At 37.0% G+C, this 72,089-nt stretch overlaps 1 protein-coding gene and 1 long non-coding RNA gene across 6 annotated transcripts; one reads left to right on the top strand and one right to left on the bottom strand.

Annotated features, from left to right (window-relative positions):
- Window positions 1-9,859: 9,859 nt before the first annotated feature.
- Window positions 9,860-19,284, top strand: LOC135787914 (uncharacterized). Of its 4 annotated transcripts, none has more exons than XR_012336913.1 (10): window positions 9,860-9,998; window positions 10,255-10,337; window positions 10,445-10,523; window positions 11,429-11,494; window positions 12,186-12,240; window positions 12,379-12,467; window positions 13,305-14,249; window positions 15,254-15,354; window positions 16,701-16,786; window positions 17,420-19,284. It is a non-coding gene; the product is annotated as an uncharacterized lncRNA (long non-coding RNA). The 4 variants fall into 4 exon arrangements; XR_012336911.1 differs by having other exon boundaries at window positions 12,186-12,276; XR_012336910.1 differs by lacking the exon at window positions 12,186-12,240.
- Window positions 19,285-28,188: 8,904 nt separating this feature from the next.
- Window positions 28,189-62,042, bottom strand: LOC135767331 (uncharacterized). 2 transcript variants are annotated; one of them, XM_073815039.1, is made up of 3 exons: window positions 61,747-62,042; window positions 52,659-53,934; window positions 28,189-33,016 (listed from the first exon to the last, which is right to left on the bottom strand). In XM_073815039.1, the coding sequence occupies exons 1-3, from the start codon at window positions 61,940-61,942 to the stop codon at window positions 31,816-31,818; spliced, it is 2,673 nt and encodes an 890-aa protein (XP_073671140.1). In that variant the 5' UTR covers window positions 61,943-62,042; the 3' UTR covers window positions 28,189-31,815. The 2 variants fall into 2 exon arrangements, with proteins under 2 accessions (XP_073671140.1, XP_065133044.2); XM_065276972.2 differs by lacking the exons at window positions 52,659-53,934; window positions 61,747-62,042 and adding an exon at window positions 48,846-50,678 and having other exon boundaries at window positions 28,189-33,092.
- Window positions 62,043-72,089: the final 10,047 nt, after the last annotated feature.

Here is a 72,089-nt window from a genome sequence, read left to right as displayed (position 1 = left end):
ATTCTCGACAGGTCTTCTGTCTTGTTTTCTGCACTCGTCTCTGCAAGCAGTGCCTGTAAACCTTAGAGGTTCCTCTTTGTTGCCTTTGTTTCCTGTCCCGAACACCGCCTTTTAAACATCTGGATACCACTTCTTCCTCTCCATGGTTCCTCTTTGTTGCTTTAGGATCACCTAAATGGAAACATCCAACAAAAAATTATTAATCATACGATCACATTTTTATATTTAAATTTAGGTGCCTATGGCAAACATGAACAATCGTGTATATTGGATAGATAATCAAAAAGTGGACCCACAAAGCATACAGTACTTTATGTAAGCATATAAAACATCTGGTCTACTGTGTTGTTGCATTCCTGAGTGTCTGGCTGTGCATTATTAACAGTGTTAATTCTTCTTTGCATCCTCAGCTATACTTAAAATGAGTGCTATAGGAGGAATTAATGCAAATGTCTTGAAAATTATACATTTTATTGTTAGAGATATCTAAAGATAACAGTCACCCACTTGCTTACCACCAAAATGTGTTGAACAAGTGCTTGCATCAGTGTTCATGTAATCGAGTAAAGTATAACCTTATTCACACAGCACTTTGGTCACAGAAAATATCCGTAAAATTGGCAGACAGGCATTTGTGTGAACGCAAAGATGTTCTGGGATTGTTCCAGGAAAAAGGTCCTAGTAACATTACCGTAAGATACCTGGAAAGCCCTCTTTGTGAATGAGACGCAAAAACAATGGCGTAGTTTTGAAGTTATGGTTCAGCTCTTTAAAACAAGGGTTTTACAAAGGTCGGCAAACTGGACTGAAGCAGAGATCAGGGAGCTTGTCACCATCCACGCTGAAGCAGAGATCATTTAGCAGCATAACAGTTCTAGCGCATCAGGTGCTCACATGAGCTTATATTAAACAAAATACATGTGCGTCATAGCAACAAGATATACCATTCAGCTCTTTAAAACGGGGGTTTAAATGAACATTTACATTCACAATGAGAAATGTCTGCAAACTGGACTAGAACAGAGTTCAGGGAGTTTCAAAAATCCACTTTGAAATTGGGTTAATTCATGTGCATACTAGAACAGCGCATCACGCATTCCATTATAGTCTTATCATAAACAAAAATCCAGTCATCTGCAGAGAGAAATAACCAATAATAACAAACCTTCAGACACTGTGGATAAAACCTATCGAGTGCAGGACTTTAAACACATCATGTGTCTTTACGGCATAAACACAGAATCCGGAAAATCATTGGCAGTGTGAATGAACCAAAAATCAAATGGTCCTGGACCAAGTTTAAGTATAATATGAATGGGCCCTTCTTTAATGTATCGTGTCTAACAGATACCAAGTAGCAAAGTTTGTCTCACCTGTGGGCCACAACACTTAGTTCTGTCCTAGTATACGCCTTAGTCCTCGGTCTAGATCTCACCCAAACACTGTAAACGGAGCAGAACAGAAATGTTCATTTTTAAGTAGAAATGATAAGTGGACCCAGATTTGTTCCAGAATGTATTAAATGAAAATAACGTGGTCTGCTTTGTCTAAGATAAAGGATAAAATGCACTGTTAAATAAAAGACATTTTAAAAGGGTTGAGTTGTCTGAACCAAGTCATCTTGTTGCTTTGACGTCTTTGTTTTAGTTTATCTTTACCCTTCTGCTTGTTAACAGCACACATCATCAGTATTGTTCAATTATCACTTTATGCATTACTTTATTTTTTTATTAATGTTAACATACCTTCAGGATCGTCAGTGTACCTAAATAGATAAGACTGAGCAGTGTTGAATTACCACCAGGGATTTTGATCTGTAACTGAATTCAGTCAAAGCAACAAGATGACTGTCTGATGACTCAAATGAGTTAAAGGATTACTCCTCCCACCAAAATGAAAATTGACTGATTATTACTTTTTTAACAGAACACAATCAGAGTTATATTAAATCATTTCCTGGTTCTTTACATTTATATATTGTATTTATATTTTTGCTTTATAATGTCATTGACTGGGATCAATGTTTTTCAAAGCTCAAAAGTATATCCATCCTTCATTAAAGTAATCCATATGTAACCCAGTGGATTAATAAATGTCTTCCGAAGCGAAACAATACGTTTGTGAGAAAAACTATTCATATTTATAGCTTTTTGTGATAGAGACAAGACATTTACAAAGTTAAAAAGACAATTTAAATATGGCGGCACGTGTTATCGCATTGGATGTTATGCATCTCATGACTAGTCGTAAAATGAATTGTGATGAAACACAGTAGAGACACATGAGAAACAATGCGATTGAGTTGTTGTAGTCTGTTTACATTACATATACATCGTAACTCGCTTAAAGCTTAAAATATAAAGTTTTTCTCACAAGCCTATCATTTTGCATCAGAAGACCCACTGGGTTATATATGGATCACTTTAATGATGAATGGATGCACTTTTGGAACTTCAAAACATTGATGCCCAGTCAATGCCATTATTAAAGGAATAGTCTACTCATTTTCATTATTAAAATATGTTATTACCTTAACTAAGAACTGTTGAATCATCCCTCTATCATCTGTGTGTGTGTACGTAAGCGCTGGAGCGCGCTGCGATGCTACGATAGCATTTAGCTTAGCCCCATTCATTCAATGGTACCATTTAGAGATAAAGTTAGAAGTGACCAAACACATCAACGTTTTTCCTATTTAAGACGAGTAGTTATACGAGCAAGTTTGGTGGTACAAAATAAAACATAGCGCTTTTCTAAGCGGATTTAAAAGAGGAACTATATTTTATGGCGTAATAGCACTTTTGGGAGTACTTCGACTTGGCGCAGTAACACCCTCCCTCTCCCATTATGAGAGGGAGAAGGGGAGCGGACTTTTCAGGCGAGTCGAAGTACTCCCAAAAGTGCTATTACGCCATAAAATATAGTTCCTCTTTCAAATCCGCTTAGAAAAGTGCTACGTTTTATTTTGTACCACCAAACTTGCTCGTATAACTACTCGTCTTAAATAGGAAAAACGTTGATGTGTTTGGTCACTTCTAACTTTATCTCTAAATGGCAGCATTGAATGAATGGGGCTAAGCTAAATGCTATCGTAGCGTCGCAGCGCGCTCCAGCGCTTACGTACACACACACAGATGATAGAGGGATGATTCAACAGTTCTTAGTTAAGGTAATAACATATTTTAATATTGAAAATGAGTAGACTATTCCTTTAAGCATTGAAGAACCAGGACCAGTGGCGGACAATGACTTATTTTCCGAGGGCGCACAATGCAATGCGAAGCTCATCCCAACATGTATGTAGCCCGTCATGTGTGTGGTTCGTCATTTTAAAATATGTGTTAGGCGTATCGCATGTGAATCACGTGTCATTTCAAAATAAGTGCCTGCTGCACACACGTCATAATGGTTTATGATAAAAGATACCTGCATTATCTCATGCGTAATCAGAGTTTAATGTTAAGTGAATGTGTTGTGTGTATTTTGTGAACGTGAGCATCTCTTTTATCATAAAAGGTTTTGACGCGTGTGCAGCAGGCACTTCTTTTGACAAGACACGTGATGCACATGGTTTACATGATTTAACAAACACATATTTTTGAAGACACGAGCAACACACATGACACTCTGAACACTTATTTTGAATTCGGACCCCTCAGAAGAGCAGTCACGAGCCGCCACTGGCCAGGACAGTATTTAATATAACTCTGATTGTGTTTGGCTAAAGAAAGAAAGATAAACATCTTGGATGACATGGGGTTGAGTAAATAATCCTTCAAAGCTAAAAGTTTACGTAAAAATTATAATTGTATCATTTACTCACCTTCATGTTGTTATAAACTTGCCAAAAATTCTTTAATCTGATAAATGATGTCAATCATACAGTTGATGGTACCCATTGACTTCCATAATAGGAAAAAGACATTTTATTGAAGTAAATGAGCAGCTGTGTACTTAACATCATTTATCAAAATATCTTGTTTTGTGTATATCACAATAAATAAACTCATGCTGGTTAAGAACATAAACCGGGCCTGTGTGACCACTAAAGCACAATAAAAAACATGTAAAGCTATCTTACCTTGAAAGAAAATTTGACACGGACTACTGAAAATCTAATGAAGGAAAAAGACAAAAAATCATATATTATGCACAAACGTTAAAAACAACATTGCAGTGTAGTGTTTAGTATAATGCGTTTCAAATAAGTAAATTCAACTTATATTATTTGTATAGTATATATCAGTACAGGGACATGCACAAGTTTGGGCACCCCTGGTAAAAAAAATTCTGTTAATGTAAACATTTAAGCGAGGGGAAGATGAAATGATCTCCAAAAGTATCCAAAGTTAAACATGAAACGCACATGATTACCACTGTATGTAGTCCAGTGCTGGGATCGTCTGAAGTCCTTGCAAGGGTCGATGTCATCTTTCCATTTGTGTTAGGTCATCTGACAGAGGCAGGATCCAGACTGCAGCTCACATAATTGCTAGTAGAAATAGAAAAGCAAATTGAGAAAATTTGCATGACTGCTGTTCATAGCTTTAAGGTAGTGGATGGTTGTGATTATTAAGTTATTTATAACCTGAGGCAAAGGTTAGTGAATGCAATTATGTGTATGCTAGACTTAGAGCTGTTGCTTTTGGTGGATAGAATCGGCGGTGTCAATTTCAACGTCGATAATTAGTCAACATAAATATTGTGTCATCACGACAAAAATATAGCCTTTTCCCCTTTGACATGGCAGATTTAAATGCAGATTAACATTCACAATGAGAAAAATCTGCAAACTGGACTGAAGAAGAAATCAGGGGGCTCGTCACTATCAGCTATGAACATTCACCAGCATAACAAAACAGCGTGTAACACAGTGCTTCCCAATCCTGGTCCTCGAGCACCCCCTCCCAAAAACTTATTTAAAACACCTGATTCAACTTAGCCTCCTTCCAAAATGGTAAACATGTCTCCCTAACAAGCTGATGAGTTAAATAAGGAGACATCTAAAACTTTTTGAGAGGGCGTGCTCGAGGACCAGGATTGGGAAGCACTGGTGTAACGCACTCCTTTATGATCTTATCATAAACAAAAAAATACACGTGTGGTTTCTCGAGAGAGAAATCACGGATAAGCAAACTACAGATACTACGAAAAACCTACCAAGTGCATGTGTGTGAAAGCACAAACAAATCTAGATAACTATTGGCAGCGTGAATTAACCAAAATCAAATAATCCCGAACAACTCCCGGATGTGTACTCTGTATTTTTTCCATAATATGTGTGTGAAAAGGGCTACAGACATTAACCATTCATTGAAAGCAAGTTGTCCATTGAACCTTAAATGTCCTTGTCAGTATCGGGAAAGCGGTCCTGAAACAAATATCCTCGTCGTAAGAGATGTACGGCGTACTGTCTCGACTAAACATATGGAGTCCTTCTTTAGGATCTCTGACTGCCGCACTCTAATGTTGTTCACCTGGCGTGTAACACGACAACCCAAATTGTCTTCATTATCCCAGGCACCTGCACAGAAACATTGAGAACACAAGCACCAGGGAAGCAGTGAGTGTGCGTCTTACCTACACCTAATGTAGCGTGTATATGACGGGCGATGGAGGCCCCGGTGATCCCAACATAGGGGGGAGAAGCAGTTATAAGTCGGTATCTCAAAAGCCTGAGGCAATGTGGTGGGAGAAGTGCTGGCTCGTGTCTTCCACTGTCGGTTTGCTGGCATTGGAGAGAATCTCATCTGGATTGATCGCATCCTAGATGTACATGCCCTGCACAGAGAAACAGATGGCTTAGTACCTCTATGTCCTATCTCCGATAAAACTAATATGACAGTATGGTTAAGATCAAAAACACTTAGGGTTAAAGTCAAATAATAAAAATGTTTGTAACAGCTGGTTAAAAACAACTTACAGCAAATGATGTTGTGATCTGTTTTGCAAAGACATAAAACATAATAATTGAATATTACAGATTAACATAAATGATGTCCAGTTACACCCACTAAAATGTCCTGAGGTGTCTGTCAGTGAAACACTTACACAGCAGTGCCAATGACCTGTTAACACACAAGAAGAGAGGAAACATATGAGGGAAATATTAGCTAAGGAAAAGGCAAGAAATTTATTCAGTCATTTCCAGCCCTTGATGTGTTTAAAATCCACAGTATGGCAAATGACTATGATATGAAACACCTGTTCATTAAATCACTGTACATTTCATACATCTGATATACAATAACGTAAATCAGATTGCACTGTGCATAACAAAATGGTTGTCAAAAAATCTGAACTAACTTAAATAATGTCAATGTAAACATCTTTTGTTTGTTTTGTTTTTAAATTTGCTGCCATTATAAGCACTCAAACTATCATACAGATCATAATAATACACTTTATACAGTAACTAAAACTGCCAGAGCATCATAAATATATATAGAGACAAAAATCATATTATTCACACTCACTAAATGTGTTTAAAATGACAATTTACCTCAGACAAGATATTTGCAAAAGCTTTTCTAACAAACGGGACAGAACAATTAACCATATTATGTTGATCATTTAAACATCAAACAAACACTCACAATGAAATGAAACAACCAAAATTACTATGTTATTGAACTCAATTATATAATCATCGATAATCATCCTCATATTTTTCCTAAAATTTAAATGACCTCAGAATACTTCCAACTGCTGTTCAGAAAAGCAATGGCCATCTGCCTATATTAAGTTCATCGTTTACATAGCAACAAAAACACAATACTGAACAAGTGAAAGGTATTTAGATTGATAAAAATAATGGAAATTATAATCTCTATTAAATAAAACATTTTAGCAAAAATGCATCAAATCTGAATAGCGCTGCTAGTACTAAAAACGTTATGACTTTATTTGCTGTGCTGTAGTAGACGGAGTGCCTTATACTAACTTGTAAGACTTTAAATATAAGATTTTTGTCGAAAACTTACCTGAACCACGTACGTCTGCAAAGTCAGCTCCCGCATTTTTTGAGATGGTCCTCACTGCGGAACACAACATCCAGGGGGCGGGGTTGGATCTAGATCCAACTCCTCCCACTTTATATACTTTGTTCCGCCAAATGAACCAGTATATTTGCGTTGTTGCAGCCCGCAATTAGTTGCAACCTGTGGTCACCAACGTTTGCTCTTATCAATTTAAGTGTACGTTTGATTAATAATATAGTTGAGAAAGATTAATAATTTAGAAAGTATCACAGTTAGGTGTAAGGGGAGGTAAGGACACGTTCCCGACAGTTTGATATCACTGAAGGGATTTATTTGTACATTATCCCACTTATTACACAGCTATTCCTATACGAGTAAATATATAAACTTATTTATTTGATATCTTTTATTAGCAAATTTAAAAAAAAAAGTAAACCTGTTTCCTAATGGCTGTAAGCAAAGACGTTATAACAAGTTCAAAGTCCATACAAGATAAACATTCAATTTATTAATTTCTAAATAACATGCCATAGCCTATATATCTTAATAATTATGCATATTAATACTGTATCCATTAATAGGTCTTAAACTGCATGTGGTAAGATTACTCGTAGTAGGCTTACCCGAAATGTTTTACTCCAAAACATTATAGCAAAAAACTTACATTTCACCCTAAAGGCACTACTTTTATTGTAGTCATAAGTGAAGTTAGTTATTATGTCAAAATAATAACTTAATTTAGTTACGACTAAATGCGGAAATGGTAACGCAGCAACACGTGTATGACGTGTCTTGTGGTAAAACTGGCGACCAATGGGATCTCTGGATCGGGATCCAGCTCCGCCCCTGGATCTAAATCCAACCCCGCCCCCTGGATGTCGTGTTCTGCAGTGAGGCGCTACTGCATTTTTTCCTTGTTCATGGCAAGACGAGACTGGAGTGGCTTCTCTGGGTTAAGGAATATATCGCCATCTGTTGGTTTGGCATGCTCATGACAATGCTTCATACCGGGGTTTTGCGTGTTCGAGTTGACGTGGAATTGTCTGTTTTTTTACGAAGGAGGGGAACACAAAACAATGATATGTGTAAAACAAGCCAATAATCCCTTATTTGTACTCACTTTCCCAAATTGCCTTTTCTCTAACTTACTTGAGTATTAACGGCGGCTGGCAACCAGCGTATGTACATTACTACCCCCTCCTGCTTCGGATTAATGGAACTTAGCAGCTGTGTGTCATTAAAAGCAAAGAAAGCGCTGCTATTTTATTTATTTTTACTTTTATTGTTGAGAATTACCCCACTGATTGCTAGTTTTAAAGGCTGTTAACCACTTCAGTACTCTGATTAGGGAGGAGTCATCACCCAGATAGCACACGTACGTCTCAGATACGTATCTGCGAGGTAATCACTCAGATTTCCATTCCGTCTGGAAAACGTATTATAAAGGTCGTTTGCCCATATGAATTACGTATCTGAGACGTACGAGCCCAGCCGTTTTGAAGACGCTTTTAAGATCTTTTCAAGACGCTTGATATTTAGAATGATGGTTAGCAGATGTTTCTAAGATATTTCCAAGATGTTTCTTAGATCTTTAAAAGATCTTTATAAGAGCTTTAATCGAGCTCTTTCTAAGATGTTTCTGAGAGCTTTAAAAGACGATTAAAAGATCATTAAAAATAAATTGCTCTAAACTACATCTTCTACACAGTTATACACACATATTATTACAATATATCATTGACAACAATTAAAACAGTTTTTTCAATAAAACAGGCAGTTGATTGCGTAAAATTTATTAAAATTAGACAAAGGAAAACATTCATAAGATGCATATTTACACGAGTGTATGCAAAAAAAGCAATGTTTTTCTATAACATACAAAGAAACACAATATCTTTAAATTAATCAAATGCTTCCTCGGGCAAAGAACATCTTTTCCCGATTTTCCGCGTCTCCTTCAGTGGTAGACGGACAGATTCTTCATCTGCAGCAGCTGCATTCTAAAAGAAACCATTACAAAAATAAGGAAAAATTAATTTTACAAACTATGTCATATGTTTTCTTTGTTTCCTCAATATAACTCTGATTAGAATGTCAAACAAAGATAAAATCATCCGTATTAATCGTCAATATCGTGTATATTATTAATATGAGTGTCTTTGCGTTAAATTCGTGCTACACCACACCATGCACTTATATCGACGTCGCAATGCAAAAGAAGAAGGGCAAGAAAGAAACCTGTCCTGGTCTGGCGATTTAAGGGAACATTTGTTTAAGGTATGTAGTAATAATACATTTTAATAATGCTGGGTGTGGGATCAGTTAACTAGAAATTTCGTTGATAATAAGCAATGTATGTACAGTAACTAGCTAGTTCACGTTAGATATTTTATTCACGTGTCTGTGGTTATTTTAGGTTTTTGATAGTTAATTTCACTGATAGTTTGAGCCCGTGTAAATTTCTTAAAAACCTGTAATTATTATTTTATTTAACATAATTATGTTTGCTGTCAAGACTGATATTTATTTATATATATTTATTGACGTTGATATGTAAACTTAACCTACTCAGTTGTACTTGACTAATGCAATAATGACAGGTCCACCTGTTTAAGTATATTGTAAAACATTTGAACATAACAACATTTGGACATAACATACACACATTGTTTCCGCCTGCATCAATTTAGTTGTATAGCTGCATTGCTGGTTAACACCTCTGGGCAGATTCTCCATGTTCTTCTTTTATGTGTAGCTGCTCACCTTAAACAGATACAGTACATTGAAGTAATGTTTAAAACAAATTAAGCCCTATAATATTGTTTATGTTTACAATAATTGGTAAAAAGTTTGACGGATAAAATGGTTCTTACCATTCTCTATATAAGCCCCTCTGTTAACTTTTGTTCAAGCCTGTCTAGATCTTTTATCAGTCTAGAAAGATGTTGGAGAAAAGACATCATCCTCTTCTATAATCTCCATCTGTAATTGGATTAACAACTGGACCAGTGAATGCAGGTGACTCCAAGATTGTCTCGTTTACAGCTGCAATATCAAAAAAATAATTGAATTGAGGCTTTTTATATACATTTAGTATTTTTTATTAAAATTCATAATGAGCATATGTATACATTGATTTAAAACAGTACTCAAGACTGTAGATTTACTGTGAGGTTTTGAATGTTGGACAGATTATCAGACCTGCATCTGCCTCAGACATGTTGATGTTTAGCTAATGACGATTTTAAATACATTTATTATTATTTTTTTTTAGGCAACTTACTCTCCATTCGACCTTGCAGGTCACACCATGGTCTCAAGAGTGAAAATGAGTGCTCTATGGATTGAACAGAAAAGGTAGTATTAAACAGTGTTATGTTGTATTTAAGTGCCATGAACAATGCGTTTATGTTTTCTTCCTAATTATGTCAACAAATGCTCTCTTACCTTGCATGGTACTTTAGGTGAATCAAAACTCCAACCATCTGTATGAGGGTCTGGATGGATAAAGGATGCCCACTGGAGCTGGAAATGATGGATCAGGTCATTTTCATTTGTCACATTTACAAAGAAGCACACTCTAAGGATTGCGTTACCCTGTCTGTGGCAAATACACTAGACAAAAGTATTGGGAGGCCTCATTCTAATAAACATGTTTATTTATTCCAGTATGTCCAATCAAAACAAATATAAATGCTATACCATATAATACCACCACAAAGAATTTTGATTTTGATTTTTGTTGCAACAGTTTTGTAAGTGCCTTTTTCTGTTCCGAAATAACTACAGCTTCTTGTACAAGTTATTGATAGGTTTAGGTGATGAGTTGTTGGCTAAAAACCTTTGAGTCATATCAAAGGTGTTAGCTGAGTAAAGGTCTGGGGTTTATTCAGACCAGTCAAAGTTCTTCCACACCAGACTGAATCACTCATTTTCTGTTTGAACCTTACTTTGTTTGTAGGGTCATTCTTAAGTTGGTATTGAAAAGGGCCCTGCCAAAACTCTTGCTATAAATTTAGCATCAAACGGTTTTTCTAGAATATCATATGCTGTAGCATTAAGATTTGTGCTCATGGAAATAAGTAAAGTATTTAAACCTGTTTATTAGAAGGAGGTGTCGCAATAGTTTTGTCTATATAGTTTATGTTTAACAAGCCAAAATAACTAGGGCTGCTTCTTTTTAAGAACTTTTGGGTATTTTTAAATCAGCCAGAGGAATAACAGTCCTTAAATGTGTAATGTACTGCCATAATTTTGTAATGATCAAACGTGAGGTCAGATTCTTGTTAACCTACTGTTTTCTTTCTTGATGGTTAGCCGAGTGTCCCAGGACAGAAAATCTGTTTCGTATGAATCAGAGTCAGACATTAACATCTAATATGTAATATCTAGTGATATGTTTTCTTAGATAATGCTGTGAACAAATGCTCTTTTACCTTGAATATTAGGTGGATCCACACTTGAACCATCTGTATGATGATCTGCACCCACTGGATCTGTAAATGGTGGTGCAGGTAAGTTTCACAAGTAAACAAACTCAAATCCTATTCAGACCATTCATGATTCCAGCAATAACCAATTTTTTTCGTAACAATAAGACTGCATTTACAATGCAAATCTTAATGCACAGATCATATTTTTTTGACTATATTCATTTTTTGTTCTGCTCTTTTTATATTTACATAAGACACTATTCATATCTGATATCGGTGTTACAGTAATTTGCAAAACTACAGTTAATATGAGTGTCATGATTTGCACTTGAGTTTTGTATCGACTTAAGCCAGGGTCACTGCCAATTTAGGCATGTTTTAATTATGACACTTAAACAATTGTATATGTACTTCGATAAAGGTTTTTGCAATCATGGAAACATAAGTGAATCGCAGACAGCATTCTTCTTTTACGAATGTAAAATGGCTGGAGTAGTGATGTCACTAGCTAAATTAATTTTCATTTGACCTCCCCCACAGAAAGACACAGCACATCATTATATCGTTGGCTCCGCCCACTGGTGTTCAGTCTAAAGTAGTAGTTGTTGACAATCATAAAGTTGTAATAACAGTAAGATTGTGATGTCAGACAAACATTGTGCTGTTGCTGGCTGTGGGAAATTAGTGTCTTTGTAAGGGTCGCAAATAATTTGAAAATATTTATGTTTCAAAATATTGCCCCCCTACCATGAACTAAACTGGACTGTTGCAGAGACCAAGTGTAGTAGGGTACGGAGCGCTCACACTAGTCACACCAAACTTTGGAGGTAAAACATACTTTGGTATGATACAGTATGCATAGTGTGAGTACCCCATAATTTTACTGTAAACCATGCCGCTCCTTGGAGCTTATTTCTATGTATATTTTAAATACTTTCTTCATTCTCTTGTGATTATTTTTGCAGGTTTCTGAATTGATGTCAGATGCAAAGCAGAAGCTTATTTTCTTCCAGTTTGGCTTCATTGTGGAAAAATGCTTGAAACTAAAATGCAGGTGACATTCTTTTGTTTATTGAAGCTATGACAAATAATTTGTCTGTTTAGTTAATGTTTTATTCAGTGTAACTGTTCCTAAACATTGTTCCTCGAGGTCCTCTGCTATTCACATTTTGTATGTCTTCCTTATTTAACACACCTTATTCAAATCATCAGCTCATTAGTAGAGATCTTCATGAACTGAACTGAGGCTGTGTCCAAATGTTCACACTTGTCTTTGCACTAGACTACTTACATTACGTTTTTTTTGTATTTGGCCTAAGTATTCTAGTGGGCGTGAAGATCCCAAGCGTGCATGTAGAATTATTCATCCGATGGGACACACTTAGCATGTGTAAAAATTTTAATCCAGGTAGTGCCAGCAATTTGCACCAAAACGTGTTTGTGTTTTATTTACTACTTTTAATTTATATTTAACATTTTTAAGTTTTTCTGTAAATAAAATGAACACTCTGAAATGAACATTTGCTTATATCAAACTTTTAGATGCAGAATTATTTGCTCCTGTAAAAAAGCTCTTTGTTTTGAGTATGTAGCTTTATTAAAGTGTATTATTTATTCAGTAGTCCCTTAATAAACGACACAATGTTGCAGATGTTTCACAAAATGCATAACAATAATGCAGTGAACACCATAGAAATGTTAACATACAATTAAAAGTCTCATGCTTTACATCCAGAACATGATGCACGATAGGATGCACAAAGTGATATTTGGACGCAGCCTCAGTCTGTCAGATAAAAGAGACATACAGAATGCACAGAGCAGTGGGACTCCATGAACAGAGTTGAGAACCACTGCTGTAACTCATTATATGCTTACCTGACTCATGCAGAATTCTGGCCTGGTGTTTGGTCCCCCCTTTCTCTGGCTTGTGTCTCCATCATCATTACACTCTTGTCAGTGTAATAGTATCGTCGTCTGCGTACCAGGACTTTGTTACTCAGCTGTCCCTTCTCCTTCAAGCTACATTTTTGTCAAGCTGCAACAAGTTGGAATACATAATTATTAACGTTTAATGATTTTGATGTATGAAATATGTAACAAAAGCAAAAAATGTATAGACATTCTATTAAGAAATTACCTTTTTGTTGTTTGTTTACTGACCTTTCAACCATATTGCATTTATAATTGATCATCATACCTTTGGTCTACTGTTAACAGGCTACTTTAGAAAACAAAGTCAAACAAAAAAGAGAGAAAAAATTATAAATGCTGAATGTGTCTCATCTTAAATACATTGTTGTTGTTTTTGTTTCATTGAATTTGGATGTTTTGATGATTTAAGGAAAATTTACGTTGCATATATATTGATGTTTTAAATCAGAGTTTGTTAATGACACTTAATCATTAACAAACATTTAAAAAGCTTTATTACAATACTAATTGATAATATTAATGTAATAATCTTGTTTTGTAACACCCTAAATCACTGAGCGCACAAACGCTACCCCTGTTACAAGCATGAGTGGTTGACTTCATGCAGACATGCGCAGACATTGAAGTACCGCGAGAGTGATTCAAAAGCCCACGAAACAGTGTAATCACGCGGTACTGTGATGTCATACTGGTTAACGCTAAGCCACGTGAAGCCGGACACAAGGGCTACACTAATCTTTGGGCTGGAGTAGCCTGTGGTTTTTAAGGCTTCGTGTCTCTTCGCGTTAAACGATCGCAGAACGATTTATTTCTCTTTTTCACCTCGATCTTTGGCCTCGTGTGATTTACCAAAACCAACATGTGAAGTTACAACGCTGACGAAGGAGTTTCATCAGTAGAGGTAAGTAACCAACATTATGTTATGCATGTAGTGGATCTAAAGATTGATTGTCGTATATGATCATTCTTTTTTTGGTTTGTTTGTTTGTAACGTTTATCAATGCAAGCCAAAATCGAGCTGCAAATCCTGAAGGCAAGGCACGTTGAACACGTAACCATTTTCTCAGCGGTGGTGGGGTAAACATTTGCTAAGTTAGCCTAGACCAGCCCCTGTTTAACTTAAAGTTACTTGAGTTATAAAATGTATCAATCTTCCCGCCCGACTTGCTTGGAGTAAGTTAACGTTATGTAAACGACCGGTATTCATTAAAAGCCTTAAAGTTTTATAGCGAAGTGGTTTGATAATTATGTTAATATATTTTATCAGTTGTATTAGCTATAAAGTTGTTATATCTGTGAATTAATTCGTATTTTTGTCAGTTTCTAACAACACATACATGACAAAAGGCTAGCGTAACGTTAATAACGTACGTTAAGTTACTTACCAACACGAACAAACTGAGTCTGACAGACAAATTAACTTAAAGCCAACAATAAATAAAAAAAACATATTATAAATTAACATAAACGTTATGTTTACGAATTATATTATTTACATGTTAATAATGATGTTAAATGCGAAGAAAATGTTGAAGTGTGCCTGAGGAAAAACGGTCATATGATGAAAATGGCGCTCACGTGACGTACGAATGGCCTCGCGACCACTGTCTATGCTCGCGACCAGCTCGCGCTTGCGCGACAGAAGGGTTAACTTTCTGCTCCAACCTGCAACCATTTGAATGCAGGGATAATAACAAATAACCAAAGTTTAATAATATTGCTGGATTTTTTATAATGCTTAATAAATTATGCGTGTAAATTTACACATATTTATTACGTCACTGACATTGTTTTTTTATTGCGTTTATTTCTTTTATATTGATTGAAAATGAAAACCTTATTTAATTTACCTAAAATTTGTTTGTGTTTAACACTGATTTATGTTGTTTTTCTGTTTAATATTAGTGTGTCCTGGTAAATGTGTGCTCGGAAACATGCAGATTACAGTATTTACAGAGCCGACCTTGAGGCACCCACTGATGGATAATCTGTTTACCTAAAAACAGGTAATGTATAAACATTGCAAATATAATGAATTCACAAGTATATAATTTCACAAATATTAAATATTATTAACAATTATTATTAATAATGTACATATTAAATCATATTATACATGTTCAGTTGTTCTGTTAAGTTATTTGAAGGATATGCATGGTAGATCAATTAGATTATCTTTCTCACTAGCTATAAGCAGCATGCTATATAAATGTTCCACTTAAAGGTGTAGCGGAGGATTTTCTTGAATTTTAGAAAAGAAACGCCATCTCCGCTTTTTTAAAAAAATGCAATTGCGCAACACTCCAGATTGACAACTAGGAGGACCAATAGTCTTGATGATCCACCCGGAAAATCTAAATTCTCCGCAATACCTTTAATGTTTAATGCTCTTTTACCTTGATTGTTAGGGTGGTGTTCATACAAAGCAACTTATTGCTCATCTGCTTGAGAGAAAGTTACTGCTGGGGCTCTCCTGCTAAGGTTGTCTTAATTCTAAAAAGAAATTAAGTCATTTAGGCTTAGGTCATAGCAAGTTTTGAATGAATGACTTCACAATCTGTTTTAATAATGTTTATTTACAATGTATTTTATTCCACTTACCTGAATCGTGCAGAGGCTTGATGTTTAGTCCACCGGTTGTCTTCTCCAACCTCTGAGTGAAGCCACCACGAGGGGTCGTGTTAACCATTTTTTTTTTTATTTTAGTGCACAGTGAGTGTGTCTACATAGTCTAAACGCTTAATAAACTGATAACGTGTAAGGTCATTTAAATGCATAAAATGGTTTTCTTTTATAGGGTAAAGCCCATAAATGGCAAAAACTGATTGGCACAGGTAGTTTTTTTGCTCTTAAACCAGATTTTAACGTCTTTTTTGCCGTTTCGTATGTGCGTATGTCTCCACCTGTGATAGATAAACTTAACAAATAAAAGTAAATTAAAACGCTTGAAACATGTTAATGTAATAAGCTGATTTTTATAATATCATAATAAGATAATTGTCCTCTTATTATGTGCATGTAAACATACTCAATGTCTTTGTTTATCCTTTGTCTCAAGTCACACTGAGTGTGAGAAGTAATTTGTCCAGTGCTGTCGTGAAATCTAATGATAACTGCAATTCCTTCAGTCTAACATGATGGTTGAATTACACACAGATAAACTCACACTTTATAGACCACAAGATTTGAGTTCAGGCAGATTAAGATAGTTGATTGAGTTTAGTTGTTATAGTTTGGCTGTTGGCTCATATTATTGATTTTGACAATTTTCTTACAGCCCTTGTCTGTCAAAATAATGCAACCTCTGGTTGTAAAGCACATTTTAAACTGATCTTCTTCATTCTGTCACTAGCCCACCACAATCCATGTTTACCAGCTGTGGAAGTGCAGGCCAAAAATCTTCCTTCACCTGTGGGCCTCTACCCACATGTAGATAAGGTAATGAATTATTTGATTACTGTCGCTGTTTCTGTCACTGGGGCAAAATAACTGCCCTAGAGAACATGAAGAATAGACAAAACTGTGGTATTGCGCTAGCCCTAAAAATGTGAGAATCTTGATGTTTCTAACACATTGTACAACCGCTTAGTAGGCATGGGCCAGTATAAGATTCTGGCGGTATGATTACCTTTAGCAAAAATACCACGGTTTCACAGTGTTGCGGTATTCCCATTGCTACACAATTTTTTTTTATTTTTAAATGGCAGGTAAAAATAAAGCCTTTAAATTATATTATATATAATATTTTCGAAATGTATATTACATGTAAACATCAAATCAATCACATGACTTAATGAATTTTGTATAAATACAGTTCATACCTTGGAGACGGTTTCACAGACCATTTTAGTGGTTTTGTAACCTTGACTGTTTAAAACCACGGTGTACCTTAAAACTGGTAACCAGCCCATGCCTACCGCGTAGTATCTATTATTAAGGTGGTTGACAGGTCTGTTTGCATGTTATTGCATTGGTAATAATTTATTGTTTATAGTCCAATATTGATTGTGAGAATTATTTAAATTTCCTTAAAAATGTTCTAACATCTTTTCCTTTCTTTTCTTAATGCAGCACTTCAGGAGAAACCTGCCTGTGATCTGCTAAGATGCACAGATTCAACTCTGGCCCATTGTCATCCCAACACCTCATCTGCCATCAGTTTTGTTTAGTGTCGGTCTATTGCAAAAGTTCTTATAAACTTTAAATGAGACTTTGTGTTAAGCAGGGGTTTCCAAACTTTTCATTCCACAACATATTAAGCCCAGGATACACAGCAGGATTTTTGCAATGCAATAAGACCTTATCACACTGTGTGACAAGGATTGTTTAAACTTCAGCAGTAGACTGTCGATGAAGACACCTATTGAATCTGAAGCTGCGACATCTGTCATCAGCATGCGCTAGTGGTAAACAAATACAGGTTTGCAGATCGTAGAAGCAAACACATTGTTGATGTGCGATGATCATGCTGAACTTCTTACACTGTCATAAAACTATCGTAGGTGTCTTTGGTCCAAGGACTGGGAAAACAGACGTCTTTAAACCTCTCACACTGTATGAGATAGGACCACCAATTAAGAGCCACGATCACAGAAATCTCCACGATTGTTTCACGATTGGTAATCTTTCATCTGGGACAGCCAAAAATCGTGCCGTGTATTATGGGCTTTGGACAGGTGTAATCTTATAGTATATCAAAACCATTGCTAATAATTAATTGGACAAACCATCACTACAATGCAACACTCACTATCTTACGGTGCGACCCACAAGTGGGTCTTCACCCACAGTTTAAAAACCCTGAGTATGAGAAAGAGTATGTTGTATTGTAATTTAAGTCACATCTAAGTGTTATGGAGCAGTTTGTCATTATATTCATAGTATTACATGGTTCTTTCAGCAGTTACTACGTTACAGTGCTCTTAAAGTGTCCTGATCAGCTTTGGGTCTTGTGAAGTAATGTAATGAGAACTTGATCAATAGCTTTGCAGTATTTTGTTACACTGTGGCTGTAATCATATTAACACATAGGTTAAACATTTTATTCAAATTTGGTAAACAAACTAGTCAATATAATTCATGCTGTGATGGATTAAACGTGGTCAAATGATTGTGTATTCAATTTTTTATGAGGTTTCTTCATCTATATAAACATTCTCAATATCACCTTTGGTTTGCTCAGAGTTTGTTCAGATGATTTTTAAAACTAAATGTTGTGAAAATGCAAGGTGTGTTACACAATTTCAATGGATGGCGTGGGGTCAAAAACTATCAAAAGTTTCAACCTTAGATATATAACTGTTGACAAACACACTTAATATGAGTCACACCCAGTAATTATACTAAGCAGGAATTGCAGAAAGCATTAAAGCAGGGTCACCTTAAGATAATCAGCTTGTTGGCAATTGTTTTATTTATTTAAATGTATAACGTTTTTCATTTCAGACTGATAAAACAGTCAGAGGGGCAGTGGCTGTTGGCAATGATGTTCTTGTGTGTTTTGTATTTGTTAATATTTTGTAGTCAGAAAGAGTATGAGATCACCTTTTCTTGTGCGTGGTGCTTTATCTACGGTAAGTGCCTTTTTAACGTTTTGGATTAAACGAAAAATGTCTATATTGCTTTTTTATTATACGTGATATGGGCTTTTATTAATTATATTTAATTATATTTTTTGCTTCAAAATTAATGCCAACCCTTAAAAACATGTTGACTATATTTTTAAAACAATTAAACAAGACATTTATTTAAAAAATGAAATGAGTTGGAGGTCTTTGCTGATTCGTCTGCGTTTGATCGGATTCAAGACCAAACGGAGATGCATTGCAGGCAGGTAGGAATTAGAATTTTTTTAAGATCTTAAATACGTCTTGTAGAGATATGGAAGACGTATTATTCAAAGACGATCGTCAGCAGATGTAAAGATCTTTACAAGACGTATCTGAGACGTACGTGTGCTATCTGGGCAGATTTCGCTTTTATTTATGCAAGTTTCAACCTTGTACACATGCCAGTATTCAACTGAGGTAGTTTCTGTAATAAACAAATAAGACATAAAAAATAACCTGTCTACATACGGATTCAACCGTATTACAAATGAAACATCATGAACTCTCATATATACACTAAGCAAGGATATAAACTACGGAAAGAAATATAATAGCATAAATCACGTTATGCAGCATTATTATAGCAACAGATAACAAACTGTAGAATACAGGATTATGCCCATAATAAGAAGAACTAAACATATATTGCAGGTATTAGTGTTATAAGCACCCGTGCTAACGCAAGTGTTAGCGCGATTACACTGATAATTATACAGATCACGAAACAGCTGCAAAACTGGCGTAATGCCAGAAATAGTTACGGTGCACACAAACATTAATCATTAAACATAGTATAATGATATGAACTTACTGTGTCATAAACTTTAACTTGCACTGAAGGATGCTGCACACGAGTGAAAAGCTTGCGAACTCTACGAAAACTCCAGCTAGTATACTTTCGTAACAGAGAATACCACACTTACGCTAGAAACGTATATGCTTTAAACTATGCACTGCGCATTTCACGTAACCCAACACTTTAACGAGATAAGTTACGTACAATAATAGATAAACCATAAAGAATTCGCAACATGTATATTATATTAAAACATTTACATTTACTTAACGGATTCCATTTTTCTTCACTTATTATCATTTACTTAGTTCTTGTACACACCCATGATGTCGCCTTTGCTCTGGTGGGTTGCATTGCAAAGGGAGGAGTAACTGGACACGCACCAACAGAGAGAAGCGCGGCATCGGCCTCCGGTATAGTTATCCGACCCAAAGCCGACGTAACAGACAAGCTTGATGAGCGGGAAATACCGTTGACTTGACTGAAGATTTGGCCGATGCCTGGCCGATACTTATTAGATGTTTCAGATAAGGAGGCCGACGTACGCTCTTGAGCCGACGTCGGGCAGACGTACGTGTGCTGTCTGGGCAACTGCTCTCATCCAATCCCCGCTCCACTTGAAACTCCACCTGGCGCTCGCGTTCGCATTTTGAATGTGAAATGAACTGCTTTGCCAAGCTGAAAGTTTGTAGGAGAACTGTGTGAAAAAGAGTTTGGCAAAAGTGATACCATTGACCGTTTGAGGAAGCTTTAGGGAGATTTGGGACTGAAAACTGACGCTGACACGGCTGACTTTTTGTTGAGCAGGTAAGCATTTATTTATACTTTTATGGTGTGAGGTGTTACATAAATATCTTTTTATCAGTCTGAGAACATGCTCATGCTGCCGGTCGGCATTGAAATGTTAGCCGTTTAGCATCGCCTATCACGGGTCAAAGTAATTATATTTCTTGAAGTGCTTGAATTTCAATAGGCCTAGCGGGTTTCTGTTCGAGCCGATCGGAATTTGAACAAGATGCGCTGTGTGCTGCTATAACAATTACTCAAAACCTTAGCAATACTAACTAATAATTATTGTGCAATTAATGTGCGCTAGGCAGCACTTTTGACCAGGGTAAACAAGGCTCAGGAGGGGAAACGTATTCCAAACGTTGTTGTAAAAGTAAATGATGTCAATCAGTCATAATTGTAAGTGTTCATTCCTTCAAGGCTTTTTGTGTTTACTGCTTTCAGCTAAATCTCTGTAAATCTCTGTTCCGATGTTTTCTATCGGTGATCACAGCTTGACTGAGTGATGTTGTTCAGGTCGTTTCCCGGTGGGAGGGATCAGGTAGCACAGAGGGGAGGTGTGTGTGTTTTTGTGTGGAGGGGCGGGATGAGTTTTTTAAAACTTCCCAACCGTCTCAGGCTTTCTCGACCGATTTTCAACATCGTAGACTACAGCTTTAAGATCAGTAACGATAATTAATAAAATGCAACTATTTGAATGATTTTCATTGCCCACCTATATTTTTATATTTACGATGAGAAATTATAGTACATTACATTCTTACAGTAGCTCACGTGAATCCTACAAGTTACCGAGATTTCAGATGCTAGGAGGTCAGTTAATTTCTCATTCAGATATTGATAATGACCTATTAAACAACATATTATTTAACACTAGAGGTTGTGTGTATAACATTACTGTCTATTTTTAATGCATCTCTCTCTCACACACTTTTCTGTTTAAGTATGGGTGACATTTATATTAATGATGCAAGTTTATTTTAAATGCTAACATAAAAATGTTTGTGGTTATATTATTTTCACAGATACATTGATGCGTGTCATTGATGAAGTGGACAACTGTGAGGATGATACAATTCAACATATTCCTAATCTATGATGCAGAAACACAATGGGAGGATCCATCCATCTCTGACCACAACTACACTTTAAAATCACAACTCAACCCGAAGCAACCTACATCTGATATGGGAAAACAATGGTGCGGTTTCCCGGACAGGGCTCCGTGTCACAGGCTAAAATGCTTATTTGAGCTACAATAATTTAAAAACACCTTGTACTGACATACCTCAACATATATGAGTGCCAATGTTTTGTCAGAATATGCGCACCAGTCTTGTTTTTTGTAGGGTTTGTTTGTAAAAACTAAAATGTCCTAAAATAATTAAGGCCTAGTCCTGTAAATCCTGTCCAAGAAACTGCTCCAATGTGTTGAGCTGGCACAAATATATATAACTCTGCTGAGAAACAACCACCTTTGTCAGCTTTACAAAGTTACAGTTTAATCAGATGTCATGCAGTTATATTAAACTATGTGATCAGATGTCAGCAGCCAATGATGCAACTATCGTGGTACATTACAAATGAATTGGTGAGTTATTGGACTGGGTGGGGTGCACATTTGCTTTAAAAAAGACGAAATCACTGTGTAACAGTACACGACACACTGTGTAAATATTGGTAGGCATAAGTACTTTAATAATTTTCAAGACTGCTCCATTAACTCCTGACAGGACGAGGTAGTTAAATATGTCCTTCATATCGTCTACCCACATAACGAGTGATGGGACATTATAAGACTATCCGAGCGTCGTATGAAGTTTTCTCCATGCTCCTAATTGAAAACATTTACAGCAGTAGCGTTATTTGTCATTTAGAAAAAGTTATAGTGAACTACAAACAATCTTCTAACCACCAAACTAGCTACTGGATGCGCTGTGCAATGTAAGCGGAAGTCGGTTGACAGAATGCGGAATAGCAAAGAATTAAAAATGGGCGGGATAAGGTGAAAACTACAGTGGATCCCAGCATGCATTGTGACATTATGTTTGTCACCATGGTTGTGATTCATGGACTGATTCATGTTATCTGGATGATAGCATTAACTCCCTGCATGTATAAAAAAAATTTGGACAGTCAGATCAAAGAACCCTGCTAAAATCAACAAATAACTGTTTATAATAACTGATGAAACTGGTTAAGATTTGTTTAACTTGTTTTTTGTAATCCGTATCAAGTGATATTCCTTGTTTATAATAATAAATGTGTTTTGTCAAACACTGACTCTAAGCTTGTGTTTTCATTTGTTTTCTTTGTAACAAACTAAACAACTAAAGGGAACACTGATCATCATAATGGTGACCAAACATCAGAATCTAAACCCCTAATATTTCTCAAAAAGTAGAGAAACAAATAACAGAAATAAAGTGAGGTTTGTAATAAGTAAGATGTTTTCATTTGATTTTATCTAAGCCAGTAGTTGGAAGTCAGTTGCAGTTTTTGTGTTTCTTTTAAGTGATTATGCTCATTAAAGTGTCTTCAATAATCAAATAATCATCACTCAAATTATAACTTAATTATCTAACTAACTGATGTTAACTCTAACACTGTGTTAGTGTTACTTTTAACACCCTGCTGGTGGTACTCATATAAACACCAAGCCAATTAATTCAACACCGGGGATTTCGCTGTGCATCTGACCACATAGGTACAAAGTCATCATATACAATAAATCCATAGGGTAACATTTAAAAAAAATACATTTAAAATATTTGCATTTGTTTAGAGCAAAACATTTAATTACTTGCCAGGCTACAGTTGAAGCAGCTCTTTACGCCTTCTAACGTCTCATAATCGGTCCTCAATAAGGTCCAAGAGACTTAATAATAATTTTTTACATTTTAATCCTTTATTTGTTCACATTTTAAAACTTTGTGTGCTGCTGCGCATCCATGTGTGTGATAAGCAAACGGGCGTTGTTGTCCTGTTTATAGCTGGGTATTACTAACATGCTCATTTAAAAAACCTACAACATTGTGCCATTGACTTTAGACCAGTGGCCTGTACAATGAAAATGGTTAAACAAACACAGGGTTACAGGATTAGTTTCAACACTCAAAAAAATGATTCATTGGATTAAATCAATAAAATTGTGGTCAGGATTTCCATCCAATATGAATCTGTACCCCTAACTCATAAAAAACTGCTTTACACAATAAAAATATATTGAGTTGGTCCAACTCAATTTAAAGTAAATGGCAATTCTCAATTAGTTGCCTCAACTCAATTTAGTGTAGTCTGAAGAACTCAATTCTGTTATAAAAAACATTTTTATATCATACTAATTAGCATAAGCACATGTTAGCATGCTCATAATAATAACATATGATACTTTGGATGAGCACGTGAGAAGAGACTAATCTCCAAACAGGCATTAACACAGTCAGTGCTCATTGAGAGAATGTGTCGCATCCACAACCTAACCACAAGCGCCACTCTTCTGCACGATGGTAACCAAACAATTAAAAAAAAATATAACACAAACGCTTCTAAATCAATAAGATAAACGGACATTAAACACTATTAAGTCTTTCTCTTTACCTAAAAATGCATAAAATAACACTTAATTAAAAAAATACTCTACAAAACAGTTGCATGCAAAGCATGCTGGGAAATTCTTTTTCCAAAACCCCAACTCAAACTAATCGTGTTAACGCAATTAAAAAGAAATCAAAAAATTATAGTACATATTTATTTTGTGTTATACTAATTAAATATATATACTTATTGGTCTTAATGAGGTATTTTACATTTATTGAACACAATTTTAATGTGTCATTTCTAAGAAGGGCTTGAATCAATTTCATCTTCATCCTAGGACTTAAATGTAACTTTCTAAATGTTATTTTTTTTAAGACCCCGCGGGAATTTACCCAAGTCTTAAAAGTCATACATCCGTTCCCGAGATGCACTGTCCACAGAAACACAAAACGAAAAGCTCCGATCGCACTTAAATCCATTTTTAATCATAATTTTTAAGAGGATGCACATATAGGCTATCATAGTGCACGCAAAACCTGGCAAAGGCTATATTTCAGGTATGGTGATCTGTATACAGAGAGTTTGGCGAGAAACAAGCCCGTGGCTTACCTAAGCATTGCCAGGTTCTGAAACATAAGAGCTGGGGCGTAACTATCGGTAAGCAGGGTAAGCGTTGCTTACGGGCCCGGACCAATCAGGGGCCCGCCCGATCTGGAAGAATTAGATTCACATATTCGTTGCTATTCGCTGTTCCCAGGCTTTCTCACGGGTTTTCAACGGGGGCGTCCGGGGCTAAGCCCCGGAACATAGGCTGAAGGTCTCGCTCTGCTCTTAGGGGTTGTGTACACCAAAACTTTTACGCCCGCGGCCGGCGCATGTTTTCAATTGTTTCCAATGGAAGCTCGGCTTTTTCAAATAAGCCAGCAGCTAGCGGGTTTTTTCCGCGCTGAAAACCGGAGCTCGGCAGCTTTTCCGCGCTCTGCGCTGAGAGTCTAGAGTTGAAAGAGATTCAACTTTGGGAGAAAAACTCCGCTCGTCAATGTCAGTTCTCACACGGCCGCCCAATCACAGTGGAGGAGGGGCGGGACATTACCACAGCAACCAACCGGCTCGCAGCTGAAGTATCACAGCTACCAAAGCGCTCAGCTGAAGAAAGCTGGCACTCAGCTGAAAAACAGCTGGCATCCGGCGTTCTCAAGGCGTTTTCAGCCGCGTTTAAAAGTTTTGGTGTGTCCAGCCCCTTAGGGGTTGTGTACACCATAACTTTTACGCCCGCGGCCGGCGCATGTTTTCAATTGTTTCCAATGGAAGCTCGGCGTTTTTCAAATAAGCCAGCAGCTAGCGGGTTTTTTCCGCGCTGAAAACCGGCACCCGGCGGTTTTTCCGCGCTCGGGGGTTAGAATCGGGAGTTGAAAAATTTTCAACTTTGAATGAAAAGCTCCGCTCGTCAATGTCAGTTCTCACGCGGCCGTCCAATCACAGTGGAGGAGGGGCGGGACAAGTAGCACAGCAACCAACCGCCTCACAGCTGACGTATCAGAGCTACCAAAGCGCTTAGCTGAAGAAAGCTGGCACTCGGCTCAAAAACAGCTGGCATTCAGCATTGTCCAGGTGTTTTCAGCCGCGTTTAAAAGTTTTGGTGTACACAACCCCTTAGTGTACCAGCTGCGCTTGTGCGCGTGCACTCGCTGCGCTGGTGCGTGTGCACTGAAGTGAAGGGAATAATGCGTTTCCATTCATTATAGGGCATACTCACCAACGCAAGTTTAACGATTTGCGCGAACAGATTACATACAAAGTCAATGCAAAAGACGCAACCAGGTGCGTTCTCACAGGGCGATGCAAATGACGCGAATTGGGCAGCGCAATTGCCGCGAAAACACGCGCTTTCCCCTTTAAACGAGTCTTCGCGCAAGTTATGCAACTCAAGCGAAAAAACTCAACTCCAAGAACGCGCTCTCATAAAGGATCATTTGACATTGTAGAGGAGAGAGAGAGCGAGCGAGAGAGAGAGAGGTAAGAATGGTGCCCACGTCGAGAAAACTTAATAGAAGACTAGAAACGTGAAAAGAATTAAAGTATTTGTCACTCATTTAATTACAGTATGTTAACTGGATAACACTGGATATAACTCATTGTATAGGCATAGTTTAATAAAATAATGTATTTTGATTACACAAATCAAACCTAACTATATGATTGTTTTAGCTGCTGACCAGCATAGGGAATCTCTATGGCTAATTTATAAGACATGTAAGAGTCTTTTTGGGTATCTTATGCCTAGAATTATTCAAGGAGGTTAATTCTTTTAACTTCCTTTCAAGTTTGATCAATTGTGCATAATGACATGTGGAACAAATTGATATAGGGTGTCAAACTCATAGATTTGCATAATTTAAAATTCAGATGCTCTTTTTAAAATATTTGGGGTCAACCTCTGGCACAGCTTTAAAGCTGAAACTTATCTAATCCTATCAGAGGTCCAGAATGTCATTGAAACACACCAGTGGCTTTGCTGTCATCAGTATTAAACATGTTACCCATCGAAGTACCCCTCCCCGCAGAGCCCCCCCACATAACAAATACCAATTTAACCCCTGAATGTAAGTGAGCATCTTTTTTTATGTATTTAGACCTAGGTGTATGTGTGTGTGTAGTCATAGCAGTGAGTAACAAAATGTTAGTGTGTGCTGTCACCAGCAGTGTTGTTTGGTGCGCTGTCACCGATGTTAATTTTTTGTTGTGGTGCGCGTAGGCCATTTCTGATTTTGTCAGTCATCTCATGTCTCTATGATCCTGTCCTGTCCCATTCATTGTAGCCTGCTTGTGGACATTGCGTCATCACATGCTGTAGTAAAGGGCCCACCTTGATAATCCTGCTTAGGGGCCCGGTGTTGGCTCGTTACGCTACTGCATAAGAGGACCCAGAAGCGAACAAAATCAACACTGCTTTATTGAAAATCAACTTAAACAGTCGGGCTGTCGAGTCCCAAGGCACCAACAGCGCGTCAACAGTGTTATACATTTAGGAGGCTTTTTTACCTCACTGCTTTAAAGGCGTTTAACGGTGTTACTCCCTTTTCACTCAGATCTGCTCTCTACTGCGCCCTGCACCAATCTCCAGATAACAGCAGCAATTGGAGGATGAAAAGCAAGAAATTACCGTAATAAACCATAATTTGCCAAAAATTTCAATTTATCTTCTTTTAGGAACCATTCGTTTTTGATAGCCCAAATGGTTGAGGAGTTACGGTTAAATGAATAGCGCTTTCAGAGTCCTTCAGCGGATAACGTAAGCAACATACCAAACACATTAAAAACAGCTTTTAATGGTAAATTTCGTTTTCTTAATGCAGATTTAATAAGTAGAAAGGCTATTAACCCTCAATTGGTCCTTGGGGTCTATATGACCCCAAACGACATTTCATTGGTTAAAAAAAAAGGTTCCCTTCATCACAGAGATGTAAAACTTTGTGACTTTTCCTAAATAATCTATCTTTACATACACAAAAAAACTGGTTGTTTTAAAGGTATGTAAAAATTTTTTTTATCAATCTGTCCCTTGGGGTCAATATGACCCCAATTGAAAGTGAATGGGAAATGCAAAAAAATTTACTTTTTTTCCATTTGTCAAAAAATAAATATCAATAAATCCAGCTTAAATCTGAAAATTTTGACACAGAAATGAAGGCCTGGTACTTGTGCACAAGTGCAATGCAAAAAACACATGCTCACACAAACACACACACACACACACACACACAAACACACACAGGTATGACTGCCACAGAGAGCATTTGCGTGGAATATGGCAAATAAAATCAGTCACAAATGCAGAAAATAACACATAAAGGGGTGTGACCCTATGCACGCACATGTACACTCACAAACACGCACGCACGCGCACACACACACACACACACACGCTCTTTCTCTCTCCTTCTCATGCACACTCTCACGCACACTCTCTCTCTCACACACACACGCGCACACACACACACACACACACACACACACACACACACACACACAAACACACACACGCACACACACACACGCACACACACACGCACTTACACTCAGTCAAATTTCTGTGGCATTTTGTAAAAACAGACATTTCAAAATGCATCAAAACTATAAAAAATGACTATTTGAAATAATATTTATTTTTAATATCCTTTCTAATGTTTATATAAACATATATTTACAAAATGTATCACAAAAGTAATGATTTGAGCAGTTGTCCATATCTAGGAAAATGAATGGGTCTCTATGGGAATCTGACGGTCGAAATGATTTAATTCCTACACTGTAGTGTTGTTTTTGGCAGCCTGTTTTCATTTTAGTTTTAGTCTAGTCTTTGTGTCAAGCTGTCATTTTAGTTTTTATTAGTTTTAGTCACGTCATACTCTTTTTAGTCTAGTCAAGTTTTAGTCGACTAAAATTCTTGCCATTTTAGTCTTATTTTAGTCAGACTTATCCATTACTATTTTAGTCTAGTTTTAGTCAACGAAAACTGATGACATTTTAGTCCAGTTTTAGTCAGTGAAATTGTATTTAGTCTCTTTTTAGTAATGCATTCTATTTAACCCATATAGTATAATGACCTAATAGTATTATAGACAAAACAATATTTTCTTTTAGCCAAACCCATTTCAAACAAAAGTTATATTATTGTTACCTTATAGACCCAAGAATACATCCATTCCAGACATGGAAGATGCTCTGATTTGAATAGATATTTATTTTACTATCCTCTGAGTGAGTGACTTGACTGTTCGTAAGAGTCTACATAAAAGTCTACATAATCAAAACAAAAGTAGTCTAAGCAAACACACACACACACACACACACACACACACAAGGTCAAATGGGTCACACACAACTATAGTATGTGTGAGAATAGAAATATGCTATTGTTAACATTTATAATTGTATTTTGACAGCAGCACAAACTACAATCATACATATGTAATTATATATTATTATAGTTTATATTTCTGCATCTCTACGTTACCACCAGTGTACCTAATGGACTTTGGCTTAATCTAATGTGACAAAGCTGATCTTAAATGTCAGTATAAATCCAAGCAATTTTGGAGAATTACTAAATGTTTTTCTTGTAAGTAAATTAAAAGTCAGCTTTAAGAAAACATCAGATGTCTATTAAGAAAAGCAAAGTTGGTATGTATGGTTATGTTCTCAACAGTACAGGTGTTTGATTGATTTAATACTCAAGTATTCAGCGAAGTATGTTTTGTTTATTTAAATAATAAATAAGTGTAGTTATTAAGCATATACAAAACAACGAATGTCTTTAGCATAGATATATTTACAATGTTTCAAAACGCAAGCAGCACAATGTCATTTAAACAACTGTTACATGATATAAATTTGTACATTGTTATACTGGTGGTGTCAGCAATCAAAGCTATAGATTTCAACAGGCTTGTTGAACTGACCTGAAAGTGATGCACGGGATTTATTTTGGACTTTTCTTTTACATTTGGAGCCAGAATGCTGCATCTTCCCGGTCGGAATCATCGCGTGGCTACAGCTTTTCTCATGCAGTGGAAGCGTTTTGTGCAGCATTTAGTGGAAATGTGTTTATCTTCAACAACGACTGCCATGAAGAGTCGTGTCTGTAAAAGGGATAGGATCTTAGGTGCACGAGCAAGGCTTGTGGACCAACTCCGCTTCACCTCTCTGTAACCGCCCCCGTTTCTCCGCTTTCCGCATGTCTCGCGGTTGCCGCGTACACTGTTTGAAATGCCCATTAACGTGCAAATGGAGGCGTATGATATCAAAGCATCGCGAAAGCAGACTGCTCCGCATGCTTTCTACTCACTCTCGCGGTACTTTCATGTTTTGATTGATCTACGCAGCGCCAACAACACACGCGATCACCTGCAGTCAGGTGGTGGGGGCGCGGAGATGCTGAGATGGGTAAAAGACGAAATAACGTTATAACATTTCGTCTCGTCTCGTTTTGGCCAACGAAAATGAAGAGACATTTTAGCTTAGTTTTTATTTTGTAAACCACTTTTAGTCTCGTTTTTATTCGTCAACAATATTGCATTATACATTTTATTATAGTCATCGTCACATGACCAGCATTTTCGTTACGTCTCGTCTCGTTTTCGTCACGTGAAAAAGGTTCGTTGACGACTATATTTCGTCATACTTTTCGTTGACGAAAGCAACACTACTACACTGTAATTCTTTTATGTTTTTTTCTAAAAACCAATGCCTGAATTTCACACCTCACACCTATATCAATATCTAAAAACAATTTGAATCAAATTTAGATCATAATTTATGTGAATTTTTCAGGCAAGCCAATGGTGTAGTTGAGGATTTTAGTGGTAAACCGGTACAAAAGTACTTCAAATCTCTCAAAACACAGCTTTATTGTATAGATGAGAAGTAAACAAAAAAATTATATATTATTTGTATTATTGAAAATGTATATTTTTCTTACAATTATGCTTTCAATTTTGGGGTCATATAGACCCCAAGGGCCAGAAGTGTAAACAGAAAACGAGGAGGCAACATACCGCTACCGGCTGAAGAGTGGAAAATACCTTGATATGAATTTTTGCTCATACAGCCCACCCCTACAATAGCCTGGGACTAGAACTTGTGTAGCATGCTCAGATAGAAAAGGTCTACTATTTTACTAATGTTGTAGAGGATGATCTACAAGAGCTGGTGGGGCTGGCAACATGCTCCGTGAAGCTAAGATGACCATCAATGACCAGGCTGTCCTAAAAGGCATAATGGTCAAGGAACCAAGTTGAATAAAAAGGATTGTGATAAATCTTAGGGCCAGACGATATGACAAGCAGTTTTGTCTTTGCAAAGTTCAGCTGGAGATGATAATCCTTCATCCAGAGTTGCATAGCAGAGGTAGGAAAAGCCACTTTTCCGAATTATATAACCCAGGAATGTCATGTCAATGTAATAGAAAAGAGCAGTGGTCCAAGCACAGAGCCTTGAGGTACCCCGGTATTTAGACATTGGGGTTCAGAGACGTCACCTCTCCAGGATACTCTAAATTGCATCCCTGAGAGGTAAGACCTGAACTGTAGTAGCGCCGTGTCAGAGACAACCTTAGCCTTGAGGGTTGACTGGAGGATGTGGGGATTGACAATGTCAACAGTGATGGATAGATCCAGTAGGATCAGTACAGATTATTTGCCCTTGTCTGCCTTAGAGCTTCCATGACTGAGAGCAGCACAGTTTCATTGTAGTGACCGCTCTTGAAACCAGACTGGTTGCTGTCTAGGAGGTTATTTTCTGTGAAGGAGGAGAGCTGGTCTAAAACCACATGCTCAAGAGTCTTGGCAATGAAGGCAAGGAGAGATACCGGTCTGTAGTTTTCTAACATTGCAGGATTAATTGTGGGTTTCTTCAGCATCCGGGCCTCTTTAAAAGCTGTGGGGAATGTACCAGTGGAAAGAGATGAGTTGGTTGTGTGTGTGAGAGCAGGGATAACCAATGGAGTAATGGCCTGAAGGAGATGGGTGGTTATAGGATCTAGCGGGCAGGTAGTCAGGTGGTTGGAAACAAAGATTGAAAATTACACCTTTCAAGTGGTCAAACTTTGGTAAACTTTTAGTATGTTATTAGGGACATCTAATACTACAAAAACAGCTGAGAAACCTTTTGTTAGAGTTTGTTTAGGGTTTGTTTTATGGTGGAGGTAAACTCTTCCTACAAACATTATAGTGTTAAGGTTTCTCTCCAGTATGAACTTTCTCTTGATGACCTCTGAATAGAGATGAATTAGAGAAGCTCTTGTCACATTGAGTGCAGAAGTAAGGTTTTACTCCAGTGTGAACTCTCTCATGGGATTTTAAGGAACCTAACTGAGTAAACGTCACGTCACACTGCGAGCATTTGAAAGGTTTTTCACCTGTATGAACTCTCTGGTGCCTTAGTAAGGTAGACTTTTGACCAAAACTCTTCCCACAGACACTACACTGATAAGGTTTCTCTCCCGTATGAACTCTCTGATGGGCTTTTAAGTAACCTAAATCAGAAAAAGTATTTTCACACTGAGTGCATTTGAAAGGTCTTTCACCTGTATGAATTCTCTTGTGACTTTGTAAGCTAGCCTGTCCACTAAAACTCTTCCCACAGAGACTACAGTGATAAGGTTTCTCTCCAGTATGAACTCTCTGATGGGTTTGCAAGTAACATGAATGAGTAAACGTCTTGTCACACTGAGAGCATTTGAAAGGTTTATCACCTCTATGAAGTCTCTTGTGATTTCGTAAGGAACTCTGTTCACTAAAACTCTTCCCGCAGACACTACAGTGGTAAGGTTTCTCTCCTGTGTGAACTCTCTGATGTGCTTTTAAGTGACTGGATTGAGCAAACATCTTGTCACACTGAGAGCATTTGAAAGGTTTTTCACCCGTGTGAATTCTCTTGTGACTTTGCAAGTTTTCAAGTTGACTAAAACTCTTCCTACAAACACTACAGTGATAAGGTTTCTCTCCAGTATGAACTCTCTGATGGACTATAAATTGAGATGAACTAGAGAAGCGCTTTCCACAGTGAGCACAAACGTAAGGTTTCTCTCCAGTATGATGCCTTTGGTGGACTTTTAAGTGACCTAAATGAGCAAACGTCTTGTCACACTGAGAGCATTTGTAAGGTTTTTCTCCAGTGTGAATTCTCTGATGTCTTTTAAGACTTCCTTTGATTCTGAAGTAATTTCCACATTCAGTGCAGTAGAAAGGCTTTTCCCCACTGTGTGTCCTCATGTGAACCTTTAGATTAAATTTATTGCAACAAATCTTCCCACACTGCTCACAGGGAAACTGCTGCTTCTTTTTCTCTCTGTGCTCTTCTGAATGAAGATTATTCTCATGTCTCTTTAAATTTCTCTTTAAGCTGAATGTCTTTCCACAGGTGATGCAGGAAAGAGTTTGTGCTGTCAGTCGCTCTTTTGACGTTGAGGACGTTATTTCTATATCCAAACATGAATCACTCTTCACATCTGAAAGAAACATGAAACAATTAAATTGTCTTTTCACTCTTATTTACACAAAGGATCAAGAATCAAGATTCTGTATCTTTTTCTAGATTCACACATATAGACAGAAGACAGGTGTTAGTCCTGTTATTAAAGCTGGGTCATTGCACATCAAATAAACCAAAGTTTGTAAACAACAATGAATTTTTGTTCATATTTTATTACAATAAAGACAACATAACTAGTGTAAAAAATCCCTAACCACACCCCCCTTGTGTCGTATGTCATGTATGCATCGGAGACATGCTTAGGCCTCAATGTCAAGAAAAGGATCCTCGGAAGCCAGAATTTCGAGGATGCTACTTCATCGACATCCGTCGAAGGACGGTTCAAATGTCGAGGATCCTCAGAATGAGAAATATCCCATATACAGGAAAGGATGCATATGTGTAGCCTTCACGCTCTTCGCAATCTGAAATCACCCACAATCATATAATCTTAATCATGTTAACTGTAATTGTTAAATTATTATTCCTGCTATACTATTTAGGAATCTATGCAGCAAAAAAACAAAAAAAACAAATAGAAGACAAAACTTTAAATGCTGGCCATAGGATGTGTAAAGCCTGGTGGTGGTGTTTTATTTTTAATAAAATAAATCTATTAACATATTAGGCTTGTGCCGGTGTTCTGTAATACGGTAAACCACGGTAGTAAAACTGCACGGTAGTGTTATTGCGGGGTCTTTTTTAAATTACCGCGAAAAGACGTGCATTATTTTTTCCTTTGACCAGTTCAAATTACACTGCACGGATGCTGCGTAGGTGTCACTCATACACAGGTGCACACTAGGCTTGGGCGGTAATACGGTAATATGGTATACCGTGGGATCTAAAATAGCAAAGGTATCAGTTTCTATACCGCCATACCGGCATTTAAAAAAACAATGAACTTATATAGCAGACAAGGATTAAATATGAAATTAGGGATGGCGAAAACTAAACATTTTCTTCACCGACCACCGAGCCATTAACTGATTAGTTTAAAACAAGTTACGCTGTTTGAAATAACAGCCATTTCGAGCCGCGCCTGCAATTTCGCAACTCTGTCGCATCTCTCTGCTGCTCTGCCTCCGGCTCATGCGAAACATGATTCCCGCAAACGCGTTGCCAAGGAGCTTGTATGCAATCAGAGGACAAATGACTCCTTAGTTTCAAAATGGTTTTGGTAAGGTGATCGCGTGGGAAATACTGTTCCACTACGGTATAGGCGTGAAGCGCGAGTGATTTCAATGTTAAGTCAATGTGAAGACGCGTTGACGCACGTCAGGAGGTCCCGCGACGCGAAAGGCGCGAATTGAACGTTGTGCGCAGTACGTGTGGTAAGCGCGAATGGTGCTTTTTGTGCATCTTGCGGTTCATGCAAATTTGTGGCTGACGCCCGAAAGATTTGAACTTTGGCGGAATTTCGCGCCGCGTTAACCAATCAGGAGCCTGCTTGCTGCTGTGGTGGCAGCCCCGCCCAGAGTCACTCATTCAACCAACGCTTGATATTGTCCATAAGCAGTCACCCGGAGCTATACGACACAAGTTCTTATTTCTATAGAGGAGACAGGAATAAAAAGGACCTCGCTTGGAAGAGTGTCAGTGAGGACATTGGGCAACCTGGTAATTGTAATACACACTTCACTTTTGAGTCACGTGACGTTTATCGACCCGCACCGTTTATTTTCCACCTACAGTAAGGTTACCAAATACAAACTGGTAACTCTGTCGATAAATGCACAATCAACATCAGTCATTTCGCAAACAGACAACCGCATAGCACTTGCCCCTCCCACAAGAAGCAGAGTTTGCCTCTGACGCGCGTCAAATGCTTGCTTTTTCCGCGCGTCTACTCCGCTCTACACGCGCGAATACATCCAAATTGTTCAAGCGGCAAACTACGTGCGGTAGACGCGATTTTGACGGCCGAAACGCGGTTGGTGTAAACTCAGCATAACTCACTCTGTGCCTTCTAGTAACGACTAGAACAACTCTTTTGTATAATTATTATTACTTTTTAATTTTTCAACAAGACAAGTGTCAATGAGAAATAGCAGAGCGTGCTACACTGGTCTTCTTTGTAACAAACACTGGTGCTCTTTGGACGTTAAGAGGCAATAATATACTAAATATACAAAAATCCAAGGCACTCGAGTGAGAAAAATATTAAAAAGCCTTTAATACACTGCTGGGCTACATACAAAATTAAAAGGTAGATCTACGCGTTTCGGCTTACGCCTTCATCAGGATACACATGCATTGATACACAGCGCTCTACTTAAATAGTAATCACGAGCAGCTGGATAATAGATGGGAGTGACCATCATTCATTCAAATGCAGACAATCCAATCAATATATATCCGCATTACAAATCACACTCAAATGTAAATTAAGTAAATAAACAAAAAACTAAGTAAATAAAAGAAAATACCAAAAGAGGAAAAAGTCAATTTCATCATTTACAACACAACAGAGATGTAAAAAAAATAATTTACAAAAAAGGCAAAAAGTCAATTTCTTCATTAACACCAGGAAACTCCATACTCTTAAGTGTATAGATCCAAAACGTTTCTCTTTGTAGAAGCCGCTTTAATCTATTTCCCCCTCTTATTGTACAGGGGATGGATTCAATGCCAATAACTTTTAAAGAAGACTCACAGGTATCACTCAATATAGTGTCTCGCCATGGGGTACAGCACGTTTTTTGTCCGGATCGCATACTTATGCTCTGCAACTCTTAACCGTAATTTCCTTTTTGTTTGACCAATATAAAAATGCCCACATTCACATTCTAATCTATATATTACATGAGAAGTATTACAATTGATGAAAGAACTAATAGAATACACTTAACCAGAATTCACATCTGTAAACGTATTAGTTTTCACCATATTGTCACAATGTCTGCACTTTCCACATTTAAAATTACCGGTTAACGAGGTAAGCCATGTTTTTTTTCTCAGGCGCCGGAAGGTAACTACGTACAACCTTATTCCGTATCGACGGTGGATGTCTGTAACTTACCATAGGCTTTTCTGAAAAAATTGTACGGAGCGTGCTGTCGCTTTCTAAAATGTTCCAATTAGAATTGATGATGTGTTTAATTCGAATGGCCTCAGCGCTATATGTTGTTGAAAAATAGACACGATTAGAGTTATTAGAACGTGATACTTTACTTTTTCTCAATAATTGTTGCCTATCCATAGATTTCACTCTTTCTGTTGCCTTTGTTAAAGTCTGTGGTTCATAACCTCTCTGTCGAAATCTATTTGTCATGTCTTGCAGTTGAAATTCAAAATCACTTTGTACATCACAAATACGTTTCAGTCTTTGATACTGGCCGTATGGAATATTTTCTTTCAACCAAGACGGATGAAAACTATCCGCCCTAAGTATGGTGTTTCGATCTGTTGATTTTCTGAAAATCGAAGTATGTAGATCACCATTGACGTCTTTAGTAATTTTAAGATCGAGAAAATTGATCTCAGACAAAGAATATTCCAGGCTCAATTTTAAATTAGGATTTATCCCATTAATGTACTTGTGAAACAAATGCAATTCAGACTCAGAACCTGACCAAATCAATAAAACATCATCAATGTACCTGCCCCACAAAACCACTTTATCAAGAAAAGGATTATTAGCTGAGAGAATATATTTCTCTTCCCACAAACCCAAAAATAAGTTTGCATAATTGGGTGCAAAACAGGCGCCCATCGCTGTACCTTTAACCTGCTTGTAAAATATATTCAAAAATAGAAATACATTATTCTCAAGTATCCATTTCATCAATTGTAAAATAAAAGAAGTGGGTGGCATATTCTCTGGTGATCGATCACTTAAAAAATGTTGCGTCGCCTCCAAACCCTCAGAATGATCAATATTAGTATACAGTGATTCAACATCCATTGTTACCAATAATGATTCACCTACATTCTTTAAATCACAGATCATATTTAGCACATGAGTACTGTCTTGGATGAAAGAAGGCAGTTTACATACATATGGTTTTATAAAAAAGTCTACATACTGTGAAGCTGGTTCAGTCAGTGATGCATTCCCACTTATTATGGGCCTACCTGGTGGAGTCTTTAAATTCTTATGAATCTTGGGTAGCATATAGAATGATGGAATCCGAGGGTCTTGACAGAATAAAAAATCAAATTCCTTTTTCGATATCCAATTCTTATCCTTGGCTGTAGATAAAAGATCTTTAAGTTGACCGATCATATGATCCAAGGGATTTACTGTAAGAGCTGAATAGTACTCAGGATTGGTAAGTTGTCGGAGTCCTTCTTGAATATATGAAGTGGCTATCGGATAATACAGAAATCATTGTGAAACCTGCCGACAAAGGTGGTGCTGTGGTTGTGTGGGGGACAGAACAATATATTCAAGAAGGACTCCGACAACTTACCAATCCTGAGTACTATTCAGCTCTTACAGTAAATCCCTTGGATCATATGATCGGTCAACTTAAAGATCTTTTATCTACAGCCAAGGATAAGAATTGGATATCGAAAAAGGAATTTGATTTTTTATTCTGTCAAGACCCTCGGATTCCATCATTCTATATGCTACCCAAGATTCATAAGAATTTAAAGACTCCACCAGGTAGGCCCATAATAAGTGGGAATGCATCACTGACTGAACCAGCTTCACAGTATGTAGACTTTTTTATAAAACCATATGTATGTAAACTGCCTTCTTTCATCCAAGACAGTACTCATGTGCTAAATATGATCTGTGATTTAAAGAATGTAGGTGAATCATTATTGGTAACAATGGATGTTGAATCACTGTATACTAATATTGATCATTCTGAGAGTTTGGAGGCGACGCAACATTTTTTAAGTGATCGATCACCAGAGAATATGCCACCCACTTCTTTTATTTTACAATTGATGAAATGGATACTTGAGAATAATGTATTTCTATTTTTGAATATATTTTACAAGCAGGTTAAAGGTACAGCGATGGGCGCCTGTTTTGCACCCAATTATGCAAACTTATTTTTGGGTTTGTGGGAAGAGAAATATATTCTCTCAGCTAATAATCCTTTTCTTGATAAAGTGGTTTTGTGGGGCAGGTACATTGATGATGTTTTATTGATTTGGTCAGGTTCTGAGTCTGAATTGCATTTGTTTCACAAGTACTAGGGATGCATCGATACCGATACTGGTATCGGGTATCGGCCTCGATACCACATTTTCTAAAGTACTCGTACTCGTTAAAAGTCCCCCGATACCTGGAATCGATACAACGGTCTGAGAAATGTCTATGTTTGAGCGGCATGTAAGGGGTTAATGCCTCTTGTGTTGTCCAAAGAGGCAGAGTTTACAACAAACTGGAAAACTAGTCCCTTGTTTTTTTGTTAAGTTACATGACTAAAGCTGTTAGCTGTAAATTTAAATCATGTTTTTTATTAAGTACTCGGTATCGGTATCGGCAAGTACTGAAATGCAAGTACTCGTACTCTTACTCGTATTCCAAAAAAGTGGTATCGGTGCATCCCTAACAAGTACATTAATGGGATAAATCCTAATTTAAAATTGAGCCTGGAATATTCTTTGTCTGAGATCAATTTTCTCGATCTTAAAATTACTAAAGACGTCAATGGTGATCTACATACTTCGATTTTCAGAAAATCAACAGATCGAAACACCAAACTTAGGGCGGATAGTTTTCATCCGTCTTGGTTGAAAGAAAATATTCCATACGGCCAGTATCAAAGACTGAAACGTATTTGTGATGTACAAAGTGATTTTGAATTTCAACTGCAAGACATGACAAATAGATTTCGACAGAGAGGTTATGAACCACAGACTTTAACAAAGGCAACAGAAAGAGTGAAATCTATGGATAGGCAACAATTATTGAGAAAAAGTAAAGTATCACGTTCTAATAACTCTAATCGTGTCTATTTTTCAACAACATATAGCGCTGAGGCCATTCGAATTAAACACATCATCAATTCTAATTGGAACATTTTAGAAAGCGACAGCACGCTCCGTACAATTTTTTCAGAAAAGCCTATGGTAAGTTACAGACATCCACCGTCGATACGGAATAAGGTTGTACGTAGTTACCTTCCGGCGCCTGAGAAAAAAAACATGGCTTACCTCGTTAACCGGTAATTTTAAATGTGGAAAGTGCAGACATTGTGACAATATGGTGAAAACTAATACGTTTACAGATGTGAATTCTGGTAAAGTGTATTCTATTAGTTCTTTCATCAATTGTAATACTTCTCATGTAATATATAGATTAGAATGTGAATGTGGGCATTTTTATATTGGTCAAACAAAAAGGAAATTACGGTTAAGAGTTGCAGAGCATAAGTATGCGATCCGGACAAAAAACGTGCTGTACCCCATGGCGAGACACTATATTGAGTGATACCTGTGAGTCTTCTTTAAAAGTTATTGGCATTGAATCCATCCCCTGTACAATAAGAGGGGGAAATAGATTAAAGCGGCTTCTACAAAGAGAAACGTTTTGGATCTATACACTTAAGAGTATGGAGTTTCCTGGTGTTAATGAAGAAAGTGACTTTTTGCCTTTTTTGTAAATTATTTTTTTTACATCTCTGTTGTGTTGTAAATGATGAAATTGACTTTTTCCTCTTTTGGTATTTTCTTTTATTTACTTAGTTTTTTGTTTATTTACTTAATTTACATTTGAGTGTGATTTGTAATGCGGATATATATTGATTGGATTGTCTGCATTTGAATGAATGATGGTCACTCCCATCTATTATCCAGCTGCTCGTGATTACGATTTAAGTAGAGCGCTGTGTATCAATGCATGTGTATCCTGATGAAGGCGTAAGCCGAAACGCGTAGATCTACCTTTTAATTTTGTATGTAGCCCAGCAGTGTATTAAAGGCTTTTTAATATTTTTCTCACTCAAGTGCCTTGGATTTTTGTATATTTAAGACAAGTGTCAACTTCTGTTAAGTGCAACATGGACGATGCAATGCTTTGCTGATGCGAGCCGCGAGAAAGCCCTTGTCTGTTTTAGAAAGAATGCAGCAAAGATATTTAATGCTAATGTATGAGTTTCATTCATTTATGATGAGGTCCGTGCATTCTAGTTAACAATGCAATGCAAGCGAACGCTCCGTGCCGGCGCCTCCATGTCACGGTTATTATATTGTCTCCTATTTCCTTTTAATTTATTAAATACGTGCAATTGGTTGATGAAACATTTATTAAAATTAAGACACTATTTATACAAAACGAAATTCACTTTAAAGAAAGGCTTTCTACAAAGCAAAACCTAATTAAGTGGTAAAAATGTCTAATGATTTACAAAAACAAAACTTAATCTGCACTTTACTGTTAAAAGACGTGAATGTTAATAATATGGAATACAACCAGGAAAGACTTTCGTTTTAATTATTTTATTGCTGGATTTTACAAAAAATATTTATATTTTATATGCTGGAATATGCAGAAATATAAGTTAACAGAAAGAGGACTTTATTTCATTAAAATATGGTGGAATGTGCAGAAAATAGGTTTAAATGTTCAGCAATTTTCTTCAAGTCTGAGACCGTTGCTTTGATTAAATTTTAGCTTGATGCAATGTGAGTGCACGAAACCAAACGCCGTGACCTTGCGCCAAATGTTTTTATTGGTTTATAAGTACAAACAGGCGAGTTATGAAAAAATGAGTGTGAGGGATTTGTTCACTTTGTACACAAAAATATCCTGGAAATTGGAATGAGATGGCTAACTGTAGTCGCGTTTAGACCACTGTCTATAACAGCCTAATTTAGAGATCACTTTTTTAACCGACAACTGGTTAACTCTTTCACCGCCAGCGTTTAAAAAAAAAGTTGCCAGCCTGCGCCAGCGTTTTTCATGATTTTCACCAAAGTTTAATGCCTTCCAGAAAATGTTCTTCTTTAAATATATAAACATACAATATACCAAATGAAAGAACAGACCATCTGCTTTCAAACAAAAAAACCGTTTCATCCTACACCACATTTTGAGCAAAAAGCAGAGATAATTCCATTTTTGTGACGGACTTTTCATAGAGATCCCATTCAGAGCGATGTTTAAAACAGACACGGACATGCAGCCGCTTGTCATAGGGCAATACTATGGAGCTAGAAGAGTCTCAATAAAGATAAATGCACACACTACATTCACATATGCACACACAGGATTCATAAATACACACACAGGATACACAAATGCGCACAAAATTCACAAATGCACACACAAAATTTAATAAGCACAGAAGATTCACAAATGTACACAAAATTCAGAAATGCACACAAAATTCATAAATACACAACCAATTCAGAAATGCAAACAACATTTACAAATGCACTCAAGATTCACAAATGCACAGGACAAGATTCAGAAATGTTTTTCTGATGCACACACAAATATATCTTGATTTACAAACTGTTTTGGTCTGTGAACTTTACTGCATTTTAAACTGGGAATGATCTGCAACCAAGGAGATAACTAGCTAAACACTTTAAGTTCTACATACCGCTCCCCTTGGTTGCCAGAAGCCATGTTGAGGTCTCAACCAACCAACTGACAGACAGAACTCCACCGCGCTAACGTTAGCTCGCGCCCGCACCACGTGCATATCACGCTGTGTAAACTTCTTCTTCTTATAAGTAAACAATCCCCCACGTGGGGTGCGTTGTTGTGATTAACTAAAACAAGGGAGATATCTGATTGGTTGCAGATCATTCCCTGTTTAAAAAAAGGCATTTGTGTGTCGAGCTAAGTCAGGGGAGTCTCAAAATTCACACACAAATGCAGTAAAGTTCACAGACCAAAAACAGTTTGTAATTTGTGTGTGCATCAGAAATACATTTCTGAATCTTGTCATGTGCATTTGTGAATCTTGAGTGCATTTGTAAATGTTGTTTGCATTTCTGAATTGGTTGTGTATTTATGAATTTTGTGTGCATTTGTGAATTTTGTGTGCATTTGTGAATTTTGTGTGCATTTGTGAATCTTCTGTGCTTCTTAAATTTTGTGTGTGCATTTGTGAATTTTGTGTGCATTTGTGTATCCTGCATGTGTATTTATGAATCCTGTGTGTGCATATGTGAATGTAGTGTGTGCATTTATCTTTATTGAGACTCTTCTAGCTCCATAGAATACTTCCGGGTTTAAAAAGTTGCGGTAATAATAGCGGTATTGCGAAAAGACGGAAAATCTCGTCATTGGCGGGGAAGCGTTTTCTCTTAATTGACGAGATATCTCGTCAATGGCGGTGAAAGAGTTAATTCTGTTTGACCTTTGTATTTAACTTTTTTATAAACTGCTAGTTGTTGCTAATAAAAGTTGTTAATATTGTTGTGCATGTTATTTTGTTATTGTTTCAGTAGGGCTGTGCAAAAAATCGACTGCGATTATCATGCGCGTGTCATCAGTAAAGCCGGTTTGGTGATTAGTATTAAATCGCCATCAGCTGCTTTCAGATGGAGTGGCATTTATTAAACAGACCCGTAGTTCACCGAGAAGCTAGGCAAAATCGGGTTCATAATCGAGGAAAATCGATTCCGATTTTCTATGCGATTTTGCCTAGCTTCTCGGTGAACTACGGGTCTGTGTAATAAATGCTGCTCCATCTGAAAGCAGCTGATGGCGATTTACTTCTAATCACGGAACCGGCTTTACTGATGACACGCGCATGATAATCGCAGTCGATTTTTTGCACAGCCCTATGTTTCAGTATTAGTGTTTGGCATTCAGTTTCTGAAGGGTTTAGGCACAAGCCAACATTATAGTGACGCTGTCTGATTACGCCATAATTTTATAATTATTCACGGTAATACTGTATACCGGGGTAAAATAGGGAGGCGGTTTGATGGTATAAAAATTTGGATACCGCCCAAGCCTAGTGCACACGTTACCTGGTGCTGGTGATAGACGATTTCCCCTATGTGTAGAATATATGGACGGAAAGGGTCAGCAAATTACGTGAACACTAACTTTATGCATCTTCGAGACAATCATCCACAGTTCACAGAGATAAAGGTAAGATACATTGCATCATATCTCATATCTTGTGTCTTAATAATAAGAGTTACGTGTCCGCTTAGCAATGCTAAGGTCCGCTAGCTAACGTTACGCTGTTTAGTTTGTCTAATATTTTTACGTCTATTAAGCTAACGTTATATTAGCTATCCTACCACTTGCTATCTGGTAAAATATATATTATTAATTATAGCTGACACTGAGCATGACAGTTAACGTTGCAGTGTTTCCGCTATATACATTCTACCGTGGCGGCCCGCCATGCCTAAAACGTCCCCGCCACGCCTGCGGTTATGAATAGAAGGGATACAGCAAACGAAATCTCGTCGAATGAGCACTGTTTTATCCTAATCCTTCACCCAAACCCAACTCTAAACACAACATTTTACAGGATTGTAGGATGTATTTGTATCTCATTTAGCCAGAGCCGCTGTTTTCATCCTAATAATCCTACCTCCGAATCTAATCCTTAACTTTTCGGCATTTGCTGTATCCCTTCTAGACAAAACCCACTGCGGCATGTCGCAAAATAAAGCTACCGAAATGTCCGCCCTGCCAGACTGTCTCTCTTAGAAATAAATTATTTTCTGGATTCGCGTTGTTCATACATTTATAAAAAAATCTCCTAAAATATCATAATTTCCTCCATGGGTTTAGTTCATGCACAAATAGATTTAAAAATCAACAGATGATGATTAAGTCTCTGTTTTGAGAAATAATAATAAAATAAATAAGTCTACATGAAATATGTTACACTTAAATAATTATCAGATTGACAAAATGAATAAAAAAAGTATTTAAGTTTCTGTTCTTTTTTGTGACGCGTTGTAAAACCAAAGCAGCAGAAAGCACGTCATGTTTTTAATTATTTTAAAACAAATATAAATAAAAAATTAGTTTCGAATGTTGTTTTACTTTTATCTTTATGACTATAAATTTAGGGTAATTTAAGGTGCAAGGTCATCACGCGTATGATGTTCACCGGCGCATATCTACACCGACGCAGCGCAGGGCTGCGAGAAAAGACATTATTAAACTTTCGATTTAACATATTACGAGTTTTTTGGACATTCATTTGGAATCACTGTACTCACATAATCAACTTATCGTGCCATTAGTTATTCAGAATATAAGCTATAAACGCAGCGCACTGCTGACCGCTCAGCTGTCAAACTTCCGTCGACACTCACATTAAGTTTCACATTAAATAATAAGATATTTGTCCAAAAACAAAAGGCTAAATACTGAATACTACTCATATGCGACTGCAAGACATTAATAGTCGAATCTGTTTGTAAGAAAACTTACATTAATCCCGTAGGAAGAAAAGAACGTTGGTAATAAAAACTTGAGGCAGACTGTGAGACTGTTTTATCTGTTTTCAGACGAAACAGCAGGGTTTGACTCGTTTTTAAATGGCCCGTGCTTATTTGTGTTTAAGATCTGTCTGAAGACCGTTAAAGGTTTCTATTTAACTGCGCGATTTGCGTGAGAGTCTTTATGTCAAACGGGTCGGGTGTGGAATAAAATTGCTGCTGATGTCGGATAACTGGGCGGGTGTTCTGTCAATCACAGCGGTGCGGATTATCAAACAGAACTGTGCATTACTTTGCAACAGGGAACTGTAACGCTAAACACGAGCACGAACTTGCAATGCACACTACATGAAAACTACAATGAAATATCCCAACGATGTACGTAGTTATGTAACGTTTTTTAAGAAAATACGGTTTAGATCAAACATAGAAAAGCAATATGCTATAAATATAAGGAAAAGTAAATGACAGAATAAAAATTATATAAAAAACTACATGTAAGTGTACTGTAGCCTATATTCTACATTTTAAAAAATAATGTACATGTATACTCATCATGGGCGCCCCCTGCCGCCACAGCTGGAAAAAATCCTAGAGGAAACACTGGTTAAGCTAATTATTTAATAAACAGACTACAATTAATGTTAGTGCAAAACGCAGCTGCTAGAGTTCTTACCAGGTCACGCAAGTTTGATCCAGTGTTTCCCATACGTTGATTTACTCGTGGCGCACCGCCACAGAATCAGCCGGCCGCCACAAATAGATTCGTCATGATCCCCATTTACATTTATATTTTACTGTTTAAAAACGTCTTAATTCATTGTTGCAAGCACCCAGCGCGCCCTCCCTTTCTATGTTGCATGCAGCGCGCTCGCTCTCTCTCTCTCTCTCTCTCTCTCTCTCTCACATGAGCGTGAAAAGGTGGCGGTGTTTCAATGTCCGTTCCTCCGTATACTTTCTTTTTCGCGTAAACGTCAACAGTCACAGATTTAACTGACAGAGAAGACGGCGATGACTTGACGAAAGGTTAGTATTTCCCACACACACACACACGTTCTCTCCCTCTCTATAATGCGATATGCCTGCGCACGTGTTTTGTAGTAACTTTGTGTAACAGTTACTGTGTATTCTCTCATATTTCTGAATTTGCACCCAATTGTCTGCGCTATACGCGACAGTGAAACTCGCATTTAAATAAAAAGGGGCTTATAACAAGACATTGATGAGAAGAGCAACAGCAGTAAGACTTCAATGTAAATGTATGGTGATTTATATACCAGCTGTAAACATACACGTAACGTTTAGTAATTTCCTGTTATTTTGCGGGTTTCTTTCAAATCAGGGCTCCAGACTGCCCCCAAATGGTGGCATTTTGCCCCTAAAATTTGAGAGTGTGCCACAGAATTTTAGATCCAGTCGCACATGTGCAACCAGTAAATTTGACCTTTTTTTTCAAAAGTGCACAATAAAATGTGACACTGAATTTGAAACAGCACATTGTATTTCTGCATCTATCAATAAAGTATTTAATACAGTGGAAATTAGTAGAAATGTGAATATTTGGTTAGCATGTTGATTTACGGTGTGTGCCCCTAAATTTTCTGGTTGCGCCCCTAAAATTTTCAGTTTGGGGCCACTGTGCTCCTAGTGAAAAAAGTTAGTCTGGAGCCCTGCAAATATAAAAGCGCTTAAGCATTTACTTGTATTCTAGGCGAAAAAACAAGTCAGTGGCAAGTCAGTTCCTGAATAACACGACACAAACTTTAAAAAGTCAAATTCACTTCTCAGAGGCACAGAACTGTTCCTGAAACTGACGTTCTCCCCAAACTGAAATTAAACAGTGTTTCGAGTTTTTCTCGTCTGTGTCATGTTGATATCAAGAAGCAACGTGCACATGACGACGAGAAAGGTGACCTGCTGCGCAATCGAGTTACCCCTCCCACTACTGAATGTCTAACTGAGATTTCTAATACCGTCCGAATTAACCATCAATATTACAGATGTCCTGTGGTAAAATTACATTACGCCATCTACAACCGTAAAACTAATCCCATCCGAATAGGGCTATAGTCTGCTCATTTTATGTCTGACAACAGAACTGATAATATGTAAATAATAGCAATCAGTTGTGTTAAAATGCAATATAACGTGACAGATCAAAGAGTAGAAGTGAAACATATTTCAGGTGCCACTCGATCAAACCAGATCAAACGCAAACACGTGATGACGTCACATATATGCTAATTAGAGTGTGACGTCATCACCGCCACAAGTCTCTCAAAATCCTGTGGAAAACACTGGGGCTGTTTACACTTGGTATTAAGATGTGTTTTCATCGATCGGATCACAAGTGGACGAGAGAGACACATTGCGTTTACACCTGGTATTTAAATCCGTCTCTTTTGTCCACTTTCGACCGCATCTGTCCTGAATACTGTGAGGGGGTGGTCTGTGAGACGGGGGGCGAGTCTCTCTGCTGTCATTCAAACACGAGCGGGAGTAATTATGAGTTGATATGGACGCAAACTTATATTATGTCGGAGCCCGCTGCTTGTTTAGTAAGTAAACATGCTGCACAGAGTCTTGTACGTTTATTTGTTGGAGCTTTCTCTGAATTTTCAGCGCAATTGATGAAATAGGATCGCGCAACTTTCACGCTTTCAAAACGAAACTACGGAGAACACCCCGCAGTAGTTTTATCAATGAAAGGCTAAAAATAGCGCTGTTCACCGTATGTTCACGGCAGAAGTCAAAAAAGACGTAAAATTAGTGTTTAATACCTCAGATTAGATAAATGGGCGGAGAGAAGGCGGTCGCATGTGGCAGTTCGAACGCATTCAACCACATTGCGTTCCGCAACTCCAAAGCGATCCGATCGAAAGTGGTTTCGACTACCTCTGAATGTGGTTGAAAGTGGTCGAAAGTGGACGCGTTCAAAACATTTTGAACACCGTTTACACCTGGCATTAACGTCGTCCACTTGTGATCCGATCGACGAAAACGCATGTTAATGCCAAGTGTAAACAGCCTCTTAGTGACGTATGACAAATTCGGAGGGCGGGGGCACAGAGAAGAAGCAGAGTAACCTCGGTAAGCTGTGTAAAGCTCTGATCTTGAATGCGGACGCGACTAAGATGGCGGCGCTACAGTAAGGTAGTTATTTTCGTTAATAAAGTTTTAAATATGGATATTTCTACAACAACACAGCGCGGATTAGCCTCAGAAGGCCTTTGTTTATCATTCTGGAGCCGTTTGGATTTATTTTGTGAAGGATGGATGCATTTTTTTGGACTTGAAGAATGTGGACCCCATAACTTCACATTTAAATAACTAAAACTAATCTAAAACATTTTCTAAAATATCTGAAAATGTGTTTGTCTGAAAAACTATGGACATATGCAACTTGGACAGCTTGGGGGTGAGAAAATCATTGGTTTAATATCATTATTGGCCGAACTATCCCTTTAAAACGGTTTCCCAGAATCAAAACGTCTGGTTTTTGCGTTTGGATGAACTAATATATTATACTAATACACACACACACACACACATATACATATACATATATACATATACATATATATGTTTCTGGCAACTTTATTTTTGGCATCTGCTAAAGTCTTCTATCCACTCCATTATAGTACACGAATCTGGTAGCTGTGTTAAAAAAAAGTTGATAAAGTCAACTTTTTAAAATAACTTTCTCTGTCTGTGTTGCTTCACTGTTGATTCTTGCCATACTTGCGTTGCCTAAATGCGCGCGCATAAGCTGCCACATCATCGTATACAAACAGTAAAAGGGCCTATTATATGTGCATCTTTGAATAACTGTAAAAAATAAAGTTCCTTTAAATATAATTTTTATCATCTAAAGTTTTAAGAGATAATGTGTTTTTCCACTGTTAATTCGCTTATTTAGTCTTATTGTTAGTGCGGTTAACACTGTGTTTGGCTCATTTACCTCAAAGTTTATTTGAGTAATATTGCGGTTTTCGATAATAATAAAATTGGCATGTCAATCCTGCTTTCTTGTCTGTTTATTCTTGTCATTATGCTGTTATGTTAACATATGTATCTAAAGTATATTGTTGTGTGAAAAAAACACAGGAGGCTATGTTATATTGTTTATGGAGGTCGGTCGAGTTCTCACAGAAAGCATCACATAATCATTTTATTGAGAGTGAGGAGTTGTCGTTGTGTTACAGAGCCCCTCCCCCTTCCGCCATGTTGGCAGGATTTCGGCGGCTTTTAAAATTCCGTTAAAATTTTACTACTTATATTTTTTGGTCTTTAAGTAAAAAATGATTAGTGTTTTTGTGACTGAAAACCCAAAACAGGTGCTCGCATGACAGTAACAAATGTTAAAAATACAACAATAATTGAGGGGACATACCTGATGCCTTAGTGTGATCTTTCTTTTTTGTGGGTTTAGTTTTTATTTTCATCATGATGTCCCTGCAGTCGATGAGTTTGACTGAACATATCTTCAGTGTGGTCTGCAAGATCTGCTGCTGTTCTCCAGCGTTACAGACAGAATCCAGAGACTCTGTGGAGGTTTGATCCTCATGTAAGCTCTGTTTACTCATCATCAACGCTAAAATCCTCAGAGGCAAGACTCTGTTTACACTCAAGAGAAGCTGAGAGGATACACAAACACATCACACGCGCGCTCTTTCATTCTTTCTTTCTTTAATGAGTTTATCGGCGGACTAAAGAGCTGCAGCGCCTCCTACTGTACTGGAGAGAGAAGACGCTCACTGCTTTACAATGGATTTAGCAAAACAACTATGCGTCTCAATTATGGACAGAAATCATCACACACTATTGTATAAAGTAATGACTAAATGAAAAGAAAGGTGGGAAAATAATTGCTTTAGAATAAAGACAAAACATTAAGCTTAAAGTCATAAAGATAGGACATCGTAGGACAAAGATTATGATCATATTAAAAGTACAAACACAAAAAAAAGTTTTTACAACTTTTCACAACATTGTATTTTCATTGTTATTAGGTAAAGTTGCCACAAAATCTTTTAAAATGTTGAAAAACCACACGATAAATAGAAACAAAAAGGACATTTTAAAATAATAGTAAATCATGTCTGTTCACTGCGAAAACAAAACCAGACAAAAGTTCAACATTTTTGAAACGTGTTCAGGTGTTAAACTAACCACCTTGGAATAAGGCTTTTAAAAAACATCACGACCAATACAACCAGTGGCCTCATTTATAAAACTTTGCATAGATTTAATCTTTAAAGTGTGCGTATGCACATAAGGCAACATTTGTGTACACATGGGTCATTGAAACCCTGAAATCGAGAAAACCGTTATATTCTTAAATGAGTCTTTAGACTGTATTTTATCAAAGGAATTCTTAAATGAAATGAAGAGCCCTGCTGAAAAAACATTAAAATTGTTTTTAATATAGAAATGCTGTGTTTGTTTAATTTGTATTTTCTGTACAATTCTATTTATAACCCAAACACTTAAAATGAAAGTTGATTATATTTGGTCATACAATTATGGTGAATGTATTTCTTCAGACGATAAATGAATCTCCTGTTAATCAGGGCTTTATTTTATGCCATAGTTTATTTGTGAAGACAGTTTTATCATTTTGTTTTAGACTCCTCAGATATATCATTAGCAACTAGAATAATTTAAGCTGTACCATCTAGCCTGCTTGACAATGATACTAAACTGAATTTAACCTTGTCAGTAAGTGAAACAATCTGATTAATTTGCAATTTCGTAAAATAGGGTGCATTTACAAATGGCCTTAACATGCAACCTGTATCCGGATGTTGTCTACATACACATTGAAAAAGTGTAAATGCACGTCTGATCGGAATGTTATCCAATCAGTGTGTCCTGGTCCAGAGTTAAGGATGTATTGTGATCGAATTTCAGTGTAATGTTTATGCAATCCAGCCATCGTGTCTGCATTCGCCGGTCAACATCATGCAAAACGTCGCACCCTCTCTCGCAAACAATTATGTTGCTCATAATTATCATGTGTAGCCCAATGGTAGAGCATTGCATTTGGGTACCTCTGACTGAGCAAACGCCTTTTCACACTGAGAGCATTTGAAAGGTTTTTCACCTGTATGAAGTAGCAGAAGGAGCAGTAGCAGTAGTACTTTATTGTGACTGGTCAAAGCCAGCGAAATTAGCCATCAACCTGTTCATACAGGGAGTGTAGAATTATTAGGCAAGTTGTATTTTTGATGATTACTTTTGTTACTGTACAACTACAGTGCTCTTGGTCAATTCAAAATATTAACAAACCCTCAAACCTGAACATTTAAGTAGTAAAAGTGAAATTTTGGCTCTCTTTAGAGAATATTTCTATGTACATCATTATTAGGCAACTATTAGTGTGCAGAATTATTAGGCAACTAAATGAAAAACAAAGATTTTACCATCTCACTTGTTTTTTTCACCAGTTAAAGTGAGAATAATAAACAAACTCTACATTTACAAAAAGAAAATAATAAAACAATATATATATATATATATATATATATATAGTTTTATTATTTTCTTTTCTTATATATTGTTTTATTATATATATATATATATATATATATATATATATATATATATATATATATATATATATATATATATATATATAGACTCAGTGACCAATATAGCCACCCTTCTTTTCGATAACAGTCACAAGCCTTCCATTCACGGATTCAGTCAGTTTCTTGATCTGAACCAACATTTTGTGCAGACGCAACCACAGCCTCCCAGACACTGTTGGGTGTACTGTTTACCTTCACTGTAAATGTCCTGCTTAAGAAGGGATCAAAAGGTCTCAATAGGGTTTAAGTCAGGTGAAGAAGGGGCCATGTCATTAGTTTTTTACCTTTAAGGCCTTTACTGGCCAGCCACTCAGTGGAGTACTTGTGATGTATGTGATGGAGCGTTGTCTTGCAAAATAATCAGTCTTCTTGAAAGATGCAAACTTTTTCCTGTACCACTGCTTGAAGAAAGTGTCTTGGCAGTAGGTCTGAGAGTTGTTTTTTAATTCCATTTTCAACCCAAAAAGGTCCAACAAGCTCATCTTTAATAATACCTGTCTGTGCCTGCCTGCCTGTATTGTAGAAGACACTTTCTTCAAGCAGTGGTACAGGAAAAAGTTTGCATCTTTCAGTAAAGGCCTTAAAGCAGGGGTGTCCAAAGTCGGTCCTGGAGGGCCTGTGTCCTGCAGAGTTTAGTTAAAACTTCCCTCACCACACCTGCCTCAAAGTATCTAGTCTGCCTAGTAAGACCTTGATTAGCTGGATCAGGTGTGTTTGATTAGGGTTGGAATAAAACTCTGCAGAGACACCGGCCCTCCAGGAGCAGGAGTGGACACCCCTGCCTTAAAGGTAAAAAACTAATGACATGGCCCCTTCTTCACCTGACTTAAACCCTATTGAGACCTTTTGATCCCTTCTTAAGCAGGACATTTACAGTGAAGGTAAACAGTACACCTCTCTGAACAGTGTCTGGGAGGCTGTGGTTGCGTCTGCACAAAATGTTGGTTCAGATCAGATCAAGAAACTGACTGAATCCGTGAATGGAAGGCTTGTGACTGTTATCGAAAAGAAGGGTGGCTATATTGGTCACCGAGTCTGTATATGTTTTTATTTTTTATTGTTTTATTATTTTCTTTTTGTAAATGTAGAGTTTGTTTATTATTCTCACTTTAACAGGTGAAAAAAACAAGTGAGATGGTAAAATCTTTGTTTTTCATTTAGTTGCCTAATAATTCTGCACACTAATAGTTGCCTAATAATGATGTACATAGAAATATTCTCTTAAGAAAGCCAAAATTTAACTTTTACTACTTAAATGTTCAGGTTTGAGGGTTTGTTAATATTTTGAATTGACCAAGAGCACTGTAGTTGTACAATAACAAAAGTAATCCTCAAAAATACAACTTGCCTAATAATTCTGCACTCCCTGTATATACAATACATACAATATGATGGGGGGACAGGAAGACAGGGGATTGAGAAAGAAATACAGCATAACATGAGGGAGGGGAGGAGAAAAAAAACCAACCCCCAGACTATATGATCCTGTGGGAACAGGAAGAACACCCAAGCAACATAAACACATCATCAGTACACCATGAAAAACACATAACTTGCAACAGGGGAGGGGAGTGGATGGTGGAGGTAAACTCTTCCCACAAAAATTAGAAGGTTAAGGTTTCTCTCCAGTATGAACTTTCTCTTGATGAACTCTGAATAGAGATGAATTAGAGAAGCTCTTGTCACATTGAGTGCATAAGTAAGGTTTTACTCCAGTGTGAACTCTCTGGTGGGATTTTAAGGAACCTAAATGAGTAAACGTCATGTCACACTGCGAGCATTTGTAAGGTTTTTCACCTGTATGAATTCTCTGGTGAATTAGTAAGGCAGACTTATGACCCAAACTCTTCCCACAGACACTACATTGACAAGGTTTTTCTCCCGTATGAGCTCTCTGATGGGCTTTTAAGTAACCTAAATGAGAAAAAGTCTTTTCACACAGAGTGCATTTGAAAGGTCTTTCACCTGTATGAATTCTCTGGTGCCTTTGTAAGCTAGCATTTTCACTAAAACTCTTCCCACAGAGACTACAGTGATAAGGTTTCTCTCCAGTATGAACCCTCTGATGTGCTTTCAAGTGATTGGATTGAGCAAACATCTTGTCACACTGAGAGCATTTGAAAGGTTTTTCACCCGTGTGAATTCTCTTGTGATTTAGTAAGGAACTGTGTCCACTAAAACTCTTCCCGCAGACACTACAGTGGTAAGGTTTCTCTCCTGTGTGAACTCTCTGATGTGCTTTTAAGTGATTGGAATTAGCAAACATCTTGTCACATTGAGAGCATTGGAAAGGTTTTTCACCCGTGTGAATTCTCTTGTGCCTTTGCATGTTTTTCAGTTGACTAAAACTCTTCCTACAAACACTACAGTGATAAGGTTTCTCTCCAGTATGAACTCTTTTATGAACTACACATTGAGATGAAGTAGAGAAGCGCTTTCCACAGTGAGCACAAGCGTAAGGTTTCTCTCCAGTATGATGCCTTTGGTGGACTTTTAAGAGACCTAAATTTGCAAACGTCTTGTCACACTGAGAGCATTTGTAAGGTTTTTCTCCAGTGTGAATTTTCTGATGTCTTTTAAGAGTTCCTTTGACTCTGAAGTAATTTCCACATTCAGTGCAGTAGAAAGGCTTTTCACCACTGTGTGTCCTCATGTGACCCTCTAGATTAAATTTATTGCAACAAATCTTCCCACACTGCTCACAGGGAAACTGCTGCTTCTTTTTCTCTCTGTGCTCTTCTGAATGAAGTTTCTTCTCATGTGTCTTTAAATATCTCTTTAAGCTGAATGTCTTTCCACAGGTGATGCAGGAAAAAGTTTGTGCCGTCAGTCGCTCTTTTGATGTTGAGGACATTATTTCTGTATCCAAACATGAATCACTCTTCACATCTGAAAGAAACATGAAACAATTAAATTGTCTTTTCACTCTTATTTACACAAAGGAATCGGATGAAGAATCGAGATTCTGTATCTTTTTCTATATTCACATATACAAAAGACAGGTGTTAGTCCTGTTATTAAAGCTGGGTCATTGCACATCAAATGAACCAAAATGTGTAAACATAAGCAAAAAATAAACGTAAATATTTTAAGTTAATATTTTATTATAATAAAGACAACATAACTAGTGTGAAAAAGCCCTAACCACACCCCCTTGTGTCTCGGCAAATGAGAGTAAATGGAGGCTAGCTGGATTGTTTATACATATAATTAATATGCACAATGCACAATGTCATAGCAATAAACGGGAGCAGACGTGAATTAATGTCTCGTTATTTTATTTAAAATTTCCATCTGTCTAACATTTCTTGATAATAAAAAATACTAAAAAAAAAAGTTGTAACATTATTCCATCCTTTTCAACTAACACCTATATGGACAATATCTGCTATTGTTATTTTTGACAAGTAAATTCATGTTTGGGAGATAACGAGCAAGTGTAAGTTCATTATTATGAGTGGCGATCGTAGTGGTGCAACAGGAAGTATGTATTCCCTACTTCCGGTCAAAGCCGCCATATTGGCTGAGTCCGAAAACCAGGCAGCTGACTTGTTGCAGCGTGTTTGAAATATAAACAGAGAGCGCCTTTGTGATAACCAGGGTTCTAAATTAACTTTTTTGACCACCAGCCAAAGTGGCTGGTAACTTTCTAAAGTTACCAGCCAATCAGCATTTCCACTAGCCAAATTTTTTCCGGTGAAAATAAGAGAAATTATGAGTGCCACTGAATGCAACAATGATTTGTTTTTTTTCTTTCGCGTGCATGAGACAATCCTGACAAAACATGACAACATTTTTGTGATGAAACATAAGATTTCTTCATTTCTCTGTCGATAGACATAAAGCTTTACTGGGGCGCATGCCCCCCATTTTTTGCTGACTTTTTTTGAAAGCCTGCTGTGTGCAAGTATACAATATCCTTTGCTTAACCCACTATTCTACAGTGCAACAGTTACTGTGAAAGATTTATATGTATTTAAAAATATTTAAGTATAATCTTCATCATACCTAACATTATTAACATGTTTGGAGGCATACATGGCAGAAAATGTTTGGTAATAATGACAGCAGAGAAATATTTTCTACATTATACAATGATAGCAATGATTAATAACTTATTTTTACAAGAATATTTTAAGAAACCAGTCATTTTATGACTGCTATACTAAATAATCTAAATCACAGTTACTGCTAACTGTTATGCAAGTTAGTGTCCTAGAGTTAAATATTAGTAAACTAAATATTAATTTCATATCTGCAAATACAGAACAGTATAACACATACATCTGTGGATTTTCTCAGCAACAATGCAATCCTATAGACTTGACAAAAGGTTTTCCTGAGATTTTTCCTCTAATGTTTGAGACCTGACAGAGTGAGGATGTAGTTTGTCTTACCTCCCTTAATCTCATCATCTTTCCTTTCTGCTTCCCTTTCCCTGCTTTGCAAAAAAACATTTCTGATGTCCATCTACAGAAGCCAATAATGATCGAGTAAAAATAAGATTAGCATTATGATTTAGAAACTTACTTCTCGTCATGTTTTCATAATTACTCATTCGCGTGGCGTCCCCTTTTGGATGCAGTTGCGCGCGCGGAGGAACGCAAAGACGCGCGTGGACATGGATACATGCATGCACACGTCCGTGCGACTGCTTCGTCGCTTTACAAGCGTAAATTGGTTAACTACATTGCATATAGATCTGTTTTTGCCGCTATTTTCTTTGTTAAGGAATACACTAGTTAACTGCTAAAATTTAAACTTGAGATTTACACATGGGCACAAAAGATTTACACTGGATCACCTGCCCCAGTAAAGGGGTGTGGCGACACCGCTGTCTTTTAGTCTATCCTCCCTGCTCTGCCCGTTCGTTCTCCATGGTTTCTCGCGCTGGTTTCGCTGCAAACTGCGCAGCCAATTGGCGTATAAACATCATCACGTATTACGGCACAGTGTTCATGGGAAATGTCCTGCCAGAGGGATAAATGACCGAGAACGAAGCTTTATGTATCTTGCATGCAATGCCTCATGCATCACCGGCCAAACTGGCTAGTAAGTTTTTATTAACACCCGCCAAAATGAATTTTAACCCGCATTTGGCGGGTTGGCGGGTGTTAATTTAGAACCCTGGTGATAACTAATAACATATTTAAAAACTACAATACTAATTTCTCGCTATAAATGCAATTAAAAGGTGTGAAAAGTAGGGCTTGACCAGAATATTCAAATATTCGTTCCGAGGGTTGACATTCGATTTTCAGTTTTGAAATTCGAATATATAAATAAATATTTTACAGCGTTAATGCAGAGCTTTTGCCAAGCAGGAAGTGCGCTTCACGCTCCCGCTCAATAGGTGGCGCAGAGAGACCAACATCCATAGTGAACAGCCACCAAACGCCACCAGTGGAAGAGATCGCCTCAAACGTAAAGCGCGCTTCCTGCTTTGGCATTCACGCTAATAGTGTTGTAAATAACATTCAGTTTCTTGCAAAAACTGATTGATTTGCTTCAAAAGACGTCAATATGTCACACAGAGTTATGGGGGATAACTTTTGTATTGGATATATATGCTTTAGCTCTTAAAGTGTGCGGATCGGTTGACTTCCATAACGGAGCACTGGGGTTTCTGCAAAATATCTTCTTTATTGTTCTACTGATGAAAAAAACATATTGGATGTTGTAAGTGTTATAAATAAACTTGATTTTGAAAGTATGCTACCGTTTTATTACAGTTTAATGAACTTCGTTCATTTATTTTTGTTGTTTTATTTAAATAGCCTACCCTTTACAATGTCAGTAATTACTGTGCTGTTAATGTCTGATATGGGAGTGTTTGTTTGTTAGAAAAATGTAAGGCTACCTTATTAAAAGTATTCCCAGCTAACACACGACGTACTAGTTACGTAATTTATTGGTCATTTTTGGTAATTTCACGACTTACCAGCTGGCAACGTAACTGTTACGTCCTAGGGAGGTAATTTCATTACCATTAGAGTACCAAATCACCACGTCGCCAGTACGGACTCCTTACGTCGTAAGCTAACCAAGTACGTTCCAGTTACGTAATACATTGGTAATATTTTGGTAATTTCAAAACTTACTGGCAACGTAACTGTTACGTCCTAGGCAGGTAATTGCATTACCATTACAGTACCAAAACACCACGTCGCCATTACGGACTCCTTACGTCGCAAGATAACCAAGTACGTCCCAGTTACGTAATAAATTCGTACTATTTTGGTAATTTCATAACTTACTGGCTACGTAACTGTTACGTCCCAGGGAGGAAATTTCATTACCTTTACAATTATATGAACATTCATTTCCTTTTCTATTTAGGTTAGCTTATTAAAACTTTTCAGTCTCAAAGTTTCCCTTAAATAAGTCAAAATAGATTAAATACACACGAACTGCCATTTACATGGGAAACATGAAACAGCACGCGCCTCCCGCCCAGCTGAACTTGACCAGAACGCGCGACGGCGCGTGCACAGCAGAACGGCGTGACAGGAGTCAGTAAATTTCACAAGAACTTATTTTAGTTGCTTAAGAGTTATAAACAACATTTTAACATACTTATTAAGGCTCACAGAATCTCGCCCGACAGTATAAACCGTGTTTTATGCTGCACTGACAGGATGTTCATCTGACAGGAAATTTCGTTTTTTCAGGTAAGACACTACTTCACAAATTCAACAAATGAAACGATATTTATGAAAACGTGTAGATGTTATTTAACCTTTATTTATTTTATTGTCTTTATTTTAAAGTTTTGTGGGACATGTTTGGTGTTTTGGACTGGTGAAGGTAAGAGCAGCGTTACCCTGGCAACCGGAACATGAAGAGGACCGCAGCTCTCTCTCTCCGTCTGACAAAACTACGCCTGCACATTGAGATATGACATTTTAAATTATATGGAGAATCCATTTAAATGTTTATTTTAACATATGTTTATTTAAATGTTTGTAATGTAATGTTCATGTTCAATAAAATGAAGTATTCCATCTTGGAGTCTGTCATTCATATGTTATGGTAAGTCTTTTAGTTATGGGCAAATAAGGACAAGTTAAATTAGTTGTAGCCTACTGCAGATGTCCGCCCAAAGAATATTAAATAAAATATTTAAATTACTAACTGGTTACAAACATAAAACTTTCAATCCATTAAGTTGTCACGATGTGCCCACGACAGGCAGATTACGTTGCGAAGTAACGTGCAGGCGACGAATCCAGGAATTTCACTTTTCCGGTCACCACGACGTAACTCGGTTCGTCGCCACGACGTAAGTTTGGTCATCATATTACGTCGACGTTACGTAACAGTTACGTATTTGTGTTAGCTGGGTTGCTCTTGTGTTTTGTTTCACTAATGCTGTTCTCGCAGGATGCGTGACAGGCACGCCGCTTCCAACTTGTGCTGTTCTGTAGTATTTTTAAAGTTTATTATTTCTAAACGTGTCACATGTCCATATTGCACGAAAAAAAAGGCACTACACTGCCTTGGGTCAACAGAAACACATTCGCCACATAATAAAACTGTAGACAACCAGACACACACGCATACACACACACAGAGATTCCTGCCTTTATTAAAGAGAAAAATATGTTTAGCCCCTCCTTCCGAAGCTTTGAATATTCAATTTACTATATATTCAATACTAGAGCTTCGAAGCTTTAAAAAAAATGGTATTCGGAACAGCCCTAGTGAAAAGTGAAAATATAACTTTATTTAGACAAAATTTGTGCTCCAGACACTTTTTTGTCCGCCATTTTATTTTTTGAACTCAACCAGGCAATCAAATTCCCCATGCGCGCAAACGCACAGAATTGTGGGACAAGATCTCAGGAGCTTTTTCTCAATGTCAAGGAAGGAATTTCGAGGATGCTCCGTTGAAGGACGGTTCCAATGTCGAGGATCCTCGGAATGCCAATGAAGGACTGAGTCCTTCATTCGAGAAATATCCCATATACAGAAAAGGATGCACATGTGTAGCCTTCACACCTTTTCACACTCTGAAATCACCTACAATCCTATGCGCAGCGCCAAAAGCACACCTTTTCACTGACGTTATGATGTGCATTTGCTAGCCTGTTCCATTTACGTGTTCTCTGAATGCTAAAAAGGCAGCAATTTAGAGTTTTCGGACGCAGCCATTTTAAAATAGGCCTATTAGTAATAAATCACCATCAGCTAGTGTTGCTTTCGTCAACGAAAAGTATGACGAAATATAGTCGTCAACGAACCTTTTTCACGTGACGAAAACGAGACGAGACGTAACGAAAATGCTGGTCATGTGACGATGACTATAATAAAATGTATAATGCAATATTGTTGACGAATAAAAACGAGACTAAAAGTGGTTTACAAAATAAAAACTAAGCTAAAATGTCTCTTCATTTTCGTTGACCAAAACGAGACGAGACGAAATGTTATAACGTTATTTCGTCTTTTACCCATCTCAGCATCTCCGCGCCCCCACCACCTGACTGCAGGTGATCACGTGTGTTGTTGGCGCTGCGTAGATCAATCAAAACATGAAAGTACCGCGAGAGTGAGTAGAAAGCATGCGGAGCAGTCTGCTCTCGCGATGCTTTGATATCATACGCCTCCATTTGCACGTTAATGGGCATTTCAAACAGTGTACGCGGCAACCGTGAGACATGCGGAAAGCGGAGAAACGGGGGCGGTGACAGAGGTGAAGCGGAGTTGGTCCACAAGTCTTGCTCGTGCACCTAAGATCCTCTCACTTTTACGGACACGACTCTTCATGGCAGTCGCTGTTGAAGATAAACACATTTCCACTAAATGCTGCACAAAACGCTTCCACTACATGAGAAAAGCTGTAGCCGCGCGGCGATTCCGACCGGGAAGATGCAGCATTCTGGCTCCAAATGTAAAAGAAAAGTCCAAAATAAATCCCGTGCATCACTTTCAGGTCAGTTCAACAAGCCTGTTAAAATCTATAGCTTTGATTGCTGACACCACCAGTATAACAATGTACAAATTTATATCATGTTACAGTTGTTTAAATGACATTGTTTCAAAACGCAACGCAGCACATTGTAAATGTATCTATGCTAAAGACATTCGTTGTTTTGTATATGCTTAATAACTACACTTATTTATTATTTAAATTAACAAAACATACTTCGCTGAATACTTGAGTATTAAATCAATCAAACACCTGTACTGTTGAGAACATAACCATACATACCAACTTTGCTTTTCTTAATAGACATCTGCTGTTTTCTTAAAGCTGACTTTTAATTTACTAACAAGAAAAACATTAAGTAATTCTCCAAAATTGCTTGGATTTATACTGACATTTAAGATCAGCTTTGTCACATTAGATTAAGCCAAAGTCCATTAGGTACACTGGTGGTAACGTACAGATGCAGAAATATAAACTATAATAATATATAATTACATATGTATGATTGTAGTTTGTGCTGCTGTCAAAATACAATTATAAATGTTAACAATAGCATATTTCTATTCTCACACATACTATAGTTGTGTGTGACCCATTTGACCTTGTGTGTGTGTGTGTGTGTGTGTGTGTGTGTGTTTGCTTAGACTACTTTTGTTTTGATTATGTAGACTTTTATGTAGACTCTTACGAACAATCAAGTCACTCACTCAGAGGATATTAAAATAAATATCTATTCAAATCAGAGCATCTTCCATGTCTGGAATGGATGTATTCTTGGGTCTATAAGGTAACAATAATATAACTTTTGTTTGAAATGGGTTTGGCTAAAAGAAAATATTATTTTGTCTATAATACTATTAGGTCATTATACTATATGGGTTAAATAGAATTGGATTACTAAAAAGAGACTAAATACAATTTCACTGACTAAAACTAGACTAAAATGTCATCAGTTTTCGTCGACTAAAACTAGACTAAAATAGTAATGGATAAGTCTGACTAAAATAAGACTAAAATGGCAAGAATTTTAGTCGACTAAAACTTGACTAGACTGAAAAGAGTATGACGTGACTAAAACTACCAAAAACTAAAATGACAGCTTGACACAAAGACTAGACTAAAACTAAAATGAAAACAGGCTGCCAAAAACAACACTACCATCAGCTGCTTTCAGGTTGGTAAATAAATAATATAATTCATTTAAATATAATTTTTATCATATAAAGTTTTGAGAGATAGTGTGTTTTTCCACTGTTAATTCGCTTATTTAGTCTTATTGTTAGTGCGGTTAACACTGTGTTTGGTGCATTTACCTCAACGTTTATTTGAGTAATATTGCTGTTTTCGATAATAATAATAATACAATTGGCATGTCAATCCTGCTTTCTAGTCTGCTTATTCTTCATTATGCTGTTAAGTTAACTTATGTATCTAAAGTATATTGTTATGTGAAAAAAACACATGATGTTATATTGTTTATGGAGGTCGAGTTCCCACAGAAAGCGTTAATCACTTTATACGCAGAAGCAGCCGGTCAGCAACGCACTGCAAACGGATGCACAACGACAACGGGTGCTTGACGGATCGACCTGTTCGGTAAACGCATGCGCAGTATTAAGGGATTTAAAATGTCCTTCATTAAAATTTTATTACCTACATTTTTTTTTTGGTCTAAACGTGATTGGTGATTTTGTGACTGAAAACCCAAAACAGGTGCTCGCATGACAGTTACAAATGTTAAAAATACAACAATAATTGAGGAGACATACCTGATGCCTTAGTGTGATCTTTCTCTTTTGTGGGTTTAGTTTTTATTTTCATCATGATGTCCCTGCAGTCGATGAGTTTGACTGAACACATCTTCAGTTTGGTCTGCAGGATCTGCTGTTGTTCTCCAGCGGTACAGACAGAATCCAGAGACTCTGTGGAGGTTTGATCCTCATGTAAGCTCTGTTTACTCATCATCAACGCTAAAATCCTCAGAGGCAAGACTCTGTTTACACTCAAGAGAAGCTGAGAGGATACACAAACACATCACAAGTGCGCTCTTTCTTTCTTTCTTTCTTTCTTTCTTTCTTTAGTGAGTTTATCGGCGGACTAAAGAGCTGCAGCGCCTCCTACTGTACTGGAGAGAGAAGACGCTCACTGATTTACAATGGATTTAGCAAAACAACTATGCGTCTAAATTATGGTCAGAAATCCTCACACACATATTGTATAAAGTAATGACTAAATAAAAAGAAATGTGGGAAAATAATTGCTTTAGAATAAAGACAAAACATTACACTTAAAGTCATAAAGATAGGACATCGTAGGACAAAGATGATGATCATATTAAAAATACAAACACAAAAAAAGTTTTTACAACTTTTCACAACATTGTATTTTCATTGTAATTAGGTAATGTTGCCAAAAAACCTTTTAAAATGTTGAAAAACCACACGATAAATATAAACAAAAAGGACATTTTAAAAACATTGTACAATATATTTGGCACATTTAGGTTGTAAAAAACGTTAATCATGTCTGTTCACCACGAAAACAAAACCAGACAAAAATCCAACATTGGTAAAAATTTTTGTTTAGGTGTCAAACTAACCACCTTGGAAAGGCTTTTAAAAAACATCACGACCAATACCTCGTGTATAAAACTTTGCATAGATTTCATACTTAAAGTGTGCGTATGCACATAAGTCAACATTTGTGTATGCAAGGGTCATTGAAACCCTGAACTCAAGAAAACAGCTGTACTTTTAACCTTGTCAGTAAGTGAAACAATCTGATTAATTTGCAATTTCGTAAATAAGGCTGCATTTGCACTTGGCCTTAACATGCAACCTGTATCTGGATGTTGTCTACATACACATTGAAAAAGTGTAAATGCATGTCTGATCGGAATGTTATCCAATCAGGGTTTCCTGGTCCAGAGTTAAGGATGTATTGGGATCGAATTTCAGTGTAATGTTTATGCAATCCAGCCATCGTGTCTGCATTCGCCGGTCAACATCATGCAAAACGCCACACCCTCTCTCGCGAACTGTTAGAAAAAAAGAAGGAGAACCCCGTATGGACACTACTGAGACTACTACCCTTATCTTTGATTTGTAAATTGTCCCTCAACTGACAATGCTTTTGAAAAGAAAATCCACCATTTCAGGTTGGCATTACACAGGGCCATTCTCTGCAGACTTAGGCCTATTTAAATATTAAATAGACCGATCCGATCGGCTACCTTAATATAAAAGTAAATTGACGTTGCCAAGTGTAAACATGCTGTGTGACTGACTGATGATCCGATCTGCTCTCTTGAGAACAGTGTTTATCAAACACGTTATTTGGGGCAAATAATGTTAAAACAACGATTGTCAAGTAAATTGTTTACTTTAGACTGTTAAAAATGTATTACTCATAGATAATTAAACATAAGTTAATAATTAAAATATATTATTTTCTATAGGATTTCATTAACAAATCTTTCCTCAGATCAAGCTTTTCAAATATCATTGTTAAATACATTCCAGAAATTGTGTTTCCTCACTTATATCCAGATATCATGAATCAGCCCATTAATTGCAACAATGGTGACATAATTTATGTTGCAATGCATGATGGGAGTCATGAGTTTTATACTACGGTGGATCCCAGCATGCATTGCGACATTATGTTTGTCACCATGGTTGTGATTCATGGACTGATTCATGTTATCTGGATGATAGCAATAACTGTTTATAATAATTGATGAAACTAGTTAAGTTTTCTTTAACTTGTTTGTTGTAATCCGTATCAAGTGATAGTCCTTGTTTATAATAATTAATGTGTTTTGTCAAACACTGTTACAAAGAAAACAAGTGAAAACACAAGCTTAGAGTCAAACTAACCAACTAAAGGGAACACTGATCATCATAATGGTGACCAAACATTTTAATAAAACATCAGAATCTAAACCCCTAATAATTCTCAAAAAGTAGAGAAACAAATAACAGAAATAAAGTGAGGTTTTTAATAAGATGTTTTCATTTGCTACCCATATAAACACCAAGCCAGTGTTTAAATACTGGGGATTTCGCTGTGCATCCGACCATATACTTAGGTACAAAGTCATCATATACAATAAATCTATAGGGTAGCATTTAAAAAAAAACATTTAAAAAAAATATTTGTTTAGAGCAAAACATTTAATTACTTGCCAGGCTACAGGTGAAGCAGCTCTTTACGCCTTCTAACGTCTCATAATCAGTCCTCATTTATGTCCAAGAGACTCAATAATAATCTTTTACATTTTTATCCTTTAATTGTTCATACTATGTGCTGCTGCGCATCCATGTGTGTGATAAGCAAACGCACGTTGCAGACCTACTAACCTTGGAAAAATTTTTAGTAGCAACTTACTGCAGCGGCGCGCCGCAAGGTCAGGCACATTTGCTCATCAGTAGTGATTGAGTTCACATGCTCGCTTATCACTTAACTTATTACTAAGCACATAGTTCCCAACATACAAGTAGGCTATGAAGAACTCTTTTAATGAAAAGGCAATCCCAAAAAATATGCCTCTTAAACAAAACTTAATTATAATTGAAAATTGTATTGGCCTATGGAATATGTCTTAAATACATGGGACATTATAAATAACAAAGAATCAACAAATAGCATGCTATATCCTTGCTTTATTTTCCAGCAGGCACGTTGATATGAAGCTTAACTGGGGCACAGGCCTCCCACTACTTTAACATACCTAACATGAACAGTATTAATATGTTTTAAGGCATAATTGGCATGTTAGCAGATTTGCATTCTACAGTACTGATGATAATGAGTCTTTTACAAAAATGTACAATAACATTACTTAGCTGGTACTACAATAAAAAGCATATGTGCATGATCGTTTGTGTATATTATCTGCATATAGTGTTTAAACCTGCTAAAAACAGCATAGACCAGCATAATTTCCATGCTGGTTACGCTGGTGACCACCAGCTAAACCAGCACCAAACCAGCATGGGAATTATGCTGGTCTATGCTGTTTTTTTCAGCAGGTTGAAACACTATGCAGATTATATACACAAACGATCATGCACAAATGCTTTTTATCGTAGCAGCCAAGTAATGTTTTTGTAAATTTTTGTAAAAGGTCGCTAGAAAACCAGAACCAAAACATAACATATGCTGGTCTTGCTGGACTTTTTTTCAGCAGTGATGCAAACTGTTTATGTAGTGTCCTAAAGTAGATCTAGTGATCTAAACAGTAATTTCATATCTGACAATACATAAGCGTACACAAACATGTGTTGATTTCCTCAGCAATAATGCATAACTCTATGCTTGATTTTGACTGGCTGAGCATATAACGTTAGTTCGTTTTACCTCCCTCATCATCTATTCTTTCTGCTTCTATTTCCCTGCTCTGCACAAAAGTAACAATCGAGTAAGAATAAGATTGATATTATTTAGAAACTTACTTTTGTTTTGTCATGTTTTCTAGCATGCCGTCACATGCTCTTCTGAGCCCTCGTCCAGACAGCCAGCGATGGTTTTTTTTCTTTCCCTCAAATACAACACAACAGTTACACATTCACAAATCCTTCAGTGCAGCTGCACAAATCCCATTTTACAAATCACAGATTAAGAAACTCACAAGTTCACATTTTTTGCTACAATTGATGCAGTAAATATGGTGCATAACCTACTTGAACGCCTGGATCAAATAATGTGAAGTCACACACAAATTTTGTACATTTGCAAAATCAGTTTGTGCATCTGTGCGATGAGACTTGCATGTGTGTACAATTTATTTTTCACAAATATTTTTTTAATTTTTAAATATTTTCTAGCCCAAACACAAGTACATAAATACAACTGCTTGAATCTGCTGCTACGAGTTTCAAATACTCTTTTTCATGTGCTCTCTCTTCTGCACCAAATATCTCAAGATAAATGGTGCGAAAGTGATTTGTATACCTGTAGGCTTTGGCGAGCATTGTTCAGCACTGCCCACCAGGTGGCGCCCCAGACACTCACTGAAGCAGAGTTTATTAATTACCACCAATGTTTCAGCAAAGTAAATCGCCTTTATCAAGGTATTATTTTCACCAAGTGGAGAACAATATAAATGGGAGTGCTAATTATACACACATGAAGGTAATTACATACAATATTCCAATGATTCATTAGTAAACAAAATATAAGTTCCATAAATTTCAAACCATCAATATAAGTAGATTAAAAAATACAAGCAGCAAATACACACATTTTAACTTTAAATAAGATACCAAATGATGTAAGGCCCATTCATTTTTAATATCATAATACCTATAAAAACAACCCAAATCAAAATCTACTTTTAAACCATGTGTGCCAATGTTCACATTTAATATACCTAAAAGGCCTTCTGTCTAAGTAAATTGGTCAAACTCACATCACCTTCTAGATGGAAATTCCCTCTCAATTCCTATATACAATAATGAAGTAATAGGATGATTAAGTTCAACAAAATGCAGTGCTAATAGCAGGTTCATATTTCTGCATATTATTGCACTCTGGTGTTTTGTGATGTGTGTTTTATACTCTCTATTTGTTTTTCCTACATATGATTTACCACAGTGACATGTTATCAAATAAATAAGCTTGTATTTGTTTGGGGGTTAATCCCAAAGATATTTCCATATCATTAAGATTCTTAATAAAATCATTTGGTCCCTTATATATTATTTTTAGACTTTATATATTACATTTGACCTTAAGGAAGACTTTTCTTCAATGTTAACGGATGATAACTGTCACAAGAAGGCAAGACATGGCAAGATGAGTGGATCCAAATGCAGTTTTTAAGTGTATTAAATCCAAAAAAGGTACAGGAGCACAGGCAAGAACACGAACAGTAACACATGACAGAAAACAACCAACATAAAACAACGGCTGACAAACAGGCAATCAACAGGCAGGGTAATTAAACGTGACAAGAACCAATGACAGAACGGAAACAATTAATTACTATGGAAACAGATGGGCAGTGGGTGGAGTATGAATTAATGTCCATGGCAACAAAAAAGGGGGCGGGGCAACAAAGGAACAAGAGGGAAATAGGCCCTGTCCCAAATGGCACACTACGGACTTGTGGTCCTCCTCAGAGTCCACACTTTGATGACATCACGTAGTCCAGACTTTAGGGACCCTTGATGTGAGTCCACGTGGGTGCACCGGAGTCGTATTTTGGGACAGACTCGAGCATCACCCCGGAAATAGGAAGAGAGCTTGCCCGTCAGTGTGAACTCCTCCCTTCCGTCGCCTGATTGGTCTGATTGCCCTTTCGCAAGGACTTCTGGGTTGGCAAAGTGCGCGAAGCCTGCTGCAGTGCGGGCTTCGCTGAAGACCGCATCAAGGGGGCAAAGGAGGCGCTGATGAGCACACTTCAAAGCGTAAAAATGACAGATGGGACACGGACTCGTAGACTAAGCGAGAACGCGCAATTTAAGGCCACAAGACCGAAAGTCCACATGAAGTGCGCCATTTGGGACAGGGCCATAGGGCAGACACAGACAGGACTCTTGACCTTGGCCGTACCCACCATTGAGGTCCGGACTGTTTTAGTGAGTATCATAGTAAACTACTGATTATGTCTTAATATGTCTTCAGAATGTAAAAATTTTATTACATTCTGTCTTAAAGTCTAAAAAACAGTACCGGTTGAAGTCATTAAAGTTACTTAAATAACAAAAGAAGAGAAAATCACTCACTGGTCCTGACTGTAACTTCGTAAAAAAAGATTAATCCATATTTAATTTTAAATAAATATCTTTTTTTGCCAACAATCCTTAATGTTGAGCTCTGCTCTTTGAAGTAAGTTGGTTTATTATTGGTTTATTATGCAAGTTCAGCCTTGCATTATGTTTGTATCTTACAGTTAGTATAATGCATGTAATGAATTCAGGGCAAGAAGAATATTTATCTAATATGGGGTAATGTGAAGTATTATAATAATTACATATCGTTTTCTTTCATGGGATATGGACCCCCTAAAGTAGCCTTGGCCACCCCATTTATAAAATTCTAGTTCTGCCACTGCAATATTGATGTTGTATTTCAGCATATTAAGTGTATAATAAGTGTGTGCATATTGTGAATGAATTTAATAAACAAATTCTTGATAGCCTTTGGTTAATTCACTAAACTGATCCTATATTCAGTTAGCCTATGTTTACTTAACTGACAGTGCCCAGGATGGTAACATAATTATTTCAATGTCTTACTAATAAACAACACAATTCTTGCGCATACTGACATGGTTTGAAATCTATAGTTATTCGATTCTTTGGTTTTCTGATGTGTTATAATTCATATATGTAGAGCAGAGAAATAATAATTTTTTCCTGGGGTGCATGCCCTAAAAAAATACATATGGACCTCGGTATTTATAAAATCCTGCGTACGGCCCTGCTCACGACAATAAGAATCCACTCTCAATAGTGTATTACGAGCTGTAGGTTTTTTAATCGGATCCCTATATAAACAATTACGAGCTATCCACAAGTCTAAAAAGCTGATTTGATTTGGGTTAGCATCCAAACTAAATGTTAAGAAATCAGAACAACTGTTTATATAATAATAAAAAGAATTTAGTTGTTCAGTAACCCGATTCAAAAAGACAGAAATAATCATCCAAATTAGTATATTAGAAGAAAAAGCATGATTTAAATACACATATTTTTCTTCAAAAAAAAAGGTTATTTTACAAAAGAAATCACAAACGTTCTTTCCATGGCCCCACCTCCTGTTTGAATTAAAAATTAGTCTGAAAAATAAAATAATTTGTTTTATGATATTAAAAATGAATGGGACTTACATCATTTGGTATCTTACTTAAATGTAGGCCTATGTGTGTATTTGCTGCTTGTATTTTTTAATCTACTTATATTGATGGTTTGAAATTTATGAAACTTATATTTTGTTTACTAATGAATCATTGGAGTATTGTATGTAATTACCTTCATGTGTGTATAATTAGCACTCCAATTTATATTGTTCTCCACTTGGTGAAAATACAGTTTTTCTGAATTGCTAAAACACATTTTTTGAAACCGTCACTCATTTTCTCAAAACCTTAAACACAAATCCCAATTTTAAACAAAATTCACAGAACCTCTGACTCTTCTAGCAAAATCAAACAATTCCTTCAAAACCATTTCACTTGTACTCAAAATCAAACTAAGCTTTCAAATCATACACACATAAGTCTATAATATAAAACACTACAAGCATCCATTAGACACTACCTTAAAAAATGGAAAACACAACATCCAGGAGATCTGCTTACAGAAAAATACATGTTTATTGTACATAACAACACATACTGTTAAAAATCTCTATTACTGTAATCACAAGTTTAGTTCAGTGAATATAGCGAATACTTTACTGTAAGTACTGCAAGTAATAGTAAGTTTTCAATATTACTGTAAGCAGCACTTGTATTTTGTAAAAAGTCAGCAATCCAACTGCAAATTTTGTCAATTGCATCATCTCTGGTGTCCTCTTCTTCCTCATACTCTTCATCTGCCTCTCAGACTGTTTCCAATCCACACAATTGGTAAAAAATACCATTAGATAAAAGTGTGTAGAATTTTGAGTTGTTGTGTTTACTCGATGATAACAGTGTTGTAATTGTGTTCAACTTTTGCCTGCCTGTGTTTAGCATTTATAAAACAAGTGCATTGCAGTGTGAAATCTGTGTTTTAGTGAGAAGTTTGTGTTTAGAATTTTGCAGAAAGAGTGCATGATTTGACAAATGGGTTTAGGCCGCTATGAATTTGGTTCAGAGATTGGGGTTTAGTGTTTTAGCAATTCAGAAAAACTGTAATACCTTGATAAAGGCGATTTACTTTGCTGAAACATTGGTGGTAATTAATAAACTCTGCTTCAGTGAGTATCGGGGGCGCCACCTGGTTGGCAGTGCTGAACAGTGCTCGCCAAAGCCTACAGGTATACAAATCACTTTCGCACCATTTATGTCGAGATATTTGGTGCAGAAGAGAGAGCACATGAAAAAGAGTATTTGAAACTCGTAGCAGCAGATTCAAGCAGTTGTATTTATGTACTTGTGTTTGGGCCAGAAAATATTAAAAAAATAAAAAAATATTTGTGAAAAATAAATTGTACACACATGCAAGTCTCATCGCACAGATGCACAAACTGATTTTGCAAATGTACAAAATTTGTGTGTGACTTCACATTATTTGATGCAGGCGTTCAAGTAGGTTATGCACCATATTTACTGCATCAATTGTAGCAAAAAATGTGAACTTGTGAGTTTCTTAATCTGTGATTTGTAAAATGGGATTTGTGCAGCTGCACTGAAGGATTTGTGAATGTGTAACTGTTGTATTGTATTTGAGGGAAAGAAAAAAAATCTACAAGTTTGCATCTCGTCCTCTGCGACTTCAAGTTTACTGATACACATGTGTGGATAGTCTCTACAAATACAAATTCCACTGTCACAGGTGTGCAGTTGTTTTGCACCAAATATACCTTCATATGATTGGGCTAGCCAAATGTCAAATAAAAAAGAACCAATGGGCTGCTGATTAGGTGTCTCCTGGGCCGGTCTGTTCGGGAAAAAAAATCTTATGCTAACTTTTTTGGAAAATGCGATACATTGCCACCGCACCTTTTAGCGCCATTAATGAATTACATTAAAACAAAGAAAGAAAGCAACGGGCTGCGTTGCGCGATGTACGAGTGTTATGGGCTGGTCAGACAAAAATAGTGTGAGATGTATGTTACGTCTGTATGATACTCGCTCTCTGTTTCTTGTGTCAGATCATCGCTCTGTCCATCTGACACAAGAAACAGAGGGGTGGAGCTTGTTAAGAGATGATTGGGCAAGCCCAGTGTCAGTATGGAAAATTAACCAATGGGCCGCTGTCCCTGCTTTATGGGCCGGTCGTTGGCCAATAAAAAAATAATCATATTATATTCACCGGCCCCCAAGGACGTCGGCCCACCGGGCATTTGCCCGGTATGCCAGATTACCAGTCCAGCACTGTTTAACAGTGTGTGTGAACCTGGAACTTATGCTGGCCAATCTTCAAATACATCATTTATATTTCTCCAATCATGTACAAAACAAAAAAGTTTACCTTAAGCTACAGGAAATATTTTTGTTTTACAATAGTTTGTTGTTTCTACTAAAAACTCCTAATGCCTTAATAGTGCTTCTAATACATTGTATTGTCTGCTGTCGCAATGGGTATTGTTGTTTTCCATTTTAATTCTTACAGGTTTTGCAAATTTTTGTTAAACTCGCATATGTTTTAGCTTTTCCATAAATTTGTCTGAATCAGCTGCTCTATTTCTGATGTTAGGCCTGCCTGTGTTTCTGGGATGACTGCCAAAGCATCTCTTATCAGTTGCAACTACTCCTGCCAGAACCATGGTGCACACAACTTTCTTGTTTCTCCTCTCTTCCAAAATGAGCAGTATAGAATTTTACTGCGTTCCCTACTTTATTTTCATCATATGGCTAAGATCTTAATACAAAAATTTGTAAGATTAAAAATAAATATAGGAATTTATTACTTGGTCACAACTTGTCACAGCCCCCTATGCTGATAGTGATCAAAGACTATTGTCACAAATGTTTATCCAATACAGTGGGGGTTTTAGGTGGTTTTCTGATTGGTCAGTTTGAATGTATTATGTTGGGTTTGATCAAGTACATTGGGGGTTAAAGGTGATCTTCTGATTGGTCAATTTGAATGTATCAAGTTAGGTTTAGTCACATGGTCAAGAGATAGAGGATAAAGGTCAATGTTTTTATGAGCTCTGGGCTTTTTGCTTTGGCTTTTGCCTTTTGCATTGGCCTTTTCCCTTTCCTTTCTTCTTCACTGGGGTTCAGGCCATTAGGCCAAGGTTCCAGTTCTCTTTCTTCTAAACTTTCTTTCTTTCTCTGTTCTCTATCTTATCAGGTAATATCTCACATACATTGGAAACAGTCAATTGTTTGTATTATTTACCATTTCATGCATTTATAGTATAACCATTTCAACTGTAACTTTAAGTCAGTACTGTAATTAAACCTTTTCATTTACAAATCTGTTGTTTAGTTTTGATTTAATGTTAATAC

This window comes from Paramisgurnus dabryanus, chromosome 6 (assembly GCF_030506205.2).
Source record: "Paramisgurnus dabryanus chromosome 6, PD_genome_1.1, whole genome shotgun sequence".
Lineage (NCBI taxonomy): Eukaryota > Metazoa > Chordata > Actinopteri > Cypriniformes > Cobitidae > Paramisgurnus > Paramisgurnus dabryanus.
The sequence above is the reverse complement of the archived record's forward strand: the minus strand, read 5'-3'. Positions and strand labels throughout refer to the sequence as shown.

Bases quoted from the DNA above. Each gene is read 5' to 3' on its own strand.
- LOC135767331 (XM_073815039.1), bottom strand. From the start codon at position 61,942: ATGATGAGTAAACAGAGCTTACATGAGGATCAAACCTCCACAGAGTCT. The intron at 53,935-61,746 runs GTATGTCTCCTC...TGTTTCTTTCAG, and splicing joins AGATCACACTAAGGCATCAG to ATGTGAAGAGTGATTCATGT. The intron at 33,017-52,658 runs ACCTTCTAATTT...AGCACAAACTCT, and splicing joins CATACTGGAGAGAAACCTTA to TTCCTGCATCACCTGTGGAA.